The sequence below is a fragment of the Moschus berezovskii genome, chromosome 17, assembly GCF_049115385.1.
Source record: "Moschus berezovskii isolate FMDL1 chromosome 17, NW_MosBer_1.0, whole genome shotgun sequence".
NCBI classification, from domain to species: Eukaryota; Metazoa; Chordata; class Mammalia; order Artiodactyla; family Moschidae; genus Moschus; species Moschus berezovskii.
The window spans coordinates 82,582,866-82,654,954 of NC_142476.1; positions in this window are offsets into that span (position 1 = coordinate 82,582,866).

The window sequence follows — 72,089 nt, forward strand, 5'->3', positions numbered from 1 at the left end:
ACTTAGCAAAATTTATTTAATGTCCCTTGGCACAAAGATATTTCAACTAATAGTATATGTGAGACACCTTATAAAAACACTGCTCTGAAAGTGGCATTGCTATTATTATTTATTTGAGAATAGGAAAAAGAAAAGCACATTTTGTTTGCCATGTCTGTTTCAACATGTCCAATTAAAGTTGGAATTAATATCTTTTTTCTGAATATTATCCACAGTCTATTTATAATTTGATTATTCCACATCTACTGTAATGTGCTTTGGAAATTTTATATTCACATGGTGGAATACTGTACAGTAAGAAAAATAAATTAACTTCAAATATGCACAAAATAAAAATCAATCTGAGAACTGTAGTAATGAGCAAAAGAAGACAGTCACGAAAGAATGTATTATTATATGATTTCATTACATAAAGTTAACTAAAACTACCATAGGTTACCAGAAATCAGAGTAGATATGATCCTGCATGGTGGAGGGGTGGTACACAGAAAATGGAAGGGAACTTGAGAAGCATTTCTGGAACACTCATATATTATTTGATCTTGTTACTGCGTTTTGTGAGATTGCAACAAGATGAATACTTTTATATATGTACTATTCTGCATATAAAATATTGAGAAGGGAAAGTAGAGTGATCAGCTAATCACTTAAGGGTGTGATTTTTAAGGTGGATACATAGTTTTACTTCTATTCCTTCTGGCCAATCTAGTATCATGGCCATAATTAGCTGGAAGAAAGATTGGTAATGTGGACAGTTTTCTGCCAGTGAGGTACTGAGCTAAAACTCTGGTGTTCCATTGCCCTCATCCTTGAGGGACAGCTAGGAGTTTCTGCTGCTCTGAGTCAGGCCTTCTTTTCAGAAATGAAGTTAAAATAATATTTCAGTAGTGCCTTTGCTCAGCATTAAAAAAGCATATTATAAATTGAAGTGAAATTCAAGGGATACTGAGGGAGTAATTTTCTCAAAACAAAAAAAATCTTGATGAAATATTATTAATAGAAGGTTACTTGTGTCTTTATAAAAATAATCACAGTAATGTCCCACAGCATTTTACCTACATATTGTTTATATTGTATAAAAAATGTAGTTTATATTTGAACTGTTTTTTTGTGTACATACCACTCATCTGGAAAATTGTTTTGTGTGGATCATTTAAAATCAACACCATCTGTACAGTCAGATAACAACGGATATCATTGAATGAGGATTTTATTCAACTTGATGGAAAAATCATCGTTTATACTAAATGTTTGTATATTTCCATAATAGTTTGTGGTGCCAGGTTCACAAAGTTTGTTTTTATAGATTATATATCATTGTTATTACTTTTTTTTTTTGGATGATGAATCTCCTACACCTTGGCTCATCTAAAAGTTAGTCTAATCAATATAAACTATAACATTTAGCATCTTATTATAATTTTTCAGTTTTAATAACTAGTGAATGTCTTAAAGCCTCTTGATGAAAGTGAAAGAGGAGAGTGAAAAGGTTGGCTTGAAGCTCAACATTCAGGAAACAAAGATCATGGCATCTGATCCCTTCACTTCATGGGAAATAGATGGAAAAACAGTGGAAACAGTGTCAGACTTTGTTTTTTGGGGCTCCAAAATCACTGCAGATGCTGATTGCAGCCATGAAATTAAAAGACACTTACTCCTTGGAAGGAAAGTTATGACCAACCTAGATAGTATATCAAAAAGCAGAGACATTATTTTGCCAACAAAGATCCGTCTAGTCAAGGCTATGATTTTTCCAGTAGTCATGTATGGATGTGAGAGTTGGACTGTGAAGAAGGCTGATCGCCAAAGAATTGATGCTTTTGAACTGTGGTGCTGGAGAAGACTCTTGAGAGTCCCTTGGACTGCAAGGAGATCCAACCAGTCCATCCTAAAGGAGATCGATCGTGGGTGTTCATTGGAAGGACTGATGCTAAAGCTGAAACTCCAATACTTTGGCCACCTCATGTGACGAGTTGACTCACTGGAAAAGAGTCTGATACTGGGAAGGATTGGGGGCAGGAGGAGAAGGGGACGACAGAGAATGAGATGGCTGGATGGCATCACAGACTCGATGGACATGAGTTTGAGTGAACTCTGGGAGTTGGTGATGGACAGGGAGGCCTGGCGTGCTGTGATTCATGGGGTCGCAAAGAGTCGGTTACGACTGAGCGACTGAACTCTGAACTGAATGTCTTAAATGTCTTTTATTGTGTGACCATGGCATATGTCAATAAAAAACAAAAGTTATGAATGATGCTTAAATAACTTATTTGAAGAACTAGGACTAATTTTTCTTTATCATTTGAAAGAGTAAAGCTACGTAGGAAAATGTGTAGGTCATTTTCTGGCTCTATGTCATTCATACCAGGCTTTCCTGATAGTTCAGGTGGTAAAGAGTCTGCCTGCAATGCAGGAGACCCAGATTTAATTCCTGGGCAAGGAAGATCCCCTGGAGAAGGGAATGGCAGCCCACTCTAGTATTCTTACCTAGAGAATTCCATGAACAGACCTTGGGGTTGCCAAGAGTTGAACATGAGTGAGCGACTAATATTCATAGTTCAGTTTGGTTCTGTCGCTCAGTCGTGTCCAACTCTTTGCGACCCCATGAATCACAGACATGACTGACCATGCACCACCAAGAGGCGATAAATTCATCCACTTAAATAAATTAAAAGGACGTAGATATCACACTGATGAATTTTCACACAGAAAGATAGATTTGCACTATAGAGCAATAGGATAATTTGTAAGCAGGTAGCCATATTCCTAATGTCTCATTTGTACCTAATAATTTTTCCTAGATTTAAGAACATTTAAAACCTCAGGGTTGAATGTAGATATAATAAACTTATTCATACCATTCAGTCAATAAAACTTTTCAGGAGGCACCTTCATAAATAGTACAATATTTCCATAACCTTATATTCCTTCTAAAGATATGTAAGATACTTACATACATAGACTGTCTAAGCAAGGGAGAAAAAAAAATCTCTATGCATATGCTTAATTTTGTCTCTCTGAAATTCTGTACACTTAACTATGTATTTTCTATAAGTGATCTGTTAAAGTCCTCTTTTCATCTTAAGTGTGTTGTTAAAATTTTAAATTCTTAGGTAACTTTATCCTGACTCTAAATTTCATCTTTAGAATCAACCGAATTTTCAGTAATGGCAACATTTTTGAGTTAGGGTAATAAACTGATTTTAAACCAGTACTTTCTAAAAGATTGCTAATTGTTTTACATTCATATTTCTTTTTGGTTTTTCTTCACACACTAAAAAGTAGCTTTGTGTGAATGTGTACATGTGTTTGTATGCTCTCAGTTGTATCTGACTTGCAGCCCCATGTACTGTAGCCCACCAAGCTCCTCTGTCCGTGGGATTTCTCAGGCAAGAGTACTGGAGAGAGTTGCCCTCTCCTAATCCAGGAATAAATGTAACAAGTAACAAATCATGGAGAAAAGTGAAAGGCCTGGAACTTTGCAAGTGGAATTAGGAAAATTAAGCAGGAAATGAGGAATGAGTGGGAATCAGCTAGTCTAAAGCAGTAGTTGTAATAAATCACAGAGCAAGAGCTAAAATGAAAAACAGCGTCAGAAGAGCATGGAGTAGAAGGCAGATTTTAGGGATACCTGATAAATAGAGGCCTGAGAGGAATTCCAGAAAAAAAACATACAGACATGAGATTAGTGAATCAGGATATATAACAGGTCCAAAAGACAATTGATTCAGTCAGGCACATGATGAAGAGTTCAGTTCAGTTCAATCGCTCAGTCGTGTCCGACTCTTTGCTACCCTATGAATCACAGCATGCCAGACCTCCCTGTGCATCACCAAGACCCAGAGTTCACCCAAACTCATGTGCATCAAGTCAGTGATGCCATCTAGGCATCTCATCCTCTGTCGTCCCCTTCTCCTCCTGCCCCCAATCCCTCCCAGCATCAGGGTCTTTTCCAATGAGTCAACTCTTTGCATGAGGTGGCCAAAGTATTGGAGTTTCAGCTTCAGCATCAGTCCTTCCAATGAACACCCAAGACTGGTCTCATTTAGGATGGACTGGTTGGATCTCCTTGCAGTCCAAGGGACTCTCAAGAGTCTTCTCCAGCACCACAGTTCAAAAGCATCAATTCTTCATCAATCAGCTTTCTTCATAGTCCAACTCTCACATCCATACATGACCACGGGAAAAACCATAGCCTTGACTAGACGGACCTTGGTTGGCAAAGTAATGTCTCTGCTTTTTAATATGCTGTCTAGGTTGGTCATAACTTTCCTTCCAAGGAGTAAGCGTCTTTTAATTTCATGGCTGCAATCAGCATCTGCAGTGATTTTGGAGCCCCAAAAAATAAAGTCTGACACTGTTTACACTGTTTTTCCATCTATTTCCCATGAAGTGATGGGACCAGATGCCATGATCTTTGTTTTCTGAATGTTGAGCTTCAAGCCAACTTTTCACTCTCCTCTTTCACTTTCATCAAGAGGCTTTTGTGTTCCTCTTCACTTTCTGCCATAAGGGTGGTATCATCTGCATATATGAGGTTATTGCTATTTCTCCCGGCAATCTTGATTCAAGCTTGTGCTTCTCCCAGCCCAGCGTTCCTCATGATGTACTCTGCATATAAGTTAAATAAGCAAGGTGACAATATACAGTCTTCTCGTGCTCCTTTTCCTATTTGGAACCAGTCTGTTGTTCCATGTCCAGTTCTAACTGTTGCTTCCTGTCCTGCATATAGGTTTCTCAAGAGGCAGGTCAGGTGGTCTGTTATTCCCATCCCTTTAAGAATTTTCCACAGTTTATTGTGATCCACACAGTCAAAGGCTTTGGCATCATCAATGAAACAGAAATAGATGTTTTTCTGGAACTCTCTTGTTTTTTCAATGATCCAGCGGATGTTTTGGGGAAGTATTAAAAGCCAGTTAAGTAAGGGGTCTGTAATGCAGAAGGAAAATCTTCACAGATCAGATCCCCAAGTGCAAGATTCAATAACAGATTCAAAACCAATAATGCTTGCTGATTACAAAAAAAAGTAACATTTAAAAAGTTATATGAATTTCATACATAATCTTATTTAGCATGACAATTCTGAAACGTCAGGATTATTATACCTATTTTGTCATTGAACAACCAGATTTTAGGAGTCATGCATGCTAGTACTAAATAAATAGCAGAGCTTAGAACTGAGTTCCTGTTCCACAGGACAGTGTATTAACTTCTGTCTACTCTGTATGGGACTTCCCACGTGAAGTTGTGGTAAAGAATCTGCCTGCCAATGCAGAGGACTCTCGTTAGATTTCCTGGGTCAGGAAGATCTCCTGGAGAAGGAAATGGCAACCCACTCCAATATTCTTGCCTGGGAAATCCTGTGGACAGAGAAGTCTTGCAGGCTACTGTCCATGGGGTCACAAAAGAGTTGGACTCAACTTACCTACTAAACAACAAGCAATCTACTCTATCTACTATTCACTGTAGATTTCTATTTTCACTAATTTGTTACTGTAGCAGATTGCTACCAATAGTGGCTTCCAGTAATACAGATCTTTTACCTTCGAGTTCTAAGGTCAGAAGTCAGAAATGGATCTCACTGGGCAAACATCAGCGTGTCAGCAGAGCTGCATTCATTCTGGAAGGTTCTGATAGATGGTCTAGAATGCCTTGTCCAGTTTCCAGAGGGTGTCCATATTTCCTGGTTTGTGACGTGTTCCCACATTTTCAAGGCCAGGGACTCTGGACTGAGGCCTTCTCACATTGTCACCTTTCTGGTTCTCCTTAGTCACAGCTTCCTCTGCATCTCTTTAGGACTCTTGTGATTACATTGGGTCCCTTTGGATAATCCAGGATAATCTTCTTATAGGAATATCAGCTGATTGGCAAACTTACTTCTGCCACCTGCACACTTAATTCAGCATTGCCATTAATGTAAGATACTGACAAGCTTCAGGTATCAAGTCCTTGAGCACTGTTTCAGGGAGGGAGGGCATTATCTGTTGAGCCCAGATGCAGAAGCCTTTGTTAAGTCTCAGCATCAAAGGCCTGAGCAAACTCTCAGGACATGAGCAAACTCCAGGAGATGTTGGAGGACAGAGGAGCCCATAGGGTTGCAAAGAGTTGGAAATGACTTAGTGTTAAACAACAAAAGGCCTCACCCAGTCAAGGGACCTTCACATGGGCAATAAAGCTACCAATCGAATGCCATTTTTCACTGCACTTTTTCTGACGATTTTTCTAGCTTAAACTTTCAACCTCTGGACCAATCTTAAAAATTGTCTAAGTCAGAAGGAAGTGCTAAAGATAAGTATAAAACCCTGATCTAAAAAGAGAATGCAAGTGTATATTTGTATCCTGATGAAGAAAAAATGATGGGTATAATATATAAGGACTTCACTAAGAAAAATGAAAAGAATAATTTCATATGTACCTGCTCATATAATAGCTTTTACAGAAAAAAATAAACATAATGAAAAGACATATAGGAGAGCGATTTTTTTTTAAGTAAGCTCTAAATAGCTAAGAGGACATTGTGTTGAATATAAATGTGTCATCATTTTTGATCTGCTCAGATTTCTCTTTAGTTAATTCTAGCATAAATTATGAAAATAATAGTATGATAGGATATTTTAAAATAATTGAGAAAAAATATAATTGTTAAGAATAATGAATAAACATATAATGAGAAAAAGACATTAAAGATAAAATTATAGGATCCTAATATTAGAATGAAGCCTCCAGAGATTCTCAAATTTTTTTCAAATAACAAATTTAAGTAAAATGAAGATTTTTCCAGTCTTCTCCAAGAGCTATACTGAGTTGGGAATAAATAGATATAAGGTTTCAGTTCAGTTCAGTTGCTCAGTCGTGTCCGACTCTTTGTGACCCCATGAATCACAGCACGCCAGGCCTCCCTGTCCATAACCAACTCCCAGAGTTCACTCAAACTCATGTCCACAGAGTCTGTGATGCCATCCAGCCATCTCATTCTCTGTCGTCCCCTTCTCCTCCTACCCACAATCCCTCCCAGCATCTTTTCCAGTGAGTCAACTTGTTGCATGAGGTGGCCAAAGTATTGCAGTTTCAGCTTTAGCATCAGTCCTTCCAATGTACACCCAGGATTGCTCTCCTTTAGAATGGACTGGTTGGATCTCCTTGCAGTCCAAGGGACTCTCAAGAGTCTTCTCCAACACCACAGTTCAAAAGCATCAATTCTTCGGTGATCAGCTTTCTTCACAGTCCAACTCTCACATCCATACATGAACACTGGAAAAACCATAGCCTTGACTAGACGGACCTTTGTTGGCAATGTCTCTGCTTTTGAATATGCTATCTAGGTTGGTCATAACTTTCCTTCCAAGGAGTAAGCGTCTTTTAATTTCATGGCTGCAGTCAGCATCTTCAGTGATATTGGAGCCCCAAAAAATAAAGTCTGACACTGCTTCACTGTTTCCCCATCTATTTCCCATGAAGTGATGGGTCCAGACGCCATGATCTGCAGTACATAATAGGTCTTGTAGAAAAAAAAGAGTTTTTCTGTTACTCTGTTAGCAAAACTAGAAATATAGGAAATGAAATTCAATGGTGAAAGGACAAGAGGGAGAGAGAAGGATGTGATAAGGTGGGAGGAATGCCATGTGGAAGTGGCACCTTACACTCAGATCCATTGACTTTTCAAAGTCCAGTGCAGCCATGTGTTTTATAAAAGAAACATGGTTGCCACCATAGGCCTCAATGATACCCAAAATGTTCTATATTCCTTAAAATAAAAAAAAAGAAAATGCTTAATTAACATATCAATCGTTTCACAGAACTGCTTTATGAGGGTGTGCAATCTACTATCTTAGCAAATATTCAATATATGATAAAGTAATAATGCCTAGAGTCATCATGCTATATATTAGGCTCTGGAGAACTTATTCATCCTATGTAATTACCACTTTGTATCCTTTGACCAGTATCTCCCTGCCTCCCCACATCTTTTCCCCTGGTTCTGCTATCTGATTTTTTTTAGATCCTGCATATAAGTGAGGTGACTCAGGTGGACAAAAATCTGCCTGCATTGCAGGAGATCTGGGTATGATCCCTGGGTCAGGAAAATACCCTGGGGAAGGAAACGATTAGCAACTGACTCCAGTATTTTTGTCTGGAGAATTCCATAGACAGAGGAGTGTGGTAGGCTACACTCCATGGGGTTGCAAAGAATCAGATACAACTGAGCAACTAACACACAAACACACACATCAGTTCAGTTCAGTCACTCAGTTGTGTCTCTTTGTGACCCCATGGACTGCAGCACGCCAGGCACCCCTGTTCATTACCAACTCCCAGAGCTTACTCGAACTCATACTCACGGAGTTGGTGATGACATCCAACCATCTCATCCTCTCTCATCCTCTTCTCCTTCAGCATAAGTCCTTCCAATGAACACCCAGGATTGATCTCCTCTAGAATGGACTGGTTGGATCTCCTTGCAGTCCAGGGGACTCTCAAGAGTCTTCTCCAGCACCACAGTTCAAAAGCATCAATTCTTCGGCGCTCAGCTTTCTTCACAGTCCAACTCTCACATCCATATATGACTACTGGAAAAACCATAGCTCTGACTAGGCAGACCTTTGTTGGCAAAGAAATGTCTCTGCTTTTTAATATGCTGTCTAGGTTGGTCATAGCTTTTTTTCCAAGGAGCAAGCGTCTTTTAATTTTATGGCTGCAGTCACCATCTGCAGTGATTTTGGAGCCCAAAAAAATGAAGTCTGACGCTGTTTCCACTGTTTCCCCATCTATTTTCCATGAAGTGATGGGACCAGATACCATGATCTTAGTTTTCTGAAAGCTGAATTTTAAGCCAAATTTTCACTCTCCTCTTTCACTTTCATCAAGAGGCTCTTAGTTCTTCTTTGCTTTCTGCCATATGGGTGGTGTCATCTGCATATCTGAAGTTACTGATATTTCTCCTGGCAATCCTTATTCCAGCTTTTGCTTTATCCTGCCCAGAATTTCACATGATGTACTCTGTATATAAGTTAATTAAGCAGGGTGACAATATACAGCCTTGAAGTACTCCTTTTCCTGTTTGGAACCATTCTGTTGTCCCATGTCCAGTTCTAACTATCGCTTCTTGATCTGCATACAGATTTCTCAGGTGGCCAGTCAGGTGGTCTGTGCCTTAATCCAATTCCCCTGACTCTTTAAATTCATAGACTTAATATTTTATTGTTATTAAAGCAAGTTTCAATGTTGTAAGGATTTAAAAAAAGATATAATTAACATCAGAAAGCAGAAGGGAAGATAGATCATAGTTAAATTTGAAAAAAATTCACCATGCTTGTATTTGGAAATTCATTAAGCCCATAATTTGGTTGTAAACAATTGTCATTGCTGTCATTCACTGTTTTATATTTTTTATTTGGGTACATATAGAAAATGTACCCAATGTCCTTTTCAGTCTATCAAGTCAAAGGTTTTGACAACTCTTTGTTTCTTATCATATAGGTTTTGAAAATACACTATCAATACTGTAAATAAATTGTTAATCTCTTGATGTTTCTTACGTGGCATGCTTTTCCATAGACTTTTAAATTGCTATTTATAATAGACTGGAAACCTATTGAAATGTGATCGTTTAGTTACATGATTCTGTTTCACTTGATTGGGGGGATTTCTTTATACACCATAGTATTTTCTGTGGATAATTAAATTCTGCCATTGTTGTCAGGCCCTTGAAATTGTCCACCTATGAAAAGCATGAAATCTTCTCTGAATAAAATTAAAGAGAATTTAGCAATTTTTCAAATATACTGACTCCTCATCATAACATGGATAGTTGAAGGCTGACATGTGACTAGGTAGCAATCTGCTAATCCTTTCTGGTTTATATTTCTATTAAGGATATGTTGTTGTTCAATCGCTAAGTTGTGTCTGACTCTTTGTGACCCCATGGACTGCAGCACACCAGGCTTCCCAGTCCTTCACTACATTCAAGACAAAAATATTAAAACAAACTATTTTAGATCATTGTGAATCTGAAATAAATTGGGTAAGGGTTAAAGAAAATAAATAGACATGACTGCATGCTATGTTATGCAGACTTTTTAACACTTGAGTAACTGTTTAAATGATTCAGTGGGAAGTCCTGTGTTTTGGTAAGTTACTCTCATGGGGTGAAACATAAAATGCATATGGAGTGCTAAGATGGGACATGTGGGACTAAATGGGGCTGGTGGCATAGTTAATTTATTCTCACTTGAGTTATGTACAGATTATTTGTCACCAAATTAAACAGTGATTCAGGGTGATTATTATGAACCTCAAGATAGTATTTTCATCGAACTTCCTATTTTAAAATCTCAGCAAAATATGCAAATCTACTACTACTACTATCACCAGTTATAGTTTGTAGATGTAGAAGCTAACTCACTTCATCTTGAACTATTAGCAAGGATAAACCAGGATAAATTGAGGAAACTACATGGAATGTCCAAGGACAGTAGCCTTCCTTTCACAGATCTACCGAGTCCCAGTTAAAACTAGTATAAAAGCTTTTTAACATAAAGGAAAGTTGGTGGGTCTATCTTTGAAATGCAAGTATTTATAAGTATGTATGAAGTACAAAGGTGATAACTCTGTTATTTTTAATAATAAATGAAAGATAAGAAAACTATGTTCATGAAGACACTGTGAGAAAATTAAGTAGGCATTCATCGGGCTTTTGAAGTTACTGTCTACATCCATCCACCCATCTGTCCATCCATCTATCATATCTACATCTATGTATAATATCAGTATATCTCTATCATTAGGTAAATTAAACTTTGATTTTGTGGATTTCTTCTAAGAATTATGTTGATTCGTATTCCCAAGCATCTTTTAGAGCATTCCAAATATCAGTATTCCACATAATTTATAACATGAATGACTGACACAAATAGCCAATGTCATTTGAGAATCTGTATTTCTTTTGAAAATGATAGAATAGATAGAATATAAATCAAATATTTGATTATGAACTTCTGAGCACATTTGATTGGTCATTATTCATGTTCCTGCTCTTGCACATTGTTATACAAATTTCTTAGGTGTATGAAGCTAACAATATTCTTGATTATCAAGAATTGTTCTATTTTCATTGTATTATTATTATTATTGCAATATTATTGTATTATTTTCATTCTGTGTTGTACTCTCTCTCTCTGTCTCTCTGGGCTTCTCTCTGTTCCTCTTTTCTTTCTCTCTCTCTCTCTCCTACCCCCAGCCATCTTGGCAGAAATATGTTCAACTCAAAATATAGCCCCAATAATAAGAAATGAACAATAAGCTTTCAATTATAAATGCTATATAGTTTACAAATACTCATTGCCCTGGTGACTACAAGCTTTGTTAATTAAATCCATGAGTAAATATTATTTCTTTGAATCTGTATAAGTGATTACATGAGATTATATTTTTAATAGTTTTCATTGTCCAATGGAAATGACAGTCAAGACTAATCAATAAATAGCAGGCGGTAATTACAGGAACAATGAACCAGTTTGTTTACCCATCTAGCCATGTGTAAAACAAATATCTTTCATTTCTTGAAAAAAAGATAACTGCACATCTAAGAATAAAAATATTCTTTAGGTGAAGGCAATCCCTCATAATATTTTTTTCACATTCTATCTCTTGGGTTGGTGAAACTGATTAAGGAAATATTTGTATGCCTTACTTAAAAGATACAGATCCTTTATTTCCAAACATTTTATGCTCAAAGGTTTTGACTGAAGTTACTAAGGCAGGATTGATTTATTTTCCACGCGTTAGTCAGCAATATCAATGTCTGAAAAGTAAACAAATTGATTATTTGTAAACATGTTTGATGGCAAAATATATAGAAGCTTGGATGCTGGATATTAGCTGCTGGGGACTAATATAAAGACTCCCTTTCTAATCATAAAGACTCCCTTTCTAGTCATGTACCCATTTATTTCAGATGCTAGGGATTTGCTTACTAAATAATACATTGACCATTTAGTAATGTAACTAACCCTCTAGAAAATTTCAAATGTATTTTGAATGTCAAAGTTGACTAGAGATATTTTCTGGTAGATCAACCACTCAGATAATTGAAATTATTCTCCCTAAAGAAGGCAATTCTAGTTCACAAGCTTAGAAGATAAAATGCACAGTCGATAAACAGTAAATAGCATAATGCTGATAAGTGGCATATGGTTCTAAAAATCTAAGAAGTTGACAATTGATCATAAATCAATGCCTATTAACTGATATTTTAGTTAGCAGAATATTTAATGTCTCTTACGTATTTTATAAAATGAAAATCTCTGACAATACTTTTTCTAATTATTATGGAAGCGTACAGTTACAAAAGTAATGTATACTCACACACAAGCACAAACTTAGTGACAAATTAAAGGTAAGTGTAATTGGTGATTCAGATGGTAAAGAATCTGCCTGAAATACAGAAGACCCAGATTTGATTCCTGGGTCAGGGAGATCCCCAGGAGAAAGCAGGCTTTTCTCTAGTTGCAGCAAGGTGGGGTGGTGTGCAGGCTTTGTTGTGGCAAGCAAGCTCTAGGACATGTAGACTTCAGTAGCTGTTACTCCCAGGCTCCAGAGCATGGGCTCAGTAGTTGTGGAGCATGGGTTTAGTTGTCCCATGGCAAGTGGGGTCTTCATGGAACAGGGATTGAACCCATGTTTCCTACATTGGCAGGTGGATTCTTTACCACCAAGCCAACACGGAAGACTCAAGCAAAGTATAATTTACTGTAAATACCATGCTTTGTGTGCCAATGATCAGAAGATAAAATGTATGTTGATGGCTGTGTTTGTATAGTTTGTGAATAATGAACAATTGCAAAGTTTGTTTCTGATAAGCTGTTCAGATTATCTAGTTTAGATTTATGTTTCTGTCATACTATCACTACTGTTAGTAAGAAATATAAAGTTTAAATATCTACATATAATGTTATCTTATTATAATACTAAATAATTCAAGAGTCAAAGTATCAGAAACAGTTGGTTCTTGGGTCAAGAGTTCCCAGTAGATAGGCATTTTGAAGCCTATACTTCCTTTTAACAGTAGGAATTAGTATGGCTTTAATTTGGTAAATACTTGATGTATGTCAAAGAATCCTGTATTTTCTATTATTTTTATCTTTGTCCAGTCTCAAAATTTTCTTTTGACTGCCTGAGCCTTGTACGCATTTGATTTTCCTACAGAAAAATTGTTTTCTATGATCTCTGAGAATCAGTTGCTTAGTATTTCCTCCTCATGTCTGATGAAGAAGGTGTGCAATATCACAGGCCAGGTAGCATTGGAAATTAATCCTTGTCTGGTACCCAGCCACTCATATAAAGACGTGTTTGTTTCTAATACTAAAGAGAGTGACATCAACAGAATTAATGGGAAACATTATAGAATTTATATGGACTTAAATGTTTTCAAACTAGCTCAAAAGAATTGTATCATTGATCTTCTCAGTGTCATTCTTCGTCTTCTGGCCCAAGATGCTATAAATGCCTCTACTTTATTAAAAGCAGGATTAATACTGGTCATTTTGTCTCTCCGAGCTGAATCATGACACTTTCGTTACCCTAACCAAAAGGTGACTTTTTTTTTTTTCTATGAGAAAATGCTGTATCACCTTATAGTAAATATGACTTTTTCTCAGATATACTCCTATTGTAATTATACAACTAGATAATAATTTTACTTGGATTTACTTTCTCAACAATGTTTATGTGTAAGGCAAAGACAAATTTCAGCAAGTTCAGTTCAGTCGCTCAGGAGTGTCTGACTCTTTGCGACCCCATGAACCACAGGATGCCATGTCTCCCTGTCCATCACGAGCATGAAGTGTCCAGAGTATTGGAGTTTCAGCTTCAGCATCAGTCCTTCCAATGAACATCCAGGACTGATCTTCTTTAGGATGGTCTGATTGGATCTTCTTGCAGTCCAAGGGACTCTCAAGAGTCTTCTCCAACAACACAGTTCAAAAGCTTCAGTTCTTTAGCACTCAGCTTTCTTTATAGTCCAACTCTCACATCCATACATGACCACAGGAAAAACCATAGCCTTGACTAGACGGACCTTTGCTGACAAAGTAATGTCTCTGATTTTCAATATGCTATCTAGGTTGGTCATAACTTTCCTTCCAAGGAGTAAGTGTCTTTTAATTTCATGGCTACAGTCACCATGTGCAGTGATTTTGGAGCCCCCCAAAATAAAGTCAGCCATTGTTTCCACTGTTTCCCCATCTATTTCCCATGAAGTGATGGGACTGGATGCCATGATCTTAATTTTCTGAATGTTGAGCTTTAAGCCAACTTTTTCACTCTCCTCTTTCACTTTCATCAAGAAGATCTTTAGTTCTTCTTCATTTTCTGCCATAAGGTTGATGTCATCTGCATATCTGAGGTTATTGATATTTCTCCCGGCAATCTTGATTCCAGCTTGTGCTTCCTCCAGCCCAGTGTTTCTCATGATGTACTCTGCATATAAGTTAAATAAGCAGGGTGACAATATACAGTCTTCTCGTGCTCCTTTTCCTATTCAGAACCAGTCTATTGTTCCATGTCCAGTTCTAACTGTTGCTTCCTGACCTGCATACAGGTTTTTCAAGAGGCAGGTCAGGTGGTCTGGTATTCCCATCTCTTTCAGAATTTTCCACACTTTATTGTGATCCACACAGTCAAAGGCTTTGGCATAGTCAATGAAGCAGAAATAGATGTTTTTCTGGAACTCTCTTGCTTTTTCCATGATCCATAGGATGTTGGCAATTTGATCTTTGCTTCCTCTGCCTTTTCTAAAACCAATTTGAACATCTGGAAGTTCATGGTTCACATATTGCTGAAGCCTGGCTTGGAGAATTTTGAGCATCACTTTACTAGCATGTGAGATCAGTACAATTGAGCGGTAGTTTGAGCATTTTTTGGCATTGCCTTTCTTTGGGATTAGAAGGAAAACTGACCTTTTCCAGTCCTGTGGCCACTGCTGAGTTTTCCAAATTTGATGGCATGTTGAGTGCAGCATTTTCACAGCATCATCTTTCAGGATTTGGAATAGCTCAACTGGAATTCCATCACCTCCACTAGCTTTGTTCATAGTGATGTTTCCTAAAGCCCACTTGACTTCACGTTCCAGGATGTCTGGCTCTAGGTGTGTGATCACACCATTGTCATTATCTGGGTCATGAAGATTTTTTCTGTACAGTTCTTCTGTGTACTCTTGTCACCTCTTCTTAATATCTTCTGCTTCTGTTATGTCCCTACCATTTCTGTCCTTTATTGAGCCCATCTTTGCATGAAATGTTCTCTTGGTGTCTCTAAAGTGTCAGAAATGCAGTACTTGGATACAATCTCAAAAACAACAGAATGATCTCTGTTCATTTCCAAGGTAAACCATTTAATATCACGGTAATCCAAGTCTATGTCCCGACCAGTAATGCTGAAGAAGCTGAAGTTGAACAGTTCTATGAAGACCTACAAGACCTTCTAGAACTAACACCCAAAAAATATGTCCTTTTCATTATAGGGGACTGGAATGCAAAAGTAGGAAGTCAAGAAACACCTATAGTACCAGACAAACTTGGCCTTGGAGTGCAGAATGAAGCAGGGCAAAGGCTAATAGAGTTCTGCCAAGAGAACACACTGGTCATAGCAAACACCCTCTTCCAACAGCACAAGAGAAGACTCTACACATGGACATCACAAGATGGTCGACACTGAAATCAGATTGATTATATTCTTTGCAGCCAAAGATGGAGAAGCTGTATACAGTCAGCAAAAACAATATCGGGCACTGACTGTGGCTCAGATCATGAATTTCTTATTGCCAAATTCAGACTGAAATGGAAGAAAATCACTAGACCATTAGGTCATTCAGGTATGATGTAAATCAAATCCCTTATGATTATACAGTGGAAGTGAGAAGTAGATTTAAGGGACTAGATCTGATCGACAGAGTGCCTGATGAACTATGGTTGGAGGTTCGTGACATTGTACAGGAGGCAGGAATGAAGACCATCCAAAGAAAAAGAAATACAAAAAAGCAAAATGGCTTCCTGAGGAGGCCTTATGAATAGCTGTGAAAAGAAGGGAAGGAAAAAGCAAAGGAGAAAAGGAAAGATATACCCATTTGAAGGCAGAGTTCCAAAGAATAGCAAGGAGAGATAAGAAAGCCTTCCTCAGTGATCAACGCAAAGAAATAGAGGAAAACAATAGAATGGGAAAGTCTAGAGATCTCTTCACGAAAAGAGATTTTCAAGTCTGAAATTTCAAGAATTTCAGCAAAATTTCACCCAAATAATCATAGAAAGATATTTGACTTGTTGTAAAATATCTATACAGCTCTAATTATTTGTGATAATTTTATATGAATAGGAAATCCTTATCCAGTTGTATAAATATACCCATGTCTTTGAATCAGTAATTTCACAATTCCTAGAGAAATCTTGAACAATTGAGTTTAAAAAGTGCTATGAATCAAAGTGAACACTGAAATGGTTTCAATAATAGTAACAATTAAAATAGATTAGAATTGTGAGAAAGCACACTCACCAGCCGAACCAAGGGATATGTGTGTGCATGTGTGTGTGTGTTAGTCACTCAGTTGTGTCTGACTCCTTGTGACCCCATGGGCTGTAGCCCATCAGGTTCCTCTCTATATGAGATTCTCCAGGCAAGAATACTGGAATAGGGCCATTTCCTTCTCCAGGGAATTGCTCTTCTTGACCCAGGGATTGAACCCCTGGTCTCCCACATTGCAGGCAGACTATTTACAGGCTGAGCTACAAGGGAAGAGAAACAAGGGATGGACTCAGAGAAATTAAGCACAGCGAAAATGACACTGTTAATGACGGTTTTGCAAGATTGGGTGTCTAGCCGGCAGGCATACACAGGGCAGTTACAACAAGAAATTTATTCCCTAACACACAGGTCCCAACCCCTGGTTCCTCATTGGTTGAGTACTATGGTGTGTACGATCTTCCTGAACTTTGCCTAAGTTTCATTATTTCTATACAGGATATCCTTTTTTCTCCTTTTCAACTTACATCTGCATTTTTCACAAAGAATTTCTTGTTAGCTTATCCCTTCTGCCAACATCCTGTTTGCCTAGGAACCCTCCAGGTACATGAACTATGTCACATCCGTAAGTCCTTAGGCAAGTTTACAGTCAGGGCACAGGCATTGGGTGGAGTCCTATATCTAGGATCCAGTCTGATCTCTCACACTGAACTTGAAATTTTCTAGAGTCCAGGCCTCAACTTTCTCATATCTGCAAGTTTAGCTGTTAGTTTTTTTCTTGTTTTTCACTCGAAGCTAGCTACTTTGTCTTGAAAAAGGACCTCTTCAAGTTTCTATTTCTTAACAGAATGATTTAGAATGTTTTTAAATGCAATGAACCGTATTTGATCTTGACTACACTAATCATAAAGACTACAAAAATATCAAAATATAAAAACCTAAATGAAAGGCCAAGAACTGTAAAACTCTTAGAAGAAAACACAGGCAGGACACTCTTTGATATAAATCAGAGAAAGATCCTCTATGAGCCACCTCCCAGAGTAATGGAAATAAGAACAAAAATAAATGGGACCTAATTAAACTTAAAAATTTTTGAACACCAAAGGAAACTACAAATAAGGTGAAAAGACAACCCTCAGAATAGGAGAAAATAATAACAAATGAAAGAACTAACAAAGGTGTAATCTCCAAAATATGCAAGAAGTTCATGCAGCTCAATATCAGAAAAACAAGCAATCCAATGAAAATGTGGACAGAAGACCTAAACAGACATTTCTCGAAAGAAGACATATTACAGATGGCTAATAAACATATCACTACTAACAAAGCTAGTGGTGGTGATGGAATTCCAGTTGAGCTATTTCAAGTCTTGAAAGATGATGCTGTGAAAGTGCTGCACTCAATATGCCAGCAGATTTGGAAAACTCAGCAGTGGCCACAGGACTGGAAGAGGTCAGTCTTCATTCCAATCCCAAAGAAAGGCAATACCAAAGAATGCTCAAACTACCACACAATTGCACTTATCTCACACACTAGTAAAGTCATGCTCAAAATTCTCCAAGCCAGGCTTCAGCAGTATGTAAACCGTGAACTCCCAGATGTTCAAGCAGGTTTTAGAAAAGGCAGAGGCACCAGAGATCAAATTGCCAACATCTGCTGGATCATGGAGAAAGCAAGAGAGTTTCAGAAAAACATCTCTTTCTGCTTCATTGACTATGCCAAAGCCTTTGACTGTGTGGATCACAATAAACTGTGGAACATTCTGAAAGAGATGGGAATCCCAGACCACCTGACCTGCCTCTTGAGAAACCTGTATGCAGGTCAGGAAACAACAGTTAGAACTGGACATGGAACAACAGACTGGTTCCAAATAGGAAAAGGTGTACGTCAAGGTTGTATATTGTCACCTTGCTTATTTAACTTCTATGCAGAGTACATCATGAGGAACGCTGGGCTGGAAGAAGCACAAGCTGGAATCAAGATTGCTGGGAGAAATATCAATAACCTCAGATATGCAGATGACACTGCCCTTATGGCAGAAAGTGAAGAGGAACTCAAAAGCCTCTTGATGAAAGTGAAAGAGGAGAGTGAAAAGGTTGGCTTGAAGCTCAACATTCAGAAAACAAAGATCATGGCATCTGGTCCCATCACTTCATGGGAAATAGATGGAAAAACAGTGGAAACAGTGTCAGACTTTATTTTTTGGGGCTCCAAAATCACTGCAGATGCTGACTGCAGCCATGAAATTAAAAGACGCTTACTCCTTGGAAGGAAAGTTATGACCAACCTTGATAGTATATTAAAAAGCAGAGACATTACTTTGCCAATCAAGGTCCGTCTACTCAAGGCTATGGTTTTTCCCGTGGTCATGTATGGATGTGAGAGTTGGACTGTGAAGAAAGCTGACCGCCGAAGAATCGATGCTTTTGAACTGTGGTGTTGGAGAAGACTCTTGAGAGTCCCTTATACTGCAAGGAGATCCAACCAGTCCATTCTAGAGGAGATCAATCCTGGATGTTCATTGGAGGGACTGATGCTAAAGCTGAAGCTGCAATACTTTGGCCACCTCATGCGACGAGTTGACTCACTGGAAAAGACTCTGATGCTGGGAAAGGTTGGGGGCGGGAGGAGAAGGGGACAACCGAGAATGAGATGGCTGGATGGCATCATCGACTCGATGGACATGAGTTTGAGTGAACTCCGGGAGTTGGTGATGGACAGGGAGGCCTGGCGTGCTGTGATTCATGGGGTCGCGGAGAGTCGGACACGACTGAGCGACTGAACTGAACTGAACTGAACTGAATAAACATATGAAAAGATGCTCATTTTTAGAAAAGTTAAAATTACAATGCAGTATCAACTCACACTGGTCAGAATGGCCATCATCAAAAAATCTACAAACAATATGGTGCTAGAGAGGGTGTGGAGAGAAGGGAATTCTCTTGCATTGTTGGTGAGGTAAGCTGATACAGCTACTATGGAGAACAGTATAGAGATCCCTTAAAAACTAGAAATAAAACTACCCTGTGACCCAACAATCCCACTACTGGGCATATATCCTGAGGAATCCAAAATTGAAAAAGATATATTTCTACCAAAGTACAAGGACATGGAAACAATCTAGATGTCCATCCACAGATGAATGGATATAGAAGTCATGGTACATATATACAATGGAATATTATTCAGCTACACAAAGGAACACATTTGAGTCAGTTCTAGTGAAGTGGATCAACCTAGAGCCTATTATACGAGTGAAGTAAGTCAGAAAGAGAAAACCAAATATAGTATATTAGCACATATATATGGAATCTAGAAAGATGGTACACATGAACCTATTTGGAGGGCAGCAGTGGAGACCCAGACTTAGAGAACAGACTTATGGATACAGTGGGGGATGGAGAGGGTCAGATGGTTGAAAGAGTAGCTTTGAAACATATAAATTACCATATGTAAAAGAGATGGTCAGTGAGAATTTGACACAAGAAGCTCAAATCTGATGCTCTATGACAACCTAGATGGGTGAGAGGTATGAGGGAGGTTCAAGAGGGTGAGGACATATGTATAGCCATGGCTGATTCATTTTGATTGTAGTGCAGAAACCAATGGAATATTATAAAGGCCTTATCTTCCAATTAAAATTAAATAAATAAAATATTTTAAGACAATATATAAAATTAAAGCACATTAAAATTCACATAAGCAATATTACTAATTGCATCAACTATTACAGTTCAGTTCAGTTCAGTTCAGTCACTCAGTCGTGTCTGACTCTTTGCGACCCCACGAACCACAGCACGCCAGGCCTCGCTGTCCATCACCAACTTCCCGAGTTCACTCAAACTCATGTCCATCGAGTTGGTGATGCCATCCAGCCATCTCATTCTCTGTCGTCCCCATCTCCTCCCACCCCCAATCCCTCCTAGCATCAGACTCTTTTCCAGTGAGTCTTGTCGTCGTATGAGGTGGCCAAAGTATTGGAGTTTCAGCTTTAGCATCAGTCCTTCCAATGAACACCCAGGATTGATCTCCTTTAGAATGGACTGGTTGGATCTCCTTGCAGTCCAAGGGACTCTCAAGAGTCTTCTGTAGCATATAGTAAATAGTGTAGCTGCTAAGTAATAAATAGTTGGGTAATTGACATGTTTATTAACATAACTATTAATAATTACTTTGAGAAGAAGGAAGTAAACAGAAACAGTTATGAGATCATTTTTACTTATGAAATAATTCCTGGAAAGAATTTCCCCTATTATGAGGCTCTGCATTTTACTATTTTTTTAATAATACTTTTGATTTTCAAGGGAAGATTTTTTTAAATTATTCTTTTAAATTGAATAGTATTCAAATGTATAATTTCACAACAGAATAAGGAAACATTAGAAATGCCATTTTTTTGTCAACAATAATTAGATAAAATATGAGGAAAGTAAGACCTATGTAATTTTTGTGTCATTGTTCAAACTGCAATCAACAACTGTAATGTGTAGAATCAAAGCCACCACTCACCTCATTTGCCATATAAAATAGATAATTGAATTTTCTTTTTTACTTTCTCTTACTTTTTCTCCATTTGTAAAGAGTTGTTATTTTTAAGTGTAAGACATCCGTTCCGTCGCTCAGTCGTGTCCGACTCTTTGCGACCCCGTGGACTGTAGCCTACCAGGCTTCTCCATCCATGGGATTCTCCAGGCAAGAATACTGGAGTGGGTTACCATTTCCTTCTCCAGTGGATTTGCATTAATTTGGTCTTCAGGAAATATGTAAGAGCAAAGCATTTCTTTAATGCTTAAAATTACTTTTTTTGCTATTACTAATAATAAAATGATAAACTTGTTTTAATCAAGGCAATAATGATGGTATAAGTTACATTTTAAAACTTTTTTGATTTTATTATAAAACATTATGAGTTATTTAATTCTGGTCACTTTGTAGAAAAAATATATATATAAAAAAATAAAACTTAATAAACATAATAAAATCTACTCAAACTCATAGAGCATTTTTACATACTGATAAAATTTATAGCTACACTCCACATATAATTTTTTAAGTCAGGTTTATTGAGTTAAATTTTACATGATGTAGATACATCATTTGCACTTAGTTCTCTGAATTTTAACAAAACTGTTATATTTGTTACTGTGGTAAAGATGCGTGCTGTCTTTAATATCACAAAAGTCTTCTTGCTCCATGAAATTCCTCTACTTCCTTCCTTCCTTACCTTATGTTCTGGCAACAACCAATATGTTTCTTATACCAATGTTTTTGCCTATTCAAGTATGATTTAGGGATTAAATCTAATGTCTAATCCGTTGAGTGTATGTAGTACCTCTCACTTAATCTACTTGGAACTCATTTCTGTTGTGGAATGTCTCAGCAGTCCATTCAATCGTTGATCATTAGCTGTCCATTACATGCCTGTATCATAGATTGTTCAAACATTAGAGTCATACACATTTGGGTAGTCTTCGTGTTGTGTTTAAACCACTGTAACATTTGTATACATATTTTTATTTGGACATGTATTCTTATATTGCTTGGGAAAATAGCTAATCAAAATGCAGGGCTGTATGAATAAGTTTTAGTATAGGAGGAACATTCCAATCAATGTCATTTTCTGTATTCACATGTTATCCCTCTGTCTTTTCTAACTTTTAACACTCCAGATTAAAATTGGGTCAATTATATTTTAAAACTGATTTATAGTTCTTTAAGTATCTACATATAAGTCTTTTGTTGTGAATATTTTATTTTTTCATGTTTTTGAATGATGCTTTGATAAACATTTTTTTTTTTAATTTGATGAGATCCAATATATTAATGTGGCCCAGGTAGTGACTGTGGTAAAGAACCCACCTGCCAATGCAGGAGACTTAAGAGACACCAGTTTATCCTTACATGGGGAAGATTCCCTGGAGAAGGAAATGGCAACCCACTCTGGTATTCTTGCCAGGAGAATCCCATGGACAGAGGAGATTGGCAGGCTAAAGTCCATTGGGTCACAAAGATTCAGATAACTGAAGCAACTTAGGACACAGCACAATATATTAATGGGCTTCCCTGGTAGCTTAGATGATAGAGAATCTGCCTGCAATTTGGGAGACCTGGGTTCAATCCCTGTGTCAGGAAGGTCCTGTGGAGAAGGGAATGACAACCCACTCCAGTTTTCTTGCTTGGGGAATTCCATGGGCAGATGAGCCTGGCGGTCTATAGACCAAAGAGTTGGACACAACCAAGCAACTAACACTGACTAGCATCAATATATCAATAATTTTTAATCCTAGACACTGTATATTGCTAATTTATGTGCTTAGTTACTCAGTCATGTCTGAATCTTTATGACCCTAAGGACTGGAGCCTATCAGGCTCCTTGCCCATGGGATTCTCCAGGTAAGAATACTGGGGTGGGTTGCCATGCCCGCCTCCAGATCATCACAACCTAGGGATCGAACCCAGGTCTCCCGCATTACAGGTGTATTCTTAACTATCTGAGCCAGCAGGAAAGTCTAATTTATGTATTTAGGAAGTCAAGAAACACCTGGAGTAACAGGCAAATTTGGCCTTGGATCACGGAATGAAGCAGGGCAAAGGCTAATAGAGTTTTGTCAAGAGAATGCACTGGTCATAGCAAACATCCTCTTCCAACAACACAAGAGAAGACTCTAAACATGGACATCACCAGATGGTCAACAACGAAATCAGATTGATTATATTCTTTGCAGCCAAAGATAGAGAAGCTGTATACAGTTAGCAAAAACAAGACCAGGAGCTGACTGTGGCTCAGATCATGAACTCCTTATTGCCAAATTCAGACTTCAATTGAAGAAAGTAGGGCAAACCACTAGACCATTCAGATATGACCTAAATCAAATCCCTTATGATTATAGAGTGGAAGTGAGACATAGATTTAAGGGACTAGATCTGATAGATAGAGTGCCTGATGAACTCTGGACGGAGGTTCTTGACATTGTACAGGAGACAGGGACCAAGACCATCCCCATGGAAAAGAAATGCAAAAAAGCAAAATGGCTGTCAGAGGAGGCCTTACAAATAGCTGTGAAAAGAAGAGAAGCGAAAAGCAAAGGAGAAAAGGAAAGATATAAGCACCTGAATGCAGAGTTCCAAAGAATAGCAAGGAAAGATAAGAAAGCCTTCCTCAGTGATCAATGCAAAGAAATAGTGGAAAACAACAGAATAGGAAAAACAAGAGATCTCTTCAAGAAAATTAGAGATTCCAAGGGAACATTTCATGAAAAGATGGGCTCGATAAAGGACAGAAATGGTATGGACCTAACAGAAACAGAAAATATTAAGAGGTGGCAAGAATACACAGAAGAACTGTACAAAAAAGATCTTCAAGACCAAGATAGTCACGATAACGTGATCACTGACCTAGAGCTAGACATCTTGGAATGTGAAGTCAAGTAGGCCTTAGAAAGCATCACGACAAACAAAGCTAGTGGGGGTGATGGAATTCCAGTTGAGCTATTTCAAATCTTGAAAGATGATGCTGTGAAAGTGTTGCACTCAATATGCCAGCAAATTTGGAAAACTCAGCAGTGGCCACAGGACTGGAAGAGGTCAGTCTTCATTCCAATCCTAAAGAAAGGGAATGCTAAAGAATGCTCAAACTACTGCACAATTGCACTCATCTCACATGCTAGTAAAGTTATGCTCAAAATTCTCCAAGCCAGGCTTCAGCAATATGTGCACCGTGAACTCCCAGATGTTCAAGCAGGTTTTAGAAAAGGCAGAGGAACCAGAGATCAAATTGCAAACACCTGCTGGATCATGGAGAAAGTGATAGAGTTCCAGAAAACCATCTATTTTTGCTTCATTGACTATGCCAAAGCCTTTGACTGTGTGGATCACAATCAACTGTGGAAAATTCTGAAAGAGATGGAAATACCAGACCACCTGACCTGCCTCTTGAGAAACCTGTATGCAGGTCGGGAAGCAACAGTCAGAACTGTACATGGAACAGTAGACTGGTTCCAAATAGGAAAAGGAGTATGTCAAGGCTGTATATTGTCACCTTGCTTATTTAACTTATATGCAGTGTACATCATGAGGAACGCTGGGCTGGAAGAAGCACAAGCTGGAATCAAGATTGCCGGGAGAAATATCAATAACCTCAGATATGCAGATGACACTACCCTTATGGCAGAAAGTGAAGAGGAACTCAAAAGCCTCTTGATGAAAGTGAAAGAGGAAAGTGAAAAGATTGGCTTGAAGCTCAACATTCAGAAAACAAAGATCATGGCATCTGGTCCCATCACTTCATGGGAAATAGATGGAAAAACAGTGGAGATAGTGTCAGAGTTTATTTTTTTGGGCTCCAAAATCACTGTAGATGCTGATTGCAGCCATGAAATTAAAAGACGCTTACTCCTTGGAAGGAAATTTATGACCAACCTTGATAGTATATTAAAAAGCAGAGACATTACTTTGCCAACCAAGGTCTGTCTAGTCAAGGCTATTGTTTTTCCCGTGGTCATGTATGGATGTGAGAGTTGGACTATGAAGAAGGCTGGTCGCCAAAGAATTGATGCTTTTGAACTGTGGTGCTGGAGAAGACTCTTGAGAGTCCCTTGTACTGCAAGGAGATCCAACCAGTCCATTCTAGAGGAGCTCAATCCTGGGTGTTAATTGGAGGGACTGATTCTAAAGCTGAAACTCCAATACGTTGGCCACCTCATGAGATTAGTTGATTCACTGGAAAATTCTCTGATGCTTGGAAAGGTTGGGGGCAGGAAGAGAAGGGGACGACAGAGAATGAAATGGCTGGATGGCACAACCGACTCTGTGGACATGAGTTTGGGTGAACTCTGGGAGTTGGTGATGGACAGGGAGGCCTGGCGTGCTGTGATTCAAGGGGTTGCAGAGAGTCGTACATGACTGAGTGATTGAACTGAACTGAACTGTTTATCTATGTCTGTATCTGTATTTATCTACATTTATTTACCCACATATCTAATTAACATCTTTTCTGGTTGTCTCATAGACATTGCAGAATATTTTACAGTGCTTGAGCTCATTAATCAATCTCTTAGTTTTTATCCTTTCCAGACTCAGTAAGTTACATCTTCATCCATGCACTGGATCAATCTAGACTACCTTGGTTTCATGCTTTATGTATTTTTTACTCACACGGCACATCCCATTCATCATCAACACTGTGAATCAGGACCACAGATTCTGTCTTGACTCCTTGTATTTCCTTCCACATCAGACCTGACCTCCATCTTCCAACTTCCACCACCTCTCCACCATGAGGGTTGATAGATTTCCTGTTGACTATTATAGTGTGTTTTGTTGTTGCTGTTGTTATTTTTCATCAGCTTTCTATACAGAACCTAGAGAGAAACTTAAATGCTAATTGGGCGTCCATTTCACTTGAAGTCAAATAAAATTCCTTAACTCTATCAAGTAGTCCAACCTCGAGTTTTGTGTAATCCTTTTCATTTTCTTCAACTAGAGTCTTGATGGATCATTAGTTCCTGAAAAATCCCAGGTTTGTTTCCATCTGTGGCCTTAACATGTACTGATATGTCTCATTTGACATTCTGTTTTGATCTTGCCGACTCCTTCTTCAAGTACAAGGTCACTTATCTTGTCCTCACCAGAAACTTGGCAGCCTCCACTGTTAAAATTTTGATGGCAGTTTATATCCTAATGTGCCCTTGTATAGCTTGCTCATGGCAGCTTTACCTAATATTGTTTATCCCTAGCATACCTTCAGAGTAACTTAAAAGATGCCTTATTAGAGATATTCTTAAAAAAGAAGATTCATTAACCATAAAAAATATTCTGAATGAAAAAGTTTGAACTCATTCTTTCTTTTCACACCTTGGAAAGCAAGCTGAATCTCCCACTAATAAAACTGCCAAAGATAATAGTGCCAAAAGATAAAATAATGAAGTGTGGAAAATATAGGAACCTATAAAATACTGAAAATAATAAAAATGAAATATGGATATTCTTTTGTTTATTCTTTCATTAGTTGTTTCCTCATTCAGTCAGTTCAGTTCAGTTCAGTCGCTTGGTCACCGACTCTTTGTGACCCCATGAACCACAGCACGCCAGGCCTCCCTGTCTATCACCAGCTCCTGGAGTTCACTCAAACTCATGTCCATCGAGTCGGTGATGCCATCCAGCCATCTCATTCTCTGTCGTCCCCATCTCCTCCTACCCCCAATCCCTCCCAGCATCAGACTCTTTTCCAGTGAGTCAACTCGTTCCATGAGGTGGCCAAAGTATTGGAGTTTCAGCTTTAGCATCAGTCCTTCCAATGAACACCCAGGGTTGATCTCCTCTAGAATGGACTGGTTGGATCTCCTTGCAGTCCAAGGGACTCTCAAGAGTCTTCTCCAGCACCACAGTTCAAAGGCATCAATTCTTCGGTGTTCAGCTTTCTTCACAGTCCAACTCTCACATCCATATATGACCACTGGAAAAACCATAGCCTTGACTAGACGGACCTTGGTTGGCAAAGTAATGTCTCTGCTTTTTAATATGCTATCTAGGTTGGTCATAACTTTCCTTCCAAGAAGTAAGCGTCTTTCCTCATTGGTCTCATCAATTTTTATCAGTCACACAAGTCAAAAAAATGTTTTATCAATCACACAAATAAAGTAAGACTACTTTATACCCATATTGTTATTTACTAACAGCCAAGGGGATAAACATTTTAATTAACTTGTGAGCAGTCTGTTGGATTTATTATAGCATAGTAGTAAAATTTTATGTTTTCACCACAAACAGCAATGACCTTTATATAATTTATTTTTCGAAGAAACTGTTGAACAGATAAAAGAAATAAAAAATCATTACCACATATTAATAATTTTAAGACAGATTACTATTCTCACTGTAACTTGATTTATACATCTATTGATTATAACTCTTCATTCACAAATAAAAAATTTTTAAATAAATTTCATTTATAGAATCTATTTGGAAATTTTGGCAATGGTGATAGATATTTAATAAAAATTCACATATATAAATTCAAAACCTATGAAGAGGAGAGTGAAAAGGTTGGCTTGAAGCTCAACATTCAGAAAACAAAGATCATGGCATCTGGTCCCATCACTTCATGGGAAATAGATGGGGAAACAGTGGAAACAGTGTAAGACTTTATTTTGGGGGGCTCCAAAATCACTGCAGATCCTGATTGCAGCCATGAAATTACAAGACGCTTACTCCTTGGAAGGAAGGTTATGACCAACGTGGATAGTATATTAAAAAGAAGAGACATTATTTTGCCAACCAAGGTCCATCTAGTCAAGGCTGTGGTCATGTATGGATGTAAGAGTTCGACTGTGAAGAAAGCTGATCGCCGAAGAATTGATGCTTTTGAACTGTGGTGCTGGAGAAGACTCTTGAGAGTCCCTTGGACAGCAAGGAGATCCAACCAGTCCATTCTAAAGGAGACCAATCCTGGGTGTTCATTGGAAGGACTGATGCTGGGAAGGATTGGGGGCAGGAGGAGAAGGGGACGACAGAGAATGAGATGGCTGGATGGCATCACCAACTCGATGGACATGAGTTTGAGTGAACTCCAGGAGTTGGTGAAGGTCAGGGAGGCCTGGAGTGCTGTGATTCATGGGGTCGCAAAGAGTCAGACACGACTAAGCGACTGAACTGAACTGAACTGATGATTCTTCATAAGATTTAAAAAAAAAAAAACCTGAACATGAGAATTAATAGATGATTAATCTATTAATCAGCTCTGTATATATGTAAATATAAAATGTTCAAGTAAGAGGCATTTGTTTAACAACTTGTAATAAATGTTCATAGAAATATTTTAATGGACTTGTATTTGAATTTACTAAAGAACACACATATTTAAGTTTAATATCTCTAATTTCTCTATACTGGTCAGTTTTGCATGAAGTCTTTAAAGGAGATATGAATCATCACAAAGGGCAAAAGTATTTTCACTGAATTGCTTTGACCTTCTCTTCTTGATTTCGTCTTTCCCACCTCCTTCTCCCTTTGGTTCTGAGGCTGTAACCATCTGCTCCTAGAACTTTACAATTTTTTTTTTCATCCTGATGCTGCATTTTCTCATTTTACCCTACTTTTTGACCTGTATTTTTTCTTGAACATCATCTGGTAAATGGCTTACCCTCTATTTAGGCTGTCTGGAACAAACAGCAGGTAACTCAATTTTCTGAAAGGGACTAGATAATATTCTAAACATCTCAACATAGAAGAGATTGAATGAACACATAGTGTGCCATCATCATGCCTCTTACTGATGGCAAGAAAGCATATAAGAAGCATTTGTGATCAGTCTTTTTTTTAACCTGGGATTTAAAAAATAATTTTAGTGTATAGATGATTTACAATGTTGTGTTAATTTATGCCATATAACAAAGTGAATAAGTTATACATATATCTACTTTTTAGATTTTTTTTTTCATATAGATCATTATATGTATTGAGTAGAGTTCCTTATGCTGTGCAGTAGGGCTTTACTAGTTATCCATTTTACATATCAAGTGAAAGTGAAAGTTGCTCAGTTGTATCTGACTCTTTGAGACCCCATAGACTATACAGTTCATGCAATTCTCCAGACCAAAATACTGGAGTAGGCAGCCTTTCCCTTCTCCAGGGGATCTTCCTAACCCAGGGATCAAACCCAGGTCTCCCGTATTGCAGGCAGATTCTTTACCAGTTGAGTCACAAGGGAAGACCATTTTACATATAGTAGTGTGATTGCAGCCATGAAATTAAAAGACGCTTGCTCCTTGGAAGGAAAGTTATGACCAACCTTGATAGTATATTAAAAAGCAGAGACATTACTTTGCCAACCAAGGTCCATCTAGTCAAGGCAATGGTTTTTCCCGTGGTCATGTATGGATGTGAGAGTTGGACTGTGAAGAAGGCTGATCGCCGAAGAATCGATGCTTTTGAGCTGTGGTGTTGGAGAAGACTCTTGAGAGTCCCTTATACTGCAAGAAGATCCAACCAGTCCATTCTAAAGGAGATCAATCCTGGATGTTCATTGGAGGGACTGATGCTGAAGCTGAAACTGCAATACTTTGGCCACCTCATGCGACGAGTTGACTCACTGGAGAAGACTCTGATGCTGGGAAAGGTTGGGGGCGGGAGGAGAAGGGGACGACCGAGAATGAGATGGCTGGATGGCATCACCGACTCTGTGGACATGAGTTTGAGTGAACTCCGGGAGTTGGTGATGGACAGGGAGGCCTGGCGTGCTGTGATTCATGGGGTCGCGGAGAGTCGGACACGACTGAGCGACTGATCTGATCTGATCTGATCTGAGTGTATATATGTCAATCCCAGTCTCTCAATTTATCTTCCCCCTGATCCCCTTCCTGGTAACTGTAAGTTGGTTTTCTACATCTGTGACTATTTTTGTTTTGTAAATAAGTTCATTTGTACCATTAAAAAAAATAGGTTCCACATGTAAGTGACATCATATTTGTCTTTCTTTGAGTTACTTCACTCGGTAGGACAGTCTCTGAGTCCATCCATGTTGTTGCTATTGATATCGTGTTCAGTCTTGGAGAACAGTGCTATGTGCCATTCAAGGTGATCATGAGAATGGTGAGATGGTATTATCCTCTTTTGCTGAAGAGATAGAGCTGATGTCACATTTACAACAGGAGGTAAGGAAAACTGGAATTCTTTTTCCAGGCATATCTTTAACCCCATTAATTTTTACACAAAAGCACTTTGAAGCTCAAGGTATCTTTTCTTCCCAAGCCACTCAGTGTTCCACAATATACTGCAAATTTAGCTATAGATCAACTCCTCCATAAGTTAAACCATTTAAATTATTTTCATATAGTACAAAAGAATACACATAATCAAAAAATAATCTGCTTCTATATATTTAATAATACTCTCTATAAAAGAACAAAATTAGCCAATTGTGAACAGTTTAAAACTAAAACCTGGCCATTCTATTCGTGGGAAAGGAAATCAGAGTGAGCCAGAGGAGAGTAACACTGAAAATAAAATGTGGCAGAGAAAGTCAGATTCACAGAATTTTAGCACCAAAAGTAAAATACATTCTAGTCTATTCGAAACTTCTTTTAGAGATGAGGGTACTAACACGAAGACCATTACACAATTTGCCATAATAGAAAATGTAATTACAGAGTCAAGATACTCCTGATAAAACAAGAGCAATCACAAAAAACAACATAAAAGCAGTGAACAGTATTCTGTTTTTGGCATTAAGAGACATCTGCATTATAAGATTTCTGTTTTACAATGAAGGAAAATAATTGTCCATTGGGTCCTACTAAAAAGAAAATATTCACTTTTTTCTCTGAAAGGGTATTAAATGATATCATGGTAACTTGATCAAGACCAAACTCATAGATGTGAAAAATAACTTCATACATATGAAAGCCATCACTGAAAAATATATGGAGAGAAGTCAAAACTGAAGCCCGAAAGAATAGCAAGCCTAACAGAAGCTTTCAGTAAAAGATGTGAATCAGGTGCCCCACACTGTTTGACTGATTCCAAACTCACCACCACATAAGCAACTCTCAAAAGCAAGTCTGTATCATCTCAACCTTCAGTGTATTCCTCAAAGTTGTTGGCAATGCACTTGTTTACTAGAATATTTGTAGAATTATGGGGGCTTTTTCTGTATTCCTTCTCCATTAATGATTACCATGTAGCTCTTGGACTCCATAATTAATTTGAGCTCTTAACTTTTTTTTTGTCAAGGTTGATTAATCTTCATCGTTCTTCAGTGTGCCTGAAGAACTATGGACAGTGGTCCATAATACTGTACAGGAGGCAGCAAACAAGCCATCCCAAAGAAAAAGAAAAAGAAGAAGGCCAAGTGATTATCTGAGGAGGCTTTACAAATAGCAGAAGAATGAAGAGAAGTGAAAAGCAAGGGAGAAAGGGAAAGGTACATCCAATTAAGTGCAGAGTTCCAAAAAACAGCTAGAAAATACAAGGACTTCTTCAATGAATAATGCTTAACAATAGAAGAAAGCAACAAAAGGGGAAAGACTAGAGATCTCTTCAGAAAAAGTGGAAACATCAAGGGAGGATTCCCCCCAAAGATGGGCACAATAAAGGATAAAAATGGTAGAGTCCTAGTATATGCTGAAGAGATCAAGAAGAGATGGAAAGAATACACAGAAGAACTGTACAAAAAAGATCTTAATGAACCAGATTACGACAATGATGTGTTTAGTCACCCAGAGCCAGACATTCTGGAGTGCGAAGTCAAGTGGGCCTTAAGCACTGCTGTTAATAAAGCTAGTGGATGAGATGGAATTCCAGTAAAGCTATTCAAATCCCTAAAGGATGAGGCCGTCAAGGTTTTGCATTCATTATATTAGCAAATCTGAAAGACCCAGCAGTGGTCTCAGGACTGGAAAAAGTCAATCCTCATCCCAATATCCAAGAAGGGTAGTACCAAGTAATGTGTAACCATCAGACAGTTGCACTCATCTCCCATGCTAGTAAGGTCATGCTTAAATCTTGCATGCTAGGTTTCAATATTATGTGAACCAAGAACTTTCAGATGTCCTCACTTGGTTTATAAAAGGAAGAGGAACTAGAGATCAAATTGCCAGCATTCACTGGATTATAGAGAAAGCAAGGGAATTTCAGAAAATCATCTATCTTTATTTCATCAACTATGCTAAAGCCTTTGACTGTGTGGATCATGACAAAGTGTGGACAGCTCTTAGAGAGATGGGACTACCAGACCATCATACCTGTCTCTTGAGAAACCTGTGTGCAGGCCAAAAAGCAACAGTTAGAACCCTGTATAGAACAATGATTGGTTCAAGATTGAGAAAGGAGTATGGCAGGGCTATCTTCTGTCACCTTGTTTGAAGTGCTGGGCTGGGAGAGTAACAAGCTGGAATCAAGATAGGAAAGAGAAACATCAATGACTTCAGATGTGTAGATGATACCACTCTAGTGGCAGAAACTGATGCATCACAGATGCAATGAACATGAACTTGGGCTAACTCCAGGAGATGGTGAGGGACAGGGAGGGCTGGCGTGCTGTAGTCCATGTGGTCACAAAGAGTTGGACATGACTGGGTGACTGAACAACAACAACATTTAAGTATTTTTGTCAAGATTGGTTAATGTTTTTGCAGATTTAGTGAAACATGAACTTTGCTTTTCTCTTCAGCTTCCTTTCATGTACTAAGGTTCAGACACACACTTCATTATTTGGAGAGTCAGCTAACTGGGGTCAGGATCTTACTTCCAGTCTCTGGACTATGTTCTTACTGGCGTTACCTCTAACCCATCCCATCCCACAGTCTGGGTCTGGATATCTAGAAAGAGGTATCTTGAGATCCCAAGCTTCTGAGAAGGCGGCCACAATTGAGAGTTTAGTATTGATTATTTCAAGTTATCTTCTGGTTTAAAATTTTATGATTCATATTAAAATGTAACAGTATTAATAAAATAACTCACATATAAACTTATTAAATGATAATGAGTATCTAGTATTAAATCATCTGAGTTTTCCTAGTATGCTTTAACCTTTTACACAGGAGAAAGTAATGCATTAAGTGAAAATAAGGTTAATTGTTGCGGTTAATTTTAATGTCAATTTGTATCACTGATTTCCAAAATACCTATGTAAAACAAGACACATAATCCTGAGCAGATTTAAATTACAGAATGGACATATTTACATAAACCTTTTCTTTCCTATGTCTATGTACATGTATATAAGTTTGTATATATACATAACTGTTCATTATTATTATTTTTGCAATAAAAGAAAAATGGCAAAATTATAAATTTTTGAATAGTAAAATAATGGGTCAGTTCAGTTCAGTTCAGTTCAGTCGCTCAGTCATGTCCGACTCTCCGCGACCCCATGAATCACAACACGCCAGGCCTCCCTGTCCATCACCAACTCCCGGAGTTCACTCAAACTCACGTCCACAGAGTCAGTGATGCCATCCAGCCATCTCATTCTCCGTCGTCCCCTTCTCCTCCTGCTCCCAACCTTTCCTAGCATCAGAGTCTTTTCCAGTGAGTCAACTCTTCGCATGAGGTGGCCAAAGTATTGCAGTTTCAGCTTTAGCATCAGTCCCTCCAATGAACATCCAGGATTGATCTCCTTTAGAATGGACTGGTTGGATCTCCTTGCAGTCCAAGGGACTCTCAAGAGTCTTCTCCAACACCACAGTTCAAAAGCATCAATTTTCGGCGATCAGCTTTCTTCATAGTCCAACTCTCACATCCATACATGACCACGGGAAAAACCATAGCCTTGACTAGACGGACCTTGGTTGACAAAGTAATGTCTCTGCTTTTTAATGTACTATCAAGGTTGGTCATAACTTTCCTTCCAAGGAGCAAGCGTCTTTTAATTTCATGGCTGCAATCAGCATCTGCAGTGATTTTGGAGCCCAAAAAAATAAAGTCTGACACTGTTTCCACTATTTCCCCATCTATTTCCCATGAAATGATGGGACAAGAGGTAATAATTTTACTTTAAAAATTTATAATAATCGTAAAACACAGAAAAATCATTTTTCTATCAGACAATTTGGTATGTATACAATGTTTTCCTTCATACAGTAGTTCAAAATGGTACTTTCCTGAATAGATGATTTTCTCATTTCAAATACTATTTGGATGAAGACATTAGCCATAACCTGCATGATTCTGAATTTCAATATTTAATTCTGGCAACTTTTTTTTTTTCTTTGTTCCCTGCTGAACTTTTTTTTCTAAATAGTCTGAGTGTAAACTTGCCAGCTACAAGAAAATATTTGTGCTTTATTTCATTGTGAGATTTAAGAAACATTTCTGTAAGCACATTAAAGTTATCCAGCAGTGAAATTAATGCTCTATATACAGTATCAACATTTTCCAGACTGCCTTTCTGATTGGCATTTCTCAGATTTGGCTTAAGCTGAAAGTTTCAACTCTGGCAGGATCTTGATTCATTCTTAAGAAAATAATTCAAACTAAATAACAATGCATGTGTAAGCATCTTACATCAGATACAATTATCTTAAACATACACATTTTGTATATTGAGAAAGAAATAATCTAGACAACCAGTAGAATTAATTTCTTATCTTTAATTACATTTATATATAATGAAATTACATTTATATATAATGAGTGTTTAGTTGCTAAGTTGTGGCCAACTCTTTGCAACCCTTTGGACTGTAACCCATCAGGCTCCTCTGTCGATTTGATTTCCCAGGCAAAAAGACTGGAATGGATTGCTACTTCTTTCTCCAGGGGATTTTTTTGACCCAGGGTTCAAACTCTCATCTCCTGTGTCTCCTGCATTGCAGGCAAATTCTTTACCCACTGAGCCATTAGTGACTCAACTGAAACAATAAATCCATGGATACATATTTATACATATGTAAATAGTTGAGAATATAAACAAAGCATAACAATGAAGATAGATACCCATATATTTCTGCAGTTATATTTCTCATCAAAATTTCAGTTTTAGCATCTACTATAAATTATAAATAAAATGCAATCAGTTCAGTTCAGTTGTTCAGTCATGTCTGACTCATTGTGACCCCACGAACTGCAGCATACCAGGTTTCCCTGCCCATCACCAACTCCCGGAGCTGCTCAAAACTCATATCCATTGAGATGGTGATGCCATCCCACCACTTAATCATCTGTCATCTCTTTCTCCTCCTGCCTTCAACTTTTCCCAGCATCAGGGTCTTTTCCAATGAGTCAGTTCTTCATATCAGGTGGCCAAAGTATTGGAGTTTCAGCTTCAGCATCAGTCTTTCCGATGGATATTTAGGACTGATATGCTTAAGGATGGACTGGTTTGATTTCCTTGCAGTCCAAGGGACTCTCAAGAGTCTTCTCCAACACCACAGTTAAAATCAATTCTTCAGCACTCAGCCTTCTTTATGGTCCAACTATCACATCCATACTTGACTAATGGAAAAACTATAGCTTGACTAGACAGACCTTTGTCGGCAAAGCAATGTCTCTGCTTTTTAATATGCTGTCTAAGCTAGTAATAGCTTTTATTCTAAGGAGCAAGAGACTTTTAATTTCATGGCTGCACTTAACATCTGCATTGATTTTGGGGCCCAAGAAAATAAAGTCTGTCACTGTTTCCATTGTTTCCCCATCTCTTTGCCATATAGTGATGGGATCAGAAGCCATGATCTTCATTTTATGAATGTTGAGTTTTAAGCCAGTTTTTACACTCTCCTCTTTCACCTTCATTGAGACTCTTTAGTTCTTTGCTTTCCACCATAAAAGTGGCGTCATCTGCATATCTGAGGTTATTGATATTTCTCCCAGCAATCTTTTTTTTAAAAAAAATTCATTTACTTTTTAATTAAAGGATAATTGCTTTACAGAATTTCTCCAGGAAATCTTTATTCCAGCGTATGCTTCATGCAGCCCAGTCTTTCACTTGATATACTCTGCTTAGAAGTTAAATAAGCTGGGTGACCGTATACAACCTTCACATACTCCTTTCCCCATTTTGGAACAGTCCAGGAGACCCGGGTTCGATCCCTGGGTCGGGAAGATTCCCTGGAGAAGGAAACGGTAACCCACTCCAGTATTCTTGCCTGGAGAATCCCATGGACGGAGAAGCCTGGTAGACTACAGTCCATGGGGTCGCAAAGAGTCGGACACGACTGAGCGACGTAACGGAATGGAACAGATTGTTCCATGTCCAGTTCTAACCGTTGCTTCTTGACCTGTATTCAGAGTTCTCAGGAGGCAGGTCAGGTAGTCTGGTATTCCCATCTCTTGGAGAATTTTCCACAGTTTTTTGATCCACATAGTCAAGGCTTATTGTATTTTATGAAGCAGAAATAGATTCTTTCCTGGAGTTTTCTTGTTCAGTGTGCTCAGTGAAATAATAATATGCATTATTCCTTCTTTAGTAGTTTTCACATAGCTTCTATCCCATTCATTTATCCTTTCATATGTATATCTAGTAAAATATCCTCCTTTCTCTGTCTCTGTTTCTGTTTCTCTCTTTCTGTCTCTCTGTTTCTATGTATTATATATATATAATATAAAAATATAAATACATGATGTTTGTTTGCCATGTTAGGAAATATGTCATATATGTCATTAAGGAATTATAGATTTTTTTTTTTTGCATTTAAGGAAGTAAAAGTCACTCAGTTGTGTCTGATTCTTTGCAACCTCATGGACTGTAACCCAGCAGGCTTCTCTGTCCATGGAATTCTCCAGGTAAGAATTCTAGAGTGGGTTGTCATTTCCTTCTCCAGGGGATCTTCTTGACCCAGGGATCAAACCCAGGTCTCCCACATTGCAGGCAGATCTTTTACCATCTGAACCATCAGATGTCATATAATTCACTGCTATCACATACAACACACATACAGAGCCTGTTCTACCACCAATGTCCACTGGAGCTGTTGGTTTTCTCAGTTCTATTTCCAATCCAGCATCATGTTTTTCTGTCAATTGTCACATCTTTTTATTTTCTCATAATATGTAGCAGTGTCTCACATCATTTGTTTTATGTTTCCTAACCTTGGTAATTTTGAAGCATACAGGCCAGTTTCTTCGTAAAATGCCTTTGCAAGGTGGGGTTACACAGTCATTAAATTCAGAGTATTTAATTTTCAGGAATATCTGTGAACTGATTTGTCCTTCATGGTGCCATCTTTTTAGGAAGAATGTGCTTTTTTTTTTTTTTGGCTTGACCCCATAACAGTGATATTAGTTTTGATGACTTAAGGTAGTGGCCAACAGTTTTCCATGCTGGAAAGTTACTCTTTTTTCATTTATAATTAATGGTCTGTTGGAAGATACTTTGTGTCTCTTTATAACTCTTTATAACTTTATAACACTTTGTAACTCTTCAAACTTTAACTCATTAATTTTAACAAACATTGCGATTTTGAAATACATAGTTTCTTTTTTATTTACTAGTTGGCATTTTGGTTCTATCTCATGTACTTATTTCATATATATATATATTTACACACACACACACATATAAAGACGAAAAAATATATATACACACATATATATTAGAATATATAACAATGGGTCTTGGTTTGCCATGTTAGGAAATTCCCAGGTAAAATCTGAAACTTTCCCCAGTATATGGAAGGCAATGAGAGACCAATAAATAAAGCAGACCACTCTAGGTTGGTAGGTGGTTAATTTAATTAAACAAGCAAACTTACATAGGAGGCTTGTCTTTAGTGCTGCAGGACAAGTAGATCTCTGCACCCACCCCTTGCAACTCTTAATTTCAGTTCAGTTCAGTTGCTCAGTCGTGTCTGACTCTCCATGACCTCATGAATAACAGCACGCCAGGCCACCCTGTCCATCACCAACTCCCGGAGTTCACTCAAACTCATGTCCACAGAGCCTGTGATGCCATCCAGCCATCTCATTCTCTATCGTCCCCTTCTCCTCCCACCCCCAACCTTTCCCAGCATTAACTGGGTTTAGTCATATATTCAGTGCAGTTCAGTTCAGTTCAGTTCAGTTGCTCAGTCGTGTCTGACTCTTTGCGACCCCATGAATCACAGCACGCCAGGCCTCCCTGTCCATCACCAAATCCCAGAGTTCACTCAAACTCATGTCCATCAAGTCGGTGATGCCATCCAGCCATCTCATTCTTTGTCGTCCCCTTCTCCTCCTGTCCCCAATCCTTCCCAGCATCAGACTCTTTTCCAGTGAGTCAGCTCAGATGGTCTCAAAAACACCTCACTGTATCAAGGCTGTGAACTTGAAAGGGCTCTTAGTATGGGAACAGTGCTTTTTGTTCCGTCTCTCAGTCATGTCCAACTCTTTGTGACCCCATGGACTGCAGGATGCCAGGCTTTTTTGTCCTTCACTGTCTCCCAGAGTTTGCTTAAACTCATGTCCACTGAGTTGCAACAGTAGGCAGAGCCAAGGACAGGAGAGGGGTTAGGGAGCCTCAGATAGCCTAGATCTAGCCAGGGATCAACCTGCAGTAAGGTCATGTCCTTTCCACCTCCTCCAACAAGGTATCCTTTTATTCAAAGTTACAGTCTCTGAAGATTTTTATTCATTTTCATATTCAAGATGTCACAGCTGCAAAGGCTCTTCCTCATGGATTTCCATGTTCTTTTGACATATCCCATGGCTCTTTTGAGCCTTTTCTTTCTTCCTGTTCCAACAAAGTATTTCAGGTTCTTCTTGTAATTATACTATCCAAACCCTAAATTATACCTAAATGCAGGACTCCTTCTTTCAGTAAGTGAAGAATTTTAGAGATAAGAATGAGACATTACTCAGAGGCCAAGAGCAAGGTTCTAGGTCCTGAGGGACCTGAGATTTTTGTTCTGGCTCTGCTGTGGCGTCTAGCGCTGCAATCTTGGGAAGCTTCCTTACTTTGTTATTCTGTTTCCTCACTTATAAAATGGGGATAATAATAGTATCCAGCTTCTAGGATTATTATTATAATTAAATAAAGTTTAGTTACATCTAGGACATGGCCCTTAGTTAAGAGTTCAATATATGTTAACTGTTGCTTTTCTATGTGTCCAACATTCTATCTTCTGATTTGATTTCAGTTTTCCAAGTAAGTGTACATCCAGGAATAGAGGGGCCATCTAGTCATATTTTTGTACTATTTTAGCTATTTGTTGTTGTTTTGTTGTTTAGTCACTAAGTTGTGTCTGACTCTTTGTGACCCCACGGAATTGCAGCCTGCCAGGCTTCTCTGTCTATAGGATTTCCCAGGCAAGAATGTTGGAATGGGTTGCCATTTCTTTCTTCAGGGCATATTCCTGAACCAGGAATCAGATCTGCATCTCCTGCATTGTAGGCAGATTCTTTACCACTGAGTCACATGGGAAGTCCATTTTGGTTATATATTAGAATGTGATTTCAATGAGAGTTTCACCAATCAGTAACATTGCCAGGCACTTATTCTTTCTTGTCGTTTGTATATCTTTTTATTGAAATATTGTGCTCATTTAAAAAATATATTTTATTTTGAGTTAATAGATGCTCTCATCTAGTTAATTATCATATCTGTCACTTCAAATGTGTACTTTTTATGGATGTATGGGAACATTTAAGTTCTACTTTCCTAGAAAATTTCAGTCATAGAAAACAGTATTATCAGCTACAGTTGTCATATTACAAATGAGATCCTCAGAACTTAGTCATCTTATAACTAAAACTTTATACCCTTTTACCAACCTCATCATATTACTCTGAACGCCCAGGCCCTGGCAACCAGTTTTCTGTCCTCTATTTATATGAGTTCTCTCTCTTTTTTTTTTAAATTGATTCTACATATAATGATTTGTCTTTCTCTGTGTGGCTACTTATTTAGCATAATTCCCTACAGTTTAAGCCATGTAATTGCAGATGGCAAAATTTTCCTTTTTCATTTTGACAGAGTAATATTCCATATATGGTATATATGTATATATGCACATATGTATAGCTGAGGATGTTTTATATTTTGATTGTTGTATTAGTTACACATGAACATATTGTCAAGATTCAGAATTTACACTTAAAGGCTGTTCATTTCACTAGAATTTAACTTAAAAAATAATAATATATAAAACTGAACTAGTGCACACAATTCAGGCTTGGATTCATGTTGATGTTTGACAGAAGCCAACAAAATTCTTTAAGGAAGTTACCCTTCAATTAAAAAATAAATAAATTAGAAAAAAAATTGAACCGATGCATACAATTGAGGTTTGGAAGCAGTCATTTATATCTGCATTCACCATCTGGTGGAATTTGGAAAATTTCTAAAAATCCCAATATATATTCAATCTAGAATACTTAGTCCAAAAAACTTGTTGTATTTCATTCATTGAATCACTTAAGTGTGAAAAATTTACATATGTCTCTTGTTATAATACCTACATCAGAAAAAATGGATTCCTTGCCAAATTGTACCTCCACAATAATTTTCCATGACACACTGTCCATTTGGCTATCCATATTTTTGTATCTAAGAAAACTTTGTTTCTGATTATCTCATTGCTTTTTGATAAGTCTACATCTAAAAAAATGAAACATTAATTTTCAGTCAGGTGATTCTGTTACATTATTTTTAATAAGTATCTTTGACATAGCTGATCTTTTTATATCACAGAAGTCATAGGAATGGTTTCTAAATTAAATTCCAGTATATTTTCTGTGTTTGAGATTTCTTCAAAAATGATTCTTCAAAATAAAGGACATACTCATATTCTAAGCAACAACTTCCCCCACAGTTTGAAATTATGTTAGCCTGGACTCAGGAGATATCCTATTATAGCAATTCTTTCATTACAGGGAAGGTAATATACCCCTTCCCTTGAGATACTAAAGGAACACCACATTTTATTCAATATTAAATTTGGGGTAATATCTGTGGTCTTAATGCCATTGTGTCCACAGTTAAGATTATTGTTCAAGCCTATGTGTCCCATACAAATAAAGACATATTTAACAAAATCCTGACCCAAGGATCAAACCCATGTCTTTTACATCTGCTGCACTGGCGAGCACTTTCTGTACCACTAGCACCACCTGGGAAGCCCCATTTATCAGAATAACAAACCTAAATGTCACTTCAAACAAGTCCTGTAATCAAGTCCTGTAATCTGGGTAGATTAGTTTATTGATATTTCATTTCTTGGTGGTATAAATCCTGATATGAGTCTGGCAGCCCTTCTTCAATTAGCAATTACACCATAGTTGCACCGTGTGAAACACTTGGTTTCTGAAGTCTCAGTACATGCAAGGATTGAAATATGTACATATGTGTGTGTGTGTGTGTGTGTGTGTGTGTGAAGGACAAAGCTCTTAACAGCTTCACAACTGGTGCAAGCAACTTTCCCTCAAAGTCATGGAATAGCTGCTCTGTTTCTTCAACCTAACTGCAAGGGAGATTAGGAAGTGGAGGAGAGCTCAGGAAATACTTTTGAGCACTATCCTTGCCAGCAAGTAACCACTATATGTCCTGCAGATGAAACAGGTCAGTGTCTGGACACACATCCAGTCAGTTTTTGCATAGGTCCTCCAGTCCCAGGGCACTCTGTCGACACAAGGTAGTAGCTCCACGTCTGCTGTTGGAGACTCCACCGTGTGGGAATCCAGGATTTCTGGGTTAGAAGAATTTCACTGTTTTTGGTTTTTTGCTCTTCCCCACAAGATTTGAATTTTCTTTTGTTCACTCACAATGCCACTTCACACCACAGTCCCCAAGGATAAAATACAACGGGGAATTAAATGAACCAAACTATACCAAAGGCATTTAAATTATAAATGTGTGAAAAATATGTCCACAGAATTGTGTGTGTTTGTGTGTGTGTAAAGAGAAAGGCAAAGGAGAGAAGGAAAAATATACCCATTTGAATGCAGAGTTCCAAAGAATAGCAAGGAGAGATAAGAAAGCCTTCCTCAGTGATCAATGCAAAGAAATGGAAGAAAAAATAGAATGGGAAAGACTAGAGATCTCCTCAAGAAAATTACAGATACCAAGGGAACATTTCATGATAAGATGGGCACAATAAATGACAGAAATGGGATGGACCTAACAGAAGCAGAAGATATTAAGAAGAGGTGGCAAGAATACACAGAAGAACTGTACAAAAAAGATCTTCATGACCCAGATAATCATGATGGTGTGATCACTCACCTAGAGCCAGACATCCTGGAATGAGAGGTCAAGTGGGCCCTAGGACACATCACTACAAACAAAGCTAGTGGAAGTGATGATATTCCAGTTGAGCTATTTCAAATCCTGAAAGACAATGCTGTGAAAGTGCTGCACTCAATATGCCAGCAAATTTGGAAAACGCAGCAGTGGCCACAGGACTGGAAAAGGTCAGTTTTCATTCCAATTGCAAAGACAGGCAATGTCAAAGAATGCTCAAACTACTGCCCAATTGCCCTCATCACCCACGCTAGCAAAGAAATGCTCAAAATTCTCCAAGCCAGGCTTCAACAATATGTGAACCATGAACTTCCAGAAGTTCAAGATGGATTTAGGAAAAGAGGAACCAGAGATCAAATTGCCAACATCTGTTCGATCATTGAAAAAGTGAGAGAGTTCTAGAAAAACATCTACTGCTTTATTGAGTATGCCAAATCCTTTGACTTTGTGGATAACAACAAACTGTAGAAAATACTTAAAGAGATGGAAATACCAGACCACCTGACCTGCCTCCTGAGAAATCTGTATTCAGCTCAAGAAGCAACAGTTACAACTAGACATGGAACAACAGACTGGTTCCAAACTGGAAAAGGAGTATGTCAAGGCTGTACATTGTCACCCTGCTTATTTAACTTATATGCAGAGTACATCATGAGAAATGCCAGATCAGATGAAGCACAAGCTGGAATCAAATTACTGGGAGAAATACCAATAACCTCAGATATATAGATGACACCACCCTTATGGTAGAAAGTGAAGAAGAACTAAAAAGCCTCTTGATGAAAGTGAAAGAGGAGAGTGAAAAAGTTGGCTTAAAGTTCAACATTCAGAAAACTAAGATCACGGCATCTGGTCCCATCATTTCATGGCAAATAGATGGGGAAATAGTGGAAACAGTGACCGACTAATTTTTGGGCTCTAAAATCAGTGCAGATGGTGACTGCAGCCATGAAATTAAAAGACATTTGCTCCTTGGAAGAAAAGTTATGACCAACTTAGATAGCATATTAAAAAGCACAGATATTACTTTGCCATCAGAGGTCCATCTAGTCAAGGCTATGGTTTTTTCAGTGGTCATGTATGGATGTGAGAGTTCGACTATAAAAAAGCTAAGTACTGAAAAACTGATGCTTTTGAAGAGTGGTATTGGATAAGACTCTTGAAAGTCCCTTGGACTGCAAGGAGATCCAACCAGTTCATCCTAAAGGAAATCAGTCCTGAATGTTCATTGGAAGGACTGATGCTGAAGCCGAAACTCCAATAATTTGGCCACCTGATGCAAAGAAGTGACTCATGAGAAAAGACCCTGATGCTGGGAAAGATTGAAGTTGGGAGGAGAAGGGGACGACAGAAGATGAGATTGTTGGATGGCATCACCGACTTCATGGACATGAGTTTGAGTAAGCTCCGGGAGTTGGTGAGGGACAGGGAAACCTGGTGTACTGCAGTCCTTGTGGTCACAAAGAGTCGGACACGACTGAGCAACTGAACTGAACTGACCTGTAAATATATATATTTTTATAAATATATATATATATATATTTCCTTTTAAAGTTTGAAAGTTCTAGCTTAGATCATAAAGAAAAAAATGCTTTTTAAAACTTCCCTGATGCATGAAGTCAGGAAATGGCAAGAATTTTGGGATGTGGTGCGTTGGCTATTTTCTTGTGAGAGGGAGAAAATTTTTTCTCTCATCAATTCCCATAAATTTTATGTATGAAAATACATCAGTGTTAATTTTTCAATCTGATTAGTCTGTCACATTAATTTGGGAAAATCTGTCATATTCTAAAAAGTTATGACTGAGCTCAAGACAACCAGAAAGCACTGATGTTTAACACATATTCTTAAGAAAGAGTCATATTTTCAAATTTTTTTTAAACTTTCACCTTTGCAGAATTTATAGGAAAGACACCATAAATGCTGAGTCAAAATATTCTATTTAAAAGTTGACCCATGGTATTATCTTTCCACTGACCCTGTCTCTCTGTGTGTATTCAGTGATAATTTTCCCTTTAGAGAATTATTTTCAATTTATATGACAATTATGTGTTTAAGACAAAACATTCAAATATTGCAGGAAGATATATAATTAATTTAAAATACCAAATTTTCCACACCCTAGAGTTAGCTACTTGCTCAGTAGGATCTTCTTTAAACTTTTCCTTTTTAGCACAGTGGAATTATTCTCTAAGCCTTTTCTTAATTTATGTTCTTAAAATATATAAAACTAATATATATATATTAATTATGTATGTGTCTTTATCCTCCATTAATGCATATGGATAGGTTTACTTCTAGTTTTTACTCATTACAATGTTGCAATTATTATAATTAAAAAAATGACTACAGTAAGCTACTCATATCTAAGCTCTTTGTAAGCCAGTCACTGGGCAATAGTTATAACTTTTCTAGCCTGCCTTCTGCTTGAAGCTCACCATCATGGAAGAATTGCAGAAGAGCAAAAGAGGTGTTTTATAATTACATTGGAGGTAGATTTGACTGCTGGTTGCGAAGGGCATGTTTTACCTTCTGCTATGTCATCCAGAGAATGTTTCATATCATTGGGCTCCCTATTGACTACATTCTTGGTCTTTCACTGTTTATTTATAACACTAATACTTCTACAAGTTTATCTTAGGCTATAATTAGTTAGCTCATTTATGATCTTATTCTAACTGGTATGATAACTTAAAAAATTGTTTTTAATGATCTGAACAATATTTAGTTGTTCCATGGTGTCTCTATCATCCATTGACAGGCAAGATAGAAATTACTTGAAATCTTTGGTAGCTCTCTTTCAAATCCATTACTTCCATAAAAAAGAAAATGTGATGCACCTGAGTTCTGTTCAGATTCATTTAATAGCATCAATAGGTCAAGATAGAATGTCAGTTTCTCTCTGTCTCTCTCTTTGAGGGGGGATAAAAAAAGTAGTGAAATGATATAAGAAATCTTAAACAGAGATCTTCAAAAGAACATGACAAATATGTAACTTTTATAGATGTCTTCTTCCCCATACATTAGGATAATAATATATTGATTGATAATTATTTCATTTAATTCAAAAGACTTACTAAGTATGTATTTTGTTATAGAAATAAAGATAACCTGTTTTAAAAAATACTGACTTCGTTACCAGAGATGTTTTAAGCTGTGGATTTATGACCACTTAAGAAAGTGTAAAAAGAAATAGAATTATCATATGAGTGAGTTTAGATCCCTTTGAACTTGGAATTTTAAGTGATAAAAATGATAGGGACTAAGAAGGATAAATTATAAAGCTATTACATAATCCATGACTTCCAGGAGCCAACTTCTAAAGGAGATACTTCCCTGTAGAAATATGTATTCTTTTCTTTAAAATAACCTTCTGTTAAAAACATTGATTAGTTTTGTAACATCTTTATTCTTAATTTTGCATATAAACCAGTAAAACATTTGTTATTCAGTTCAGTTCAGTTCAGCCGCTCAGTTGTGTCTGACTCTCTGCAACCCCATGAATCACAGCACGCCAGGCCTCCCTGTCCATCACCAACTCCCGGAGTACACTCAAACTCATGTCCACAGAGCCGGTGATGCCATCCAGCCATCTCATTCTCCGTCGTCCCCGTCTCCTCCTGCTCCCAACCTTTCCTAGCATCAGAGTCTTTTCCAGTGAGTCAACTCGTCGCATGAGGTGGCCAAAGTATTGCAGTTTCAGCTTTAGCATCAGTCTTTCCAATGAACACCCAGGATTGGTCTCCTTTAGAATGGACTGGTTGGATCTCCTTGCAGTCCAAGGGACTCTCAAGAGTCTTCTCCAACACCACAGTTCAAAAGCATCAATTCTTCGGCGATCAGCTTTCTTCATAGTCCAACTCTCACATCCATACATGACCACGGGAAAAACCATAGCCTTGACTAGACGGACCTTTGTTGGCAAAGTAATGTCTCTGCTTTTTAATATACTATCAAGGTTGGTCATAACTTTCCTTCCAAGGAGCAAGCATCTTTTAATTTCATGGCTGCAATCAGCATCTGCAGTATTACCTTGGCACAAATAAGAAAAACATGACTTATATATAGGACCTGCATAATGATACATTTCAATTAAATTTTTGTAAGAGGCGTAAGGTTACACATGGTGAACAAAGGTTCAGTTCAGTTCAGTCGCTCAGTCGTGACAGACTCTTTGCGACCCAATGAATCATGGTACGCCAGGCCTCCCTGTCCATCACCAACTCCTGGAGTTCACTCAAACTCATGTCCATAGAGTCGGTGATGCCATCCAGCCATCTCATTCTCTGTCGTCCCCGTCTCCTCCTGCCCCCAATCCTTCCCAGCATCAGAGTCTTTCCAGTGAGTCAGCTCGTCACATGAGGTGGCCAAAGTATTGCAGTTTCAGCTTCAGCATCAGTCCTTCCAATGAACATCCAGGACTGATCTCCTTCAGAATGGACTGGTTGGATCTCCTTGCAGTCCAAGGGATTCTAAAGAGTGTTTTCCAGCACCACAGTTCAAAAGCATCAATTCTTCGGCGATCAGCTTTCTTCACAGTCCAACTCTCACATCCATAGATGACCACAGGAAAAACCATAGCCTTGACTAGACGGACCTTTGTTGGCAAAGTAATGTCTCTGCTTTTTAATATACTGTCTAGGTTGGTCATAAGTTTCCTTCCAAGGAGCAAGCATCTTTTAATTTCACGGCTGCCATCAGCATCCTCAGTGATTTTGGAGCCCAAAATATAAAGTCTGACACTGTTTCCACTGTTTTTCCATCTATTTCCCATGAAGTGACGGGACCAGATGCCATGATCTTTGTTTTCTGAATGTTGAGCTTCAAGCCAACCAGAGTGAATGTTAATGAACATTTTGTTCATTATTTTTATTTATTTATTTTTTGGGTCCATTTCTTTTTTTTTTGGAGGCTAATTACATTTTTGTATTGGTTTTGCCATACATTGACATGAATCCGCCCTGGGTGTACATGTGTTCCCCATCTTGAACCCCCCTCCCTACTCCCTCCACATCCCACCCCCCTCCCCATCCCACCCCTCTGGCTCATCCCAGTACACCAGCCCCAAGCATCCTGTATCATGCATCGAACCTGGACTGGTGATTCATTTCACATACGATAATATACATGTTTCAGTGCCATTCTCCCAAATCATCCCACCCTCGCCCTCTCCCACAGAGTCCAAAAGACTGTTCTATACATCTGTGTCTCTTTTGCTGTCTCGTATACAAGATTATTGTTATCATCTTTCTAAATTCCATATATATGCATTAGTATACTGTATTGGTGTTTTTCTTTCTGACTTACTTCACTCTGTATAATAGGCTCCAGTTTCATCTACCTCATTAGAACTGATTATTTTTTAAAAAGACCCTGCCCTGAAATGTTCCTTGAATTTCACTTTGGCATGATTATCAAAAATAACCTATCCGCCCAGAACCACAAACTGTATCAAGAATAACAACAAAATGTTCATTAACATTGATCTAATTTAGATCCTTTATCAACAGTATATTTCCATATCCATATTAAAAAATCCACAATTATTAGTCTTTTAAATGTAAATTAGATGTTGTCAGATTTTACATGCCATCAGATTTAAGGCAAAAAAGATAACGCTTAAATTTTAGTTTGAAGAGAAAATAGTTATTGAAATGATTTTGTTGGTGGTGGTGGTAGGGGTGGTAATGTGGTTTTGTTTTGTTTTGTTTTGTTTTGTGTGCAACCTCAATGAGAGCTGCAAGAAACTTTGTTTGAAACCAGGCAAGCTTTATAATTGTCCCAATGAGAAAAGTTATCTTTATATTTTAAAAGGATTTACAAATCAAGTAAAAAATTATCCATTATTCAAATAGGATATATAAGTATATATATCCAGATATTACCATTTCAGCCTTAATAAATATAGATTATAGGTGAATGAATAAAATATTATACTAGGAATGCAGATTTGTATGATTGCTATTCTAATCAGGCTCCAATCACTATTGTAGGTTTATGTTTATTAATTAAGTTATTGTTGAAAATCAGTGTCATGAAATTCTGGTCTCCTCTTAATTAAAAAAAAAATGTTTTCTTGTCAAATTAATATTCAGAATTCTTCATTAGTATTTAGGAGTGCTGATGGAGTTATAATTATTATAGTTTGCTGCTGATGCTGCTGTCACTTCAGTTGTGTCCGACTCTGTGCAATTTGCTTTAAATAGACTTGTGTTCCACAATGAGATATTTTATATTAAATAACTGTTTTATTTACTGAAGAGTCATCTAGCATCAACTTTGCTGTAGTTCCCATTAAATTATAGAAAGCTATTTAATCTCTAGTAGAAAAAGGAAGGGTCATATTAAACCCTTGATATAACCATTTTTTTGGAGTTAAGGTCACTTTACTTTTCACTGCATGTTGAAATGTTTCAAATTATTTAAAAATATATTATGCATTTACCCTCTCCAATATTTTCTCTGTGTGTTGAAAATGCAACATGAAGAGAAGACAAATTGTCATGCCTATTTCACTGGGAACTGAATAAAAAGATCACCTGATTCAAATTCTGTAAATTTATTTACTAAATTACCACTACTTATTTTGGATCAACTTTATTAGCTTAAAAAGGAAAACAATGTTTTATATATTCAGCCATTTAACTAGAAATATAAAAACAAAATGTTTTGGGCTTGAATCTTTACTTCATTCATATAGTTTCACTAGTAGATCATCTTTCAAAAGTTATGGCAAAAATAAATAACTTCAGGCAAAACAATATTTGAAAAATATTAATTTTATAAATATTTCTTCTTTGTGTTTTTATGTTAAAGAGAGATTGAAAACTCATAATAAGGGTTGTTTGATTTAGTAAAACATATTGCACTAGCAAACAGAAGATAGTTTCCAAGGTTATTTTTCCTCCTATTCCTTATTTCTTCTTATCTAAATGCATACAATTTTCAGCCTGAACAAGCACTGAATTCACTCTTCAAATTATGTATGTACACTTGACTTAGCTCCAATGCAGGAATGGAACATAAACAAGAAAATCTGCACAGCAAACAGCCATCAGAAAAAATCTCTTTGGTGTCCTATGTGGTCTGAAAGGCATAATAAAATTAAAAGTTAGCAATTTATATTTAAAGAATTTTTTCAAATATATTGAAAATATGTATTTCCTCTAAAGTTTGCATCTGCTACAAATGGATGGTGTATTTTAAGGAGACCATGATTTTTAAGGAGGTAGATTTTAGAAACTCATAATTATATCAATAAGAAACCCAAGTAGATTCCTATAAAAATAAAATTTTCTTCAACAGACAACAGAGGAATAGTTCAATCTGAAAACTCTTCTCTACTTCTGTGAGTGCTATTTTAAGGTAATTTCATATGTACATGAAATTATTTTGTAATAACTTCCAAAGTAATGAAGTGATGATTTAATTGGTAAGTGATGTTTCTAAAGGTCATGAAGATGTTGTTTATTACATAATTTCTAAACTTTCTCTGACTGCTCATCTGTTCACTCACATCTGTTAAGGACACTCCTCCAGGTCCAGGTTAGCAATTCATCTGTTACACTTGATCAAATTGAAATAGAACAGAAGTAAACAGCAGATATTTGCCCAAGGCAGGTTGATTTTAAATTATTTTGGGGAGAGGTGATCAGTTCATAAAGTTTTGGAGAAAACAATTTTATTTGCTTAGAGAAACATTATCTTTATATAGGATCAAATTCTTTCCTAGCAAAAAAGTAGAGAAAAGTGAAATAATTAAAGTTACTCTGCTGTTAATAGCAATAATGATTGCCTTTAACAAAAATACTGATAATGCAATATTTTACAAAAAGTTTAGTATAACATCAGTGTAACAGTGACTGTAAGGGAATAAAATGTTTGGGAAATTGACATGCAGCTATAAATATGTATACTTTCACAGAATGTAAATACATCTTAAACTTGTCCTCACAGATTTAGATATAGAGATTAAAGCAGAAGGTGACTAGGTGTCTTGGAGCATGCTTTGAAAGAAAGTTGAATTCAACACATGGGAAACTTGCCTTAGTTAACTTAAAATTCAAAATTTTCTATAGATCTGTGTATATAAAACTGCACTAAAATGTGTTATAGAACATATAAGGAAAAGTCATATGAGAAAGCCAGAAATCAGCCCCACTTTAGGCACAGAATATTGTGATCCTGGTTCTCTGCCCAGTTTCTTCTCCTTGGGTCCAACCACCAACCTTTGTTTACCCAGACAGAAGAGGAATCCATTAAATTCTCACAGTACTCCATTGTGGTGCTAAAATATATGTATTCCTATTTTATTTTATCTTGAAAAGAATGATAATAACTTTGCTTATATTGAATATATGGGTTGACAGTAGAAACACTTTCCCATCAGTTAGTCCTATGTCTAGACAGCCCTAAGTGGATTCCTAGATATGGGGTATCCTAAAAGAGGAGTGAGATTTTCCCAGCACTGGGATGTGAAGGTGGGGAGACACAGAATGAAAGGTGTTGAGGAATGGAAGGAAAAGGAAGATGCTTAACTTATAATATGAATCATGATATGTCTGAGAGTAAAAGGAGTCCAGTTAATAGTTGGCCAGGACATTGGTATAAACCAGCACCATTCTGGCCAAGTGCTTGGTGTCATTAAAAAGGGGTAGAAAGTTTTGTGTTCAATGCCAGCTTATTGGGACATATGAAAATGCATATTCACTAAGTCCAATGCAATTGAATATCATGTTATAATAACAATTAGTTATTTTGATATGCTTAAATATGTATACTTTCACAGAATGTAAATACATCTTAAACTTTTACTGCTTAAAAAATAGTTATTTTTTATTAAAAAAAAAGCCATTGCAAAATGGAGAGAAGGTATATAAATTAGTGGTTCTCAGTGTTCATATACATATTTGCTTAGGAAACCTCTCGGGGCAGATGTTTTGCAGAATTTAGAATTTTCAGATTTATAAAATTAATGGGTAATACAGTCCCAACAGGTTTGGAGAAAACTCTAAATTTGCATATTTTCACATATGTTAACATGCTTTCAACCAGACATATATACAATCACAGCAAAATACATAAAGGTCATAAATAACTTCATACTAATTCACACAAGGTTTCCATTAATGGACCATATGATTATGCTTGCTACTAGAGCTTTTGAGATCTGAGAGGTGTGGAAAAGGAGTTGTGGACATGTACTGTATATAAAAGTTCTTTCTTGGTAAAACTTTAGATTTTTAACATTTATAAAATAAAATAATTGATTTGCTTATTAGTTCACTAAATGGAGATCAATCTTTACAAAACTTTTGCTTTGCTTGGTTTTGTTAAAACTGAAAAGAAAATGTTGTCATTATCTTAATGGTTCACACTATAAATTTGCGCAGGACCACCAACTTTCTTTGAGTTCCCACTAATCAAATGTGTATATTTTCTAGTAATTATTGACAATGAGAAATTATATCTAATATTGCTTATATCTTTTTTTGTGTTTTTTTTATTTTCCATTTTTTATTTTTTTTTTATTTTATTGGAGACAAATTACCTTACATTAATATATTGGTTGGTTTTGCCATACATTGACATGAATCCGCACCAGGTGTACATGAGTTCCCTTTCTTGAACCCCCCTCCCACCTCCCACTACCCCATATCCTCCCTCCAAGTCATCCCCATGCACCAGCCCCAAGCATCCTGTATCATGCGTTGAACCTGGACTGGTGATTCATTTCACATATGATAATATACATGCTACAATGCCATTCTCCCAAATCATCCCACCTTCACCCTCTCCCACAGAGTCCCAAAAACTGTTCTATACACCTATGTCTCTTTTGCAGTCTCGTATACAGGGTTAAGGTTACCATCTTTCTAAATTCCATATATATGCGTTAGTATACTGTATTGATGTTTTTCTTTCTGGCTTAGTTCAATCTGTATAATAGGCTCCAATTTCATCCACCCCATTAGAACTGACTCAAATGCATTCTTTTTGATGGCTGAAAAATACTCCATTGTATATATGTACCAAAGCTTTCTTATCCATTCATCTGCAGATGGACATCTAGGTTGCTTCCATGTCTTGGCTATTATAAACAGTGCTGCAATGAACATTGGTGTACGTGTGTCTCTTTCAATTCTGGTTTCCACAGTGTGTATGCCCAGGAGTGTGATTGCTGGATCATATGGCAGTTCTATTTCCAGTTTTTTGAGGAATCTCCACACTGTTCTCCATAGTGGCTGTACTAGTTTGCATTCCCACCAACAGTGTAAGAGGGTTCCCTTCTCTCCACACCCTCTCCAGCATTTATTTCATGTAGACGTTTGGATAGCAGCCATTCTGACTGGTGTGAAATGGTATCTCATTGTGGTTTTGATTTGCATTTCTCTGATTATGAGGGATGGTGAGCATTTTTTCATGTGTTTGTTAGCCATCTGTATGTCTTCTTTGGAGAAATGTCTGTTTAGTTCTTTGGCCCATTTTTTGATTGGGTCATTTATTTTTCTGGGATTGAGCTGCAGGAGCTGCTTGTATATATTGGAGATTAATCCTTTATCAGTTGCTTCATTTGCTATTATTTTCTCCCATTCTGAAGGCTGTCTTTTCACCTTGCTTATAGTTTCCTTTGCTGTGCAGAAGCTTTTGATTTTAATTAGGTCCCATTTGTTCATTTTTGCTTTTATTTCCAATATTCTGGGAGGTGGGTCTTGGAGGATCCTGCTGTGATTTATGATGGAGAGTGTTTTGCCTACGTTCTCCTCTAGGAGTTTTATAGAATCTGGTCTTACTTTTAGCTCTCTAATCCATTTTGAGTTTATTTTGGTGTATGGTGTTAGGAAGTGTTCTAGTTTCATTCTTTTACAAGTGGCTGACCAGTTTTCCCAGCACCACTTGTTAAAGAGACTGTCTTTTCTCCATTGAATATTCTTGCCTCCTTTGTCAAAGATAAGGTGTCCATAGGTGCGTGGATTTATCTCTGGGCTTTCTTTTTTGTTCCATTGATCTATATGTCTGTCTTTATGCCAGTACCATACTGTCTTGATGACTGTGGCTTTGTAGTAGAGCCTGAAGTCTGGCAGGTTGATTCCCCCAGTTCCATTTTTCTTCCTCAAGATTCCTTTGGCTATTCAAAGTTTTTTTGTATTTCCATACAAATTGTGAGATTATTTGCTCTAGTTCTGTGAAAAATATCGTTGATAGCTTGATAGGGATTGCATTGAATGTATAAATTACTTTGGGTAGTATACTCATTTTTACTATATTTATTCTTCCAATCCATGAACACGGTATATTTCTCCATCTATTAGTGTCCTCTTTGATTACTTTCACTAGTGTTTTATAGTTTTCTATATACAAGTCTTTTGTTTCCTTAGGTAGATATATTCCTAAGTATTTAATTCTTTTCATTGCAACAGTGAATGAAATAGTTTCCTTAATTTCTATTTTCTCATTATTAGTGTATAGGAATGCAAGGGATTTCTGTGTGTTGATTTTACATCCTGCAACTTTACTGTATTCATTGATTAGCTCTAGTAGTTTTCTGGTAGTCTTTAGGGTTTTCTGTGTAGAGGATCATGTCATCAGCGAACAGTGAAAGTTTTACTTCTTCTTTTCCAATTTGTATTCCTTTTATGTCTTTTTCTGCTCTGATTTCTGTAGCCAAAACTTCCAGAACTATGTTGAATAGTAGTGGTGAGAGTGGGCACCCTTGTCTTGTTCCTGACTTTAGGGGAAATGCTTTCAGTTTTTCACCGTTGAGGATAATGTTTGCTGTGGGTTTGTCATATATAGCTTTTACTGTGTTGAGGTATGTCCCTTCTATTCCCACTTTCTGGAGGGTTTTTATTATAAATGGATGTTGTATTTTGTCGAAGGCTTTCTCTGCATCTATTGAGATAATCATATGATTTTTATTTTTCAGTTTGTTAATGTGGTGTATTACGTTGATTGATTTGCAGATATTGAAGAATCCTTGCATTCCTGGGATAAAGCCCACTTGGTCATGATGTATGATCTTCTTAATGTGTTGTTGGATTCTGATTGCTAGAATTTTATTAAGGATTTTTGCATCTATGTTCATCAGTGATATTGGCCTGTAGTTTTCTTTTTTTGTGGGATCTTTACCAGGTTTTGGGATTAGGGTGATGGTGGCCTCATAGAATGAGTTTGGAAGTTTCCCTTCCTCAGCAATTTTCTGGAAGAGTTTGAGTAGAATAGGTGTTATCTCTTCTCTAAGTTTTTGGTAGAATTCAGCTGTGAAGCCATCTGGACCTGGGCTTTTGTTTGCTGGAAGATTTCTGATTACATCCTCTAGTTCCGTGCTTGTGATGGGTCTGTTCAAATTTTCTATTTCTTCCTGGTTCAGTTTTGGAAAGTTGTACTTTTCTAGGAATTTGTCCATTTCTTCCAAGTTATTCATTTTATTGCCATATAATTGCTGATAGTATCTCTAATAATCCTTTGTATTTCTGTGTTGTCAGTTGTGATCTCTCCATTTTCATTTCTAATTTTATTGATTTGGTTCTTCTCCCTTTGTTTCTTGATGAGTCTGGCTAGTGGTTTGTCAATTTTATTTACCTTCTCAAAGAACCAGCTTTTGGCTTTGTTAATTTTTGCTATAGTCTCTTTTGTTTCTTTTGCATTTATCTCTGCCCTAATTTTTACGATTTCTTTCCTTCTGCTAACCCTGGGGTTCTTCATTTCTTCCTTTTAAAGTTGCTTTAGATGTAGAGTTATTTAGTTGACTTTTTTCTTGTTTCTTGATGTGTGCCTGTATTGCTATGAACTTCCCCCTTAGCACTGCTTTTACAGTGTCCCAGAGGTTTTGGGTTGTTGTGTTTTCATTTTCATTCATTTCTATGCATATTTTGATTTCTCTTTTGATTTTGTCTATGATTTGTTCATTATTCAGCAGCGTGTTGTTCAGCCTCCATATGTTGGTATTTTTAATAGTTTTTCTCCCATAATTGAGATCTAATCTTAATGCCTTGTGATCAGAAAAGATGCTTGGAATGATTTCAATTTTTTTTGAATTTACCAGGGCTAGATTTATGGCCCAGGATGTGATCTATCCTGGAAAATGTTCCGTGTGCACTTGAGAAAAAGGTGAAATTCATTGTTTTGGGATGAAATGGCCTATAGATATCTATTAGGTCTAAGTGGTCTATTGTATCATTTAAAGTTTGCGTTTCCTTGTTAATTTTCTATTTAGTTGGTCTATCCATATGTGCAAGTGGGGCATTAAAGTCTCCCACTATTATTGTGTTGTTGTTAATTTCCCCTTTCATACTTGTTAGTAATTGTCTTACATATTGCAGTGCTCCTATGTTGGGTGCATAAATATTTATATTTGTTATATCTTCTTCTTGGATTGATCCTTTGATCATTATGTAGTTTCCTTCTTTGTCTCTTTTCACAGCCTTTGTTTTAAAATCTATTTTATCTGATATGAGTATTGCTACTCCTGCTTTCTTTTGGTCTCTATTTGCATGGAATATCTTTTTCCAGCCCTTCACTTTCAGTCTGTACGTGTCCCTCGTTTTGAGGTGGGTCTCTTGTAGACAACATATATGGGGGTCTTGTTTTTGTATCCATTCAGCCAGCCTTTGTCTTTTGGTTGGGCCATTCAACCCATTTACATTTAAGGTGATTATTGATAAATATGATCCTGTTGCCATTTTCTTTATTGTTTTGGGTTCGAGTTTATACACCCTTTCTGTGTTTCCTGTCTAGAGAAGATCCTTTAGCATTTGTTGGAGAGCTGGTTTGGTAATGCTGAATTCTCTCAGCTTTTGCTTGTCTGTAAAGCTTTTGATTTCTCCTTCATATTTGAATGAGATCCTTGCTGGGTATAGTAATCTGGGCTGTAGGTTACTTTCTTTCATCACTTTAAGTATGTCTTGCCATTCCCTCCTGGCCTGAAGAGTTTCTGTTGAAAGATCAGCTGTTATCCTTATGGGGATCCCTTTGTGTGTTTTTTGTTGTTTTTCCTTTGCTGCTTTTAGTATTTGTTCTTTGTGTTTGATCTTCTAATTTAATTAATATGTGTCTTGGAGTATTTCGCCTTGGATTTATCCTGTTAAGGACTCTCTGCGTTTCTTGGACTTGGGTGAATATTTCCTTCCCCATTTTAGGGAAATTTTCAACTATTATCTCCTCAAGTATTCTCTCATGATCCTTCTTTTTGTCTTCTTCTTCTGGGACTCCTATGATTCGAATATTGGGGCGTTTAGTATTGTCCCATAGGTCTCTAACATTGTCCTCATTTCTTTTAATTCATTTTTCTTTTTCCGTCTCCGTTTCATTTATTTCTACAATTCTATCTTCTAGCTCGCTTATCCTGTTTTCTGCCTCCGTTATTCTACTGTTTGTTCCCTCAAGAGTGTTTCTGATCTCATCTATTGCATTATTCATTATATATTGACTCTTTTTTATTGCCTCTAATTCCTTATTAAACATTTCTTGCATCTTCTCAATCCTTTTCTCCAGTTTATTTATCTGTAACTCCATTTTGCTTTCCAGATTTTGAATCATTTTCACAATTAAAATTCGAAATTATTTATCAGGTAGGTTCCCTATATCTTCCTCTTTTGTTTGTGTTGGTGGGCATTTATCCTGTTCCTTTACTTGCTGGGTATTTCTCTGCCTCTTCATCTTGCTTATATTGCTGTGTTTGGGGTGGCCTTTCCGTCTACTGGCAGTTTGTGGAGTTCTCTTTATTATGTAGTTACCTCATTGTGTGTGGGGTTGGATGGGTGACTTGACAAGATTCCCTGGTTAGGGAAGCTTGTGTCGATGTTCTGGTGGGTGGAGCTGAATTTCTTCTCCCTGGAGTGCAATGAAGTGTCCAGTAATGAGTTTGAGATGTCAATGGGTTTGGAGTGGCTTCGGGCAGCCTGTATATTTAAGCTCAGTGATATTCTCCTGTGTTGCTGGATAGTTTGCATAGTATGTCTTTCACTGAAACTTGTTGACCCTTGGGTGGTGCCTGGTTTCAGTGTATGTATGGAGGCCCTTAATGAGTACCTATCAATTAATGTTCTCTGGAACAGGAGATCCCCGGTGTTCTCAGGATTTGGACTTAAGCCTCTGCCTCTGGTTTTCAGTCTTATTCTTGCAGTAGACTCAAGGCTTCTCCCTCTGTTACTTCCAAGGCAGTTACTTCTGTTGAAAAAGCTCTTCTGTTTTCTGGTCTCCTCAGTGTCTAATTCCCATCCTGACACCAGGATGCGGTGGTGGACACTTTTTATTTTTTCCCGGCTCACCTGTTCAGTCGTGCTGTGGGGAGGGAGGAACGTAGCTAACAAATATCCCTGGCGTCTGTGGGGAGTGCTTGCAGTGTCTCGGCTACACTGGGAATGCTCCTGCTCGAGGCGTGTGTACTTTCCCTGTTTATGCTGCTTAGGCTTTAGGTTGCTCTGCTGCGAACTGTCCGCGGCTGGCGCTGGGTTGCATGCACTTCCCAGGTCTGAGAGGCTCAGGTTCAGGTCTTCGGGTACTCCACAAAGGCGCAGACTTGGCTGGGCCTGCGTTTTGTGCCTTCCCCCATCTGAGCAGCTCAGGTGACTGGGCATTTGGTGAGCGCGGTCGCTGCGACTTATTGTCTTCCCGGTCCCTGCCTGCCGCTCGGTTTTCTGGGTGTACAATCGGCGCACTTTCTTAGGCGGATTTCGACCAGCCCAAACCCAAGAAGTCTTGGTTAGCAAGGAAGCCTGCCTGCAGCTTGGTATGGGAAGCCTCTCTGGGGCCTTGGCTGACCCTTCTGGCGCTGGCCGCCCTCCTTGCCTGTCCCGGCGGGGGCTGGGGGATGGGCCACCTGCAGCCGGCTCACTCTGCTCAGTCCTTTGTTCTGTGAGCGGGGCTGGCGTATTCTTAGGTTGGGGCTTTTTTGCAGGCTTTTCACAGCCTTTTCGCCTTTTAGCTGCAGCATCTGCTTAGCTATCTTAAGTTCAGGCCCTCAGTTTGCCCTGGGGCATTCAAGCCCGGTTCTCCCTCTAAGCCCTGCCTGTGCCCCCCTGCCCAGCCCACGCCTGCTAGTGGGGGGCACGGGCATCTGTGCCACTTCTCCGCTGAGAGTTTCCTCTGGGCAATTAGTCTGTGGGTTTTAATTATTTGTGTCTATTGTCTCCCAGTTATGTGGCCCTCTGAGGTTCCACTCGCCAGTGTTTCCAGGTGTTTGGAAACTTCTCTCTCTCTTTTTTTTTTTAAGCCTCCCTTCCCAGGACGGAGCTCTGTCCCTCCCTCTTTTGTCTCTCTTTTTATCTTTTATACTATTTCCTACCTCCTTTCGAAGACTTTGGGCTGCTTTTCTGGGTGCCTGATGTCCTCTGCTGGTATTCAGAAGTTGTTTTGTGGGATTTACTCAGCTTTCAAATGTTCTTTTGCTGATTTTGTGGGGGAGAAAGTGGTCACCCCATCCTGTTCCTCGACCATCTTCCTATTGCTTATATCTTTAAGCATATCAAACAGAATGAGTAAGTCTGTCAAGTCTGAATTTCTCAATAGAACAATGTTAAAAGTAATCCAATTTAAGTGCAAGTTATTGCCAAGGTAATTAGTATGCTTTTCACACCCATCTACAGTATTGTTCAAAACAGATTTTCAACCATTTATTGTCAAGCATGATGCATAATGTAATTAAAGGCTAGTAAATGACAAACACATATGAAGATGACTCAATGGAATGACAAATTTTCTTCTTTTACCCAATAATTTTTCAACTCCAAAATAATGCCACTGGATAGTTTCCCTAAATCATAGTGTTTTATTTGATATATATGTATAATATCCCCTGTGGGAAGAAATGGTAACCTACTCCAATATTCTTGCCTGCAGAATTTCATGGACAGAGGAGCCTGGCAGGATGTATAGCCCATGGCGTCACAAGGAATTGGACGTGACTGAGTGACTAACACACACACACACATGTGTTACATATACACACGTGTGTATAGATATGCATATATGAATATGTATATTTTTATATTTTAACCTTCCACTAAAGAATTGTTTAGCAGATTTCAGATATGATAGTTGGAATTAAATAATGCCTTATAATTTTCTATCAATATAGAAGACAGAAAAATGGAATAATTTGCATTAAAAGATAGAACAAATAATTAAAGTGATTTATGTATTGGTGGTTAAACTCAAGAATAAAGGTATCAGCATTTCAAATCAACTGATAAATGAGTTAAGAAATTCTTCTATAATATTTTAAAAATCCTAACGCTTTCTTTCTGAGCTAAATTTAATGTGCTTTAAAGCTTTAAAACCCCCCCAACAGGATAATTTTGTCAACGAAATTTTCAGTAACTAACAGAGAAATTGTTTCAACACATTTTGGCAAAACCCATAACTGCAGAACTGGTACTTTAATTTTATATTTGTCAATATGGAAGATCTGATAGATTATGAATTTTAAATTTGAAAGATAAGGATTTAGGTTTACATATAATAAATATGAGCCATGCATGTATTTATAAATTGACTAGTAGCTCTATTATAATGAATACAAATAAAGGAATCTTCTGGACTAAAATAATGCTGAATTAATCTTCCACGATCAGTTGCAAATTCTTATAAAAATGCACATGAAATACCCTTATGAGAGAATTATATGTAATAATCAGCCATTTGCTAGAGTTTGCAAGGAATGTGAAATAAGACACTGAAAGGACTAAAAAGAAATTATGAGATACTGTGTTTTAGTCTCTGTGATAGAACAGCAGGCACAATAAAATAAAAGAAATTCAGAATCCAGGCCCTGAGATGAGTTGAAGGAAGTTTTATGCAATAAAACAGATATTTCAGGATATCCATAGCTTGGTCCAAGTTTCTATTATTGAAAAAAAAACTTCATTTGTTACATCTAAGCTTAAATTAGTCTTAAGTTTATGGAATTTATCATACATAATGTGAAGCCATCCTAAACCAAAATGATTATAACCATAAAGAATCACTACAAATTCAATATCTCTTGCTACTGTTACTGACAAACATGCTTATAATTCCTGCCATGAATAGACTGTTTCAGTAACATTGAAATAAAAATAACTGAAAAACTATACAATATTCTGTTTATTAAAAATGAAAAACAAAACAAAAAAACAAAAATAAAAACTAAGACAATGGAAAATTCAGTAAAGTAAGTGGAATTTCAAAGCACTAGAAAGACAGAAGTATAATACAGAAGTTTGTCTTATTTAATGGTTTTCCAGATGATGTAGAAAGAGCTTAAATTTTTATATCAATAGACAAGGAAAACTGTAGACAAATACACAGTATTAATATTTTGTCGTTTTCGTCACTAATTTATGAAATGAGAGTTTAATTGATATGAATTTTAAATTTTATTTGGAAATTTGAGTCCTATGTCTTTATGATTTAGTGTTATGGAAATTCCTCTTGTCTCGTCACTTATATTGCCTTCATTCAGGGAGATCAATCCCAGGAAATTAGCTTAAATGTGGTTATAGTCTCTCTCTTCTATGAAGTTACCTATGACAATAACATGACACCAAGATACCATTTATTCTGATATACATTTGAGAAAATTCAATGTTCATTGGATGAAATCAAGATGGTATTAAATATAACTCTGTTCTTACTCTTAAAAAGATGCGGGAAGGCAAAAGTGCCATTTTCTGTCAAGTACGACTCAATTGATAGTTCACTCTTCATTCTGCACAAATGCCTCTTTTAAAATGATTCAATTCCTCTTCTCCCTCATCTTCTCTGGTCAGGCAGGAATCATCAAGAAAGAAGATTGGCCTATTATCTTCCCACCCTGTCAGAAACAGCAGCAAGAATGGGCATGATTTTCTCATATGCTACCAGTTCAGTGCCTCATAAAACACATGAACTGTGCTATCTAGACTTAATTGTGCCTAGAGTAAAATGAAATGGAATGAAGTGGGCACTGAAATAATATGCTGGTATTACACTGTCTCTCTGTGTACATATCTTAATAGTATAAAAGCTAAATTAGCATGTGGACTGAATTTCTTAATAGGCTTTCCCATATTTAAAAATGGAATTTGCATCTTATGTAAAATTTGAGTTGGTTATTTTTACAATGAAGAACAGAAACAGTGAGAAAAATACATTCTGTTCACTTTGTCAGCCCCTTATAAGTGGAAAAAGATTATTACCTGGTGTTATTACCTCTTAGATCAATTAATATTTGGACAAAGGGAGATAATTGGATGCAGCTCTCTCCCTGCTCTTTTCTTCTTTAGGCTTTGAGAATGTGATTTTATGTATGCAGGCTTGTGACTGTGTGTCTGCACGAGTGCAGAAACCAGCTGAAGTAGAAAATATACTGTACGACAGTCTACTTTTCATGGCATTTCTGATCTTGCCAGTTAGAGAGTGAAAAAAATTATGTGAAAGTTTATCCTTGTCAGATTTCCAGACTGTTTTCCAACTAAAATTCTCAAAGTGATATAAGTGAACTACAGAGATTTCTTTTAAATCATATATTAAAAATAATCTGGGGACCCATCAAATCTCTTACTTTTTCATGTTAGCGATTAGCTTCAGTAAAATATTAATCCCTTAAGGAAAACTTATCAATAATTGGGTGCTGATAAATCCAAACCCCAGTTGTGTAGAGAGATATGAGTAGAAGCAAGAGGGTACACACACACACACTCATACACAAAATATAAGTTGTGATAAACTGACACAGAGATGGAGTGGTGGGTCATATCTCTGTAAAGGAGGAGAACTCTGAACTAAAAAAAATGCAAAATTTCCAGGAAAAACAGCAGAGACCAAGCACTATATGAGGAAAACAAAGGCAATGTCAAATAGGAGCAGGGAAGAGGAGCTGGGGACACCACAGCAGGAGGAATGAATTTGCCAGCTTGCCCATCTTCTAACCTATTATAGCTTCTTGAGGACGGTGAAAGAGAGTGAAAAATCTGGCTTTAAACTCAATATTAAAAGAACTAAGATCATGGCATCTTGTCCCATCATTTCATGGCAAATAGAAAGGGAAAAATGTGGGACCAGTGACAGATTTTACTTTCTTGGGCTTCAAAATCACTGCAGATGGTGACTGCAGCCATGAAATTAAAAGACACTTGCTCCTTGGAAGAAAAGCTGTGAGAAACCTAGACAGCATATTAAAAAGCGGAGACATCACTTTGCAAACAAAGGTCCTTCTAGTCAAAGCTATGGTTTTTCCAGTAGTCACGTATGGATGTGAGAGTTGTACCATAAAGAAGGCTGAGCACCAAAGATGCTTTTTTTTTTTTTTTTAATGAAAGTAACATTTTAAAGTTTGGGGTCAAAAACCCAGTTTGAGGTGTGCTGTTACCACATCTCTTCACCTTTTTTCAGACAAGAGCTGTTTCAGATCTCTTTGCGGTATATTTGGCAATACACTTAAAAGATTACTACTTAAGCTACTAATAAAGATGCTTTTGAACTGTGGTGCAGGAGAAGATTCTTGAGAGTTCCTTGGACAGCAGGGAGATCAAACCAGTTCATCCTAAGGGAAATCAACCCTGAATATTCATTGGAAGGATTGATGCTGAAGCTGCAATATGTTGGCCATGTGATGCAAAGAGCTAACACATTTGAAAAGACCCTGATGATGGGAAAGATTGAAGGCCAAAGAGAAAGGGGCAGCAGAGGATGAAATGGTTAGATAGCATCAACAACTCAGTGGATATGAATTTGAGCAAACTCTGGGGGATAGTGGAGGACAGAGGAGCCTGGCATGCTGCAGACCATGGAATTGCAAAGAGTCACACAAAACTAGTGCCTGAAGGACAAAAACACCTTTCATGAATCAGTCAGAGGTTAAAGGCTCTTGGAAAGGAGCAACACACGAGAACTTATTAATAGAACTTTTATGGATTCAGGCTGAGTAATTTGGGGTATGTAACAGCTAACTGCCATTTCAATGGAGATTCTACTCCCTGGAAAAACTACCTTAAAATTTAAACAATACATGTGGTCACAAGTTAGAATATCACCATTATTTATTGCTGCAGGGATTTGTTACTACCTAAGGTTCCTGAATTCCTCAACAAATGAATAATAAACAAATATTTAATTTGAAAAGTTGGGTTGGACAACAAGTTCATTTGGGTTTTTCTCTAAGATTTATGGAAGAGCCTGAATTAACTTTTTGGTCAATGTGATAACTTCCTGCATGAAAATGTTCTAGATCCAGATGGCAAATAAAATTCCAAGAATTAAAAAATATTTTAAGAGATAAGTGAGAAACATAACATGAAGAAAGTTACCCCACTCATTCTGTAACCATGATCATTAAATGAATTTGAACAGCACAAGAAAAGAATAATATAGGAAAATGTCAATTAGAAGCATTCCTATGGAATTCTTAAAACAAAGTAAAAGTACCTACTAGAACCTCTAGTAGTGTCCTAATAAAATAATATGAGTTTTTATTCTGGAGAAAGCAGATTGTGTTTTCTAAAACTCATAAGATACAAATTAATAATAATCTAGAAATCTATTTCTTGAACCAAAAGGCCAGTGCATAAACTAAAATGCTGCCCTCTGTCCTAACTATACAATTAGTGAAAGTTCCTGCCTACCTTCATCTTATGATTTACCAACCAAATCATAGAATTCACTGTCTTGGTATACAGTTGAAACCTTCTTGGAGTATTACTGCCATCCACTAGGATTCACTATGCTCCCAGGCAGAGACATCAGAGAATGGCTCCCTTTCAATAGCAGCTCAAATGTCATGAAACCAGGAGATGACATGGTGGCTCAGATGGTAAAGTGTCTGCCTACAATGCAGGAGACCTCAGTTCGATACCTGGGTTGGGAAGATCCTCTGGTGAAGGAAATGGCAACCCACTCCATTTCTCTTACCTGGAAAATCCCACGGATGGAGGAACGTACGTATGGTCTTTTCTGGTGGCTCAGTAGTAAGGAATCCTCCTGCTAATGCAGGACACGTGGGTTTGATTCCAAGGTCAAGAATATCCCCCAGAGAAGGAAATGGCAACTTATTCTCAGGTTCTTGCCAGGGAAATCCCATGGGCAAAGGAGCCTAGTGGCTACTATCCAGGGGGTCACAAATAGTCAGACATTGCATAGTAACTGAGCAACAACAAATGCATCCATAGGCATCCATAATATTGAAATAACATATGTATATGTTTCTTGAGAATTTTTAAAGTAATTTTAAACTTGGGTATTCAATTTCATGTTGAAGTCATAGGAATTGATAAAAACATAAGAAGAAAAATATCAGTATTAGGAAACATTGTATGTACTACTTTTATTCAAGCACTTTAAGATACTTGAGCTAAAAGTTGTAAACACAGTTGTAAACACAGCTCAGATTAGGCAAGCTTAATTTATTTGATATTATATCAGTGGATTAAGTACATCCAAAGGTTATAATGCCATGTTATTTTCCTTTCATAAGAATAAGGAACAGTGGAATAAATGACATTTAAGGAAGAGGCTATCTTTGCTAAATTATCAGTACATGATAACTAGAAAAATCTATTGATAGAGAAATCAAATTAATAATTTGTATAAGGTTCATGTTTTTAAGTAAAATACATAAATTTTAAGACTAAACAAGAAGGCATATCGCAAAATTTTGGGTATAATTATTGAATCATGTTTATGGTATTCCAGATTTTATTTTATTTATTTTTTAATTTTTATTGGAGGCTAATTATTTTGCAATATTGTATTGGTTGGTTTTGCATTACATTGACATGAATCCGCCCCGGGTGTACATGAGTTTCCCTTCCTGAACCCCCCTCCCACCTCCCTCTTCCCCTTATCCTCCCTCTGGGTCATCCCCATGCACCAGCCCTGAGCATCCTGTATCATGCGTCGAAACTGGACTGGTGATTTGTTTCACATATGATAATATACATGTTTCAATGCCATTCTCCCAAATCATGCTACCCTCGCCCTCTCCCACAGAGTCCAAAAGACTGCTCTATACACCTGTGTCTCTTTTACTGTCTCGTATACAGGGTTGTCATTACCATCTTCCTAAATTCCATATATATGAGTTCAGTTCAGTTCAGTTCAGTCAATCAGTCGTGTCAGACTCTTTGCGACCCCATGAATCACAGCACGCCAGGCCTCCCTGTCCATCACCAACTCCTGGAGTTCACTCAAACTCATGCCATCGAGTCGGTGATGCCATCCAGCCATCTCATTCTCTGTTGTCCCCGTTTCCTCCCACCCTCAATCCTTCCCAGCATCAGAGTCTTTTCCAGTGAGTCAACTCGTCGCATGAGGTGGCCAAAGTATATGAGTTAGTATAATGTATTGGTGTTTTTCTTTCTGGCTTACTTCACTCTGTATAATAGGCTCCAGTTTCATCCACCTCATCAAAACTGATTCAAATGTATTCTTTTTAATGGCTGAGTAATACTCCATTGTGTATATGTACCAAAGCTTTCTTATCTATTTGTCTGCAGATGGACATCTAGGTTGTTTCCATGTCCTTGCTATTATAAACAGTGTTGCGATGAATATTGGAGTACATGTGTCTCTTTCAATTCTGGTTTCCTCCCTGTGTATGCCCAGGAGTGCGATTGCTGGATCATATGGCAGTTCTATTTCCAGTTTTTTAAGGAATCTCATTGGAGGGACTGATGTTAAAGCTGAAACTCCAATACTTTGGCCACCTCATGCGAAGAGTTGACTCACTGGAAAAGACTCTGATGCTGGGAAAGATTGGGGACAGGAGGAGAAGGGGACGACAGAGAGTGAGATGGCTGGATGGCATCACCGACTCGATGGACATGAGTTTGAGTGAACTCCAGGAGTTGGTGATGGACAGGGAGGCCTGGCGTGCTGTGATTCATGGGGTCGCAAAGAGTCGGACACGACTGAGCAACTGAACTGAACTGAACTGAAACTGGTCAGTCACTTGTAAAAGAATGAAACTAGAACACTCCCTAACACCATACACAAAAATAAACTCAAAATGGATTAAAGAGCTAAATGTAAGACCAGAAACTATAAAACTCCTAGAGGAGAACGTAGGCAAAACACTCTCTGACATAAATCATAGCAGGATCCTCCATGACCCACCTCCCAGAATATTGGAAATAAAAGCAAAAATAAACAAATGGGACCTAATTAAAATCAAAAGCTTCTGCACAGCAAAGGAAACTATAAGCAAAGTGAAAAGACAGCCTTCAGAATTGGAGAAAATAATAGCAAATGAAACAACTGACAAAGAATTAATCTCCGAAATATACAAGCAGCTCCTGCACCTCAATTCCAGAAAAATAAATGACCCAATCAAAAAATGGTCCAAAGAACTAAACAGACATTTCTCCAAAGAAGACATAAAGATGGCTAACAAACACATGAAAAAATGCTCAACATCCCTCATAATCAGAGAAATGCAAATCAAAACCACAATGAGATACCATTTCACACCAGTCAGAATGGCTGCTATCCAAAAGTCTACATGCAATAAATGCTGGAGAGGGTGTGGAGAGAAGGGAACCCTCTTACACTGTTGATGGGAATGCAACCTAGTACAGCCATTATTGCAGATTTTATATTCAAATCATTCTTTCCTAAAACAAGAACAGTAAGGATAGAAATAACCTTGGCTCAAACTTTCTTCAATGTATAGGGAGACGTTCAGTCATTTGGTCATGTCTGACTCTTTGGGACCCCATGGACTGCAACACACCAGGCTCCCCTGTCCTTCACTATCTCCCAGAGTTTGCTCAAACATATGTCCTTTGAGTCAGTGATACCATCCAACCATCTCATTTTGTGTCACCCACTTCTCCTATCCTCAATCTTTTCCAGCATCTGAGTCTTTTAGAGTGAACTGGTTCTTCATATCAGATCACCTAAGTTTTGGAGCTATAGCTTTAGCATCAGTCTTTCAATGAATATTCATAGTTGATTTCCTTTAGGAATGACTGGTTTGATCTCCTTGCTGTCCAAGGGGTTCTTGAGTCTTCTCCAGATTCACATTTAGAATTTTTAAAGGATATTAGTATAAATTCAGTTCAGTTGTTTGACTCTTTGTGACCCAATGGGCTGCAGCACACCAGGCCTCCCTGTCCATCTCCAACTCCCAGAGTTTACTCAAACTCATGTCCATTGAGCCAGTGATGCCATGCAACCATCTCATCCTCTGTCATCCCCTTCTCCTACTGCCTTCTATCTTTCCCAGCATCAGGGTTTTTTCAGATGAGTCAGTTCTTCGTATCAGGTGGCCAAGGTATTCTAGTTTCAGCTTCAGCTTCAGTCCTTCCAATGAACACCCAGGATTGATTTCCTTTAGGATGGACTGATTGGATCTCCTTGCAGTCCAAGGGACACTCAAGAGTATTCTCCAACACCACAGTTCAAAAATATCAATTCGTTGGCGCTCAGCTTTCTTTATAGTCCAATTCTCACCTCCACAAAGGACTACTGGAAAAACCATAGCTTTGACTAGACAGACTTTTGTTGGCAAAGTAATAACTCTGGTTTTTAATATGCTGTGTAGGTTGGTCATAACTTTTCTTCCAAGGAGCATGTGTCTTTTAAATTTCATGGCTGCAGTCACCATCTGCAGTGATTTTGGAGCCCCCTAAAATAAAGTAATCCACTGTTTCCCCATCTATTTGACAGGGAATGAAGGGACCAGATGCCATGATCTTAGTGTTCTGAATGTTGAGTTCTAAACCATCTTTTTCACTTTCCTCTTTCACTTTCATCAAGAGGCTCTTTAGTTCTTTCCTTTCTGCCATAAGATTGGTGTCATCTGTATATCTGAGGTTAATGATATTTCTCCTGGCATTATTGATTCCAACTTGTGCTTCATCCAGCCCAGCATTTCATGTGATGTACTTTGCACATAATTTAAAGAAGCAGAGTGGCAATATACAACCTTGACATACTCCTTTCCCAATTTGGAACCAGTCTGTTCCATGTCCAGTTCTAACTGATGCTTCCTGACCTGCATACAGATTTCTCAAGAGGTAGGTCAGGTGGTCTGGTATTCCCTTCTCTTTAAGATTTTCCAGAGTTTGTTGTGGTCCACGTAGTCAAAGTCTTTGGCATAGTCAGTAAAGCAGAGGGTAGATGCATTAATTAAAGACAGAAAATTTATTTTTTCTAATCAAGTAGTATACCCTAAGCAGTAAATTATCACTAAATGGACAATGTGCATTAAACACTTGCATCATTTATTCCACATCCATACAAATTTTGATTGCTTTGTAGATTTATTATTATTTTGTGTCACCATTCAGTTCAGTTCAGTTGCTCAGTCATGTCTGATTCTTTGTGACCCCATGGACTGCAGCACGCGTCTTCCCTGTCCATCACCAACTCCTGGAGCTTGCTCAAACTCATCTATCAAGTCAATGATGTCATCCAACCATCTCATTCTCTGACATCCCTTTCTCCTCCACCTTCAATCTTTCCCAGCATCAGGGTCTTCTCCAATGAGTCTGCTTGTTGCATCTGGTAGTTGGAGCTTCAGCATCAGTTCTTCCAATGAATTTTCAGGGTTGATTTTCTTTAGGATTGACAGGTTTTATCTCCTTGCTGTGCAAGGGACTCTCATGAATCTTCTCCAACAGCACAGTTCAAAAGCATCGATTCTTTGGTGTTCAGCTTTCTTTACAGTCCAACTCTCACATCCATACATGACTACTAGAAAAACCATAGCTTTGACTAGACAGACTTTTGTTGGGCAAGAAGTGCCTCTGTTTTTAAATAATGTATCATCATTAAAACACTCTATAATTTATGTACTAAAGCTGTTTAAAAAGCCTTGAGAGTATAAATAGTCTTTATAGTTAATAGAAAGAACTTAGGGGATCTCAGTTCAGTTAAGTTCAGACGCTCAGTCGTGTCCAACTCTCCGTGACCCCATGAATCACAGCATGCCAGGCCTCCCTGTCCATCACCAACTCCCGGAGTTCACTCAAACTCATGTCCACAGAGTCGGTGATGCCATCCAGCCATCTCATTTCAGTCGTCCCCTTCTCCTCCCACCCCCAACCTTTCCCAGCATCAGAGTCTTTTCCAGTGAGTCAACTCGTTGCATGAGGTGGCCAAAGTATTGGAGTTTCAGCTTTAGCATCAGTCCTTCCAATGAACACCCAGGATCAATCTCCCTTAGAATGGACTGGTTGGATCTCCTTGCAGTCCAAGGGACTCTCAAGAGTCTTCTCAAGCACCACAGTTCAAAAGCATCAATTCTTTGGCGATCAGCTTTCTTCACAGTCCAACTCTCACATCCATACATGACCACGGGAAAAACCATAGCCTTGACTAGACGGACCTTGGTTGGCAAAGTAATGTCTCTGCTTTTTAATATATTATCAAGGTTGATCATAACTTTCCTTCCAAGGAGTAAGCGTCTTTTAATTTCATGGCTGCAATCAGCATCTGCAGTGATTTTGGAGCCCAAAAAAATAAAGTCTGACACTGTTTCCACTGTTTTTCCATCTATTTCCCATGAAGTGATGGGACCAGATACCATGATCTTTGTTTTCTGAATGTTGAGCTTCAAGCCAACTTTTTCACTCTCCTCTTCCACTTTCATCAAGAGGCTTTTGAGTTCCTCTTCACTTTCTGCCATAAGGGTAGTGTCATCAGCATATCTGAGATTATTGATATTTCTCCCAGCAATCTTGATTCCAGCTTGTGCTTCTTCCAGCCCAGAGTTCCTCATGATGTACTCTGCAAATAAGTTAAATAAGCAAGGTGACAATATAGGGGATCTAGTAGTTCATAAAAGATGAATTAAGGAGGTGTGAACTGAGAATATCAGTAAGTTTAAAAGAGTAAGGCATGATTTCCAGGTCTTAATTGTATAACCTATAAGACACACTGTAGTAGTTTCAATGTGATGGTCATGTTGCTTTATTGTGTATAAAGTCATATATAATGCTATTATACATTCTTAGACATTTTAAAATTAAAAATATAAATATTGTTAAAAAATAATGAACCTATTATTTAGTTAGAGACTGCTAGATAGAGGCTACTGTGGTTACCCGAGAAAAGAGAAAGAATTAGACTATGTTTGGCCTAAAAACAATTTTTCATACAAATGAATTAAACTTAGGTGCCCTGAGCATTTTACTTCAAACCAATGCCTTATCTAATCATAAAAGAAAATTCAAAACAGTTGTCACTTTGATAAAACTATAAATTTGCAATAAGCTGATATTTTTTAAATGGGACATTAAATTAGTTTGTTAAAAATTATAGAATCAGTAGTTAAAAATGCAATTTATTAGATCTTTGGTTAGCATCAGATATAGTACCTCATATACAAATTATTATCTATTATACAATAAAGATACCACTTCAAATGAGTGATAATAAATTATTTAATAAATGGTGCTGGAATAGTTATGAATAACTCATTTTTAATTGAGATACAGAAATTATAGTAAAACTAATCTTCAAATGAATTTACATGGCACCTCTAAATTATGTCATAAAAAAGAAGAAATAGCTATGTTTTTCAGATACACTGGCTAGTTTCAACATTTCAACACAAAACAGTTGAAAACAAAATACAGAGTAAAATAGAACAACTTAAAATATACAATGAAGCTATGTTTGGCCAGAAGAGGTCATTTTAACTACAAAAAATTATTTATGTCCAGGAAATAAGCAATTGCAAACTCAAAAGGGAAATATTTGGAAAAATATTTGCAAAACAAAAAATGTTTAAAGAAGGGTTGTTATATTTAATCCATTAAATGTTTTAAATTAATTTAAAAGATAAAATTGAGCACAGCACGTGGGCCAATGAGTCAGTTCAGTTCAGTTCAGTTCAGTCGCTCAGTCGTGTCTGACTCTCCGCGACCCCATGAATCACAGCACGCCAGGCCTCCCTGTCCATCACCAACTCCCGGAGTACACTCAAACTCATGTCCACAGAGTCGGTGATGCCATCCAGCCATCTTATTCTCCGTCGTCCCCTTCTCCTCCCGCCCCCAACCTTTCCCAGCATCAGAGTCTTTTCCAATGAGTCAACTCGTCGCATGAGGTGGCCAAAGTATTGGAGTTTCAGCTTTAGCATCAGTCCCTCCAATGAACATCCAGGATTGATCTCCTTTAGAATGGACTGGTTGGATCTCCTTGCAGTATAAGGGACTCTCAAGAGTCTTCTCCAACACCACAGTTCAAAAGCATCGATTCTTCGGCGATCAGCTTTCTTCACAGTCCAACTCTCACATCCATACATGACCACGGGAAAAACAAAAGATACCAATTCTGAAGAGTCACGAAAAAATATTGTAACTAGTAGATTAATGAATTCTGATGTTGATATCTTCAAATTTCAACTTGTCAAATATAGAAAAATTCAGACAAGATTGTAAAATGCTAACTAAAGCACAGGGTTGCAATAGAGACACTATTTTAATTCACCCAACTCATTAAAAATTTGGGTGTTTTCCTTTTCATAAAGAGTCTAATAAAATTAACAATCTACAAAGTTCTCAGTGATCCGATGCCAGATCACCATCTGAAGACAACCTTTGCTTGTAATGTTAGCACTAAATAGTTGAAATATATCTGCATACAAATTGCCTTTTAATCATGAAGTTATTACAGCAGTCAAGGAGAAATTTGTTTTCTTAAAAAGTTAATACACACGTTACATATTTACAAACCTAAGCAATGATTTGAATGTACTAGATAAGTGGTGGTATTATCTTCATATTAAACAGGAAACAGGCCAAGAGAGCTTAAGAAATGAACACAAAGACACACTAAATTGAACTAAGAGTAAATATAGATTTCTTTTTATAAGTAATATATGTGTGTGTGTGAAGTTATAAAGCTTAATTAACTGCATTGGGAAAAGTTTATTCAACCAATTTTGCTATGCAGAAATGTCATATATTTATCAAACTTACCTCACTGAATATTTAAATGTGATTTTTGGTTGCAGAAATCAACAGATGGT